At 38.5% G+C, this 60,948-nt stretch overlaps 3 protein-coding genes across 3 annotated transcripts; all 3 read right to left on the bottom strand.

The window, feature by feature from the left end:
• Positions 1–1,767: 1,767 nt before the first annotated feature.
• On the bottom strand, positions 1,768–2,709 carry LOC308352745 (olfactory receptor 2A1/2A42-like; the record flags this gene model as incomplete). Its single annotated transcript, XM_080819087.1, has 1 exon — positions 1,768–2,709. The coding sequence occupies one exon, from the start codon at positions 2,707–2,709 to the stop codon at positions 1,768–1,770; it is 942 nt and encodes a 313-aa protein (XP_080675213.1).
• Positions 2,710–20,294: 17,585 nt separating this feature from the next.
• LOC308352063 (olfactory receptor 2A1/2A42-like) lies at positions 20,295–21,236 on the bottom strand (the record flags this gene model as incomplete). The annotated part of the gene is made up of 1 exon (XM_080818112.1): positions 20,295–21,236. The coding sequence occupies one exon, from the start codon at positions 21,234–21,236 to the stop codon at positions 20,295–20,297; it is 942 nt and encodes a 313-aa protein (XP_080674238.1).
• Positions 21,237–31,940: 10,704 nt separating this feature from the next.
• On the bottom strand, positions 31,941–32,873 carry LOC308352070 (olfactory receptor 2A7-like; the record flags this gene model as incomplete). The annotated part of the gene is made up of 1 exon (XM_080818119.1): positions 31,941–32,873. The coding sequence occupies one exon, from the start codon at positions 32,871–32,873 to the stop codon at positions 31,941–31,943; it is 933 nt and encodes a 310-aa protein (XP_080674245.1).
• Between the last annotated feature and the right edge of the window lie 28,075 nt (positions 32,874–60,948).

The following is a 60,948-nucleotide window of genomic DNA, read 5'->3' as shown; positions in this document are numbered from 1 at the left end:
CTTATTTTTATAACTTATGTTATAAACATAAGTACCTTTTCTATCTGGAGCCCAATGCCTCTCTCCGGCTGGAGGTTGAAAGTTTCCTACTCGCTTCCTCCATTTCCATTTCCTGCTTCTGAAATTTCACAGTTTCTTTGACTTTAACTTAGTGGTTATGCCCACGGGTTTAGCAGTCAGATCACCTAAGTTTGATCTTGGACTAGACACTTACCAGTTGCAAGGCTTTGGTTAAGTTACTCAATCTATTTTTGCCTCTGTTTTCTCCCCAAAAAGAGTGGTTAATAGTTCCTATCTTACAGGGTTGTTATGAGGATTAAAAAAGATAATACATGTAAAGTACTTAGAATGGAGTGTGTCACCGCTGTAAGGACTCTATAAGTGTGTGCTTGCACTCACACATGCAGATGTGCATGAACATGTGCGTGCTGTGTGTGAAACTAGAGATGACTTGCTTCTGCTTCTTGCCACCAGCTGAGTTCTAAACCAAACCTCTCACCTCAATGAGAACAGCCTCCATTCCCTCCCTCTCTGTGCTCAGAAGCTCCTAATGTTCTCTGTGACCATGACCATGGGACTCACCAACCGGAACAAGAAGCCTTCCACAAATAATCTCTGGTTCTCCCAGCCTCATTGTGGCATGTATTAGACTCAGAAGAAACTCATATTCACTTCGCGTATCCTAGGTTAGGAGAGGTTAGCCTTATTCTTAATCTGGTAATATTGACAATGGTGTACCACATTGCACAGAGAAGGTTTGGGAGTCAGATCGCTGGGGCAAGGGTCTAGCATTTGCCATTTGCTTAGTGTTTGCATCTGTAAAATGGGATGGTAATGAGACATAGATTTTTATAATAAAAATGAAGCGATCTCTGTAAATTAGCTATCTATGTGCAGTGGATGGCATGGAGTAAGTACATAATAATAATAATGTTAACTACTATTATTATTGTTAAAACCTTTTTTCCCCACTCGGCTGCCTCTGCTTGGGGCTTTCCATCCCTACCTGGTCATTCTGAGTTGGGCAGTAGCGCTTGCCAACTCCTTCTAGTGACGAGTACGTGTCTGTCCAGAAAGAATCACAGATACTCTTCTCAAACAGGCGAGAAGAGTTTAGAACCAAGCGGCCATCAAAAGCCCAGGACAGGCTGGAAAGCGGATTTCATTGGGTAATTCCCTGGGACGCCAGCTGCTGAATGTGTGCAGACTTACTTTCTGACCACGGAAATTTATAAGATAGATTATAAGGTTTAATCAACAACATCAGTGACCCCCTAAGTCTATGTAGGCATTTAGGTACATTTACTATTTATAGGAGGAAGTACAATTAAGGGGAAACATCCTGATATGGGGTTAAAAAAAAAAAAAGGAAAAAGGTATCAACAGGTCTTAAGTCTCTGTGGCTATAAGGTTTTTAAAAATGGTCACTGACGTGGCTATGTCCAGTAAAGCCTGCATTCTGCTATTAATGAGCACACATGATGACGTCACAGGTAGAGTGTCTATTTTAACCTTTTAGGACCCACAGCAGTGGATGAAATCAATTTATTCCTCTAGGAGTTCTCAACTGACTATGCAGTTAGATGAAAGGATATATTTGATAGAATTACATATAATGAGTTCAATAAAACCTAAATACTTTCTGGGAAAAGGGAGTGCTTTACAGAGTCTCTTGGATTTTTCAGCCTCAGATATAAAGACTGAGAAACTTAGGTGATATGCAGTACCTAAGGCTCCAGGGAACTACTGAGGCTACGGATTCCAATGTCACTCCAGTGGGGAATGACCTTCCTTGCACACTGCTCTTCTCAGGGCACCCTTGACCTCTGCGTTCCTCAGGGTGTAGATCAGTGGGTTCAGCATAGGGTTGAAAAAACTGTAAAACAGGAAAAGGATCTTCTGCTGCTCCTCAGGGTGGCGGGATTTGGGGGCCATGTACATGACAATGGCGCTGCCAAAGAAGAGCCCCACCACACAGAGGTGGGAGGAGCAGGTGGAGAAGGCCTTCCTGCGGCCCTCCCCAGACTGGATCCTCAGGATGGCCAACAGGATGCGTGAGTAGGACACCAGCACCAAGCAGAGGGGCCCGACTAAGATAAACATACAGGCAACAAAGATGACCACTTTGTTGAGCTGCGTGTCAGCACAGGCCAACTTGAGGACAGACAGGATTTCACAGAAGAAGTGGTTGATTTCATGAGGCCCACAGAAGGGCAGCCTCAGGATGAGGCTCACATGGACCAGGGCCAGCAGGGAGCCACATGCCCAGGAGGTCGTCACTAGGGTGATGCAGACCCTCCAGCTCATGATGGCAGAATACCGGAGGGGGTGGCAGATGGCCACATACCGATCATAGGACATCACCACCAGGAGAAGACATTCAGTATGAGCAAAAGTCAAGAAAAGAAAAGTCTGTGTCAAGCAGCCAGCAAAGGAGATGGGCTTGTCTGGCTTCAGGAGGTTCACCAGCATCTGGGGCACGGTGTTGCAGGCATAGGCTATGTCGACGATGGCCAGGTGGGAGAGGAAGAAGTACATGGGGGTGTGCAGTCTGGAGTCCAGTGAGATGAGCCCCAGGATGAGCCCATTCCCCAGCAGGGTGAAGACAAAGAAGAGAGAGAAGAGCCCAAAGAGAACCATCTGAATTCTTGAGCCAAGACAAAATCCTAGTAGAATGAACTCTGTCACTGCTGTCTGATTTTCCCCCATTTCACTATGAAAAAGGTAAAATGGAAAGCTTGGGAAAGAATTGTCAAAAAAAAAAAAAAAAAACCACTAGACATTATATCATACATTTTGTCATTTTTAGAAGATAAACTTTTAAAATTAACAATCTAGTGACACATTAAGTTAATCACTTAATCTGACAACCAGTTTTAAGAAAGGGGATTATGTCTCCAAGGACAGATTACCTAGAGCCAGTGACACTGTAATGGGGAGGAAGAATGTCAAACCAAAGAGGAAATAAAGTAACCTTAAATACGGATTATCTTGGAGCTGCACATGACAGAATTATTAAGAGCACTGCTGGAGTGTAGAGGTCATCCGTCATGGAAGGACTCCAGATATGAGAATTAGTGTAGCCTGGGAAAGAGATGTGAAAATCCAGTTTCTAATTAGAAATATCAGCCATGCTGCTTTCAGCATCAGAAACCCACCTTTGTACTCTAGAGGAGCTTATGTGATGAAAGCAGGAGAATCTTCGGGGACTGTTTAAGTCGCTAAGAAGCAATCAGTGGGTGTGTACCTACGGGCTCCATTGACTATATTTTACAGTGGGTGACAATACCAACTGACAATTGGCCACTTAGCAGTCTACTGATTGATTTCTAGTTACTGATTTACCAAAAAAATGGTTCCAAATACAAGCTATAAACTTTGTAGGAATTGTCTTTTGGGCAGGCTGCCCAGTGTTCATGTATCATGAGTCTTGACTTTGTGTGCAGGCGTGTAAACAAGTAGGAGGTTAGGCACTCATGCTTGATTTGAAGGCTGTGGTGTGAATGGATCTGTGTAAAGACATTTTAAGATGCAATTCCTATGCCCTATTTGTATTTCATCTCATCTCTCCTTCTATTAAAAGAGCAAATCCAGTACTAACATAACCAAGAAACGCTATACCTGGAAGGATGTTTTATGGCTTAGCATTTGCATCTTGTACCCTTGTGAAATTCAAAACCGTAAGAAACGGGCTCCTGGGTGGCTCTGTCATGAAGCATCTGTCTTCAGCTCAGGATCCTGGGATCAAGCCCCATGTCGGGCTCCCTGCTCAGAGAGGAGCCTATTTCTCTCTTTGCTTACTGCTCACCCTGCTTGTGCGTTCTGTCTCACTCGCTGTCAAATAAATTAATAAAATCTCTAAAAACCCATTACAAGAAGCAATCATTTATTAAAAAATGAAGTCTGCTGGGTGCCTGGGTGGCTCAGTTGGTTGAGCAACTGCCTTCGGCTCAGGTCCTGGGGTCCTGGGATCGAGTCCCACATCGGGCTCCCAGCTCTATGGGGAGTCTGCTTCTCCCTCTGACCTCCCCTCTCACGCTCTCTCTCACTCTGTCTCTCTCTCTCTCTCTCAAAATAGATAAATAAAAATCTTTAAAAAAAAATGAAGTCTGCCTTACTTCGATAATATAAGAATGGCTAAATAATTTATAGATAGCTTATTTAAAAGTTTTTGGCAAAGAGATAATGCAGTGAATTGGTCATTTACGGATTGCTATAGCAACACACTGAGGGTCAGGTGTTTGAGGTTTCTGTGAATTGGTGATAGACCAAATAGTGATCGGCTTATTCTTAAGTCCTTAGTAACAGCTTCCTCGTTACACCATGTAGCAATCAGCATCTTTCCAGTGCATGCTTTTGTGCCTTTAGTAAGCAAAAATAACCTGAGGCTGAACTATTGACCTTGTGCCTTCTTGCCTCTGAAGAAAAGTCTCTCCGGGATTCACGTAAGGAAAGATGTTGTTTTAAGACCCTGGTCCAGGGCGCCTGGGTGGCTCAGTGGGTTAAGCCGCTGCCTTCGGCTCAGGTCATGATCTCAGGGTCCTGGGATCGAGCCCTGCATCGGGCTCTCTGCTCAGAAGGGAGCCTGCTTCCCTTCCTTTCTCTCTGCCTGCCTCTCTGCCTACTTGTGATCTCTGTCAAGTGAATAAATTAAATCTTAAAAAAAAAAAAAAAAGAGAGACCCTGGTCCAGCTGTCATTAATTACAATGGAGATGTTAATGAGAGGCTCCCTGAGGAAGTTGAGAATAAGAGAAATAACCCTGCTTCTTGAAAAATAAAACTTGCAAAATCCACTCCTCATGGTTGAGAAGAACTGGAGGAGGAAACATGACAACCCACGTGGACATGTAGGTGGGGAGCATGAGTCTGTCCTAAACTTCACTCAAAGTGCTCTGCTACCATCTCAAGGAACTAGAGTGGGGGAGGGTCTGTATGTAAGTAGGGGACCCAAATGTAACAATTGTGTAGGGTGCCTGTCAACATAAAGGCTGAGGTATAGAGAATGGGGTCATGCATGAGGTCTGGCACCTCTTCAGTACCGTCCAGGGAGTGAGAGAGCTGTCCTCCTGGTGGGTGTGTATCCTCAGTCCAGGTGGCCTGAGTGAGTAGCAGTCAGTAACCCCAGCTCTCAGATCTCCAGTGAATGCCCTCTGCTCTGAGTCCCTGCTCCCCAGTTAACCATGAGGTATTAATTTACCTTCTCATGCAGATATTTTGACAAAGAGGGAATGTGCTACTAAGCAAAGTTCTTGCCAATATTTTTACAATAAATAATTCCATTCAGGTTTACGCATGGTTCTTCTTTTTTTCCCGTTTAGTCTGGATAGTATGATATAGATGGAAATGTATATACCTAACCAAATTTCCAAAGCTGGATTTATAGGTGAGGACCAGGCCCAGGACAGAGATCACCTCATTAAAATACAACCCCAAAAAAGTTTATCTGAGCGGCTAATTGGGACCTGAAGAACATCGCCATTAGATCCCTCTCTAGAATCAGCAAATGACTTTTATAGAATAACCATTATCAATAAATGATATCATCAAGTCACAAATGGATTAACTAAAGGGTACGTCAAGTCATTCATGGATACTATGAACTCCTAACACATGACCAGGGTTGGTTTTTTTTTTTTTTTTAGAATTATATAAAAAATCACTGTGCCAGGACAGCCCTTTGAACTGATTTAGAAAACATACAAAGCATATGAAAATACTTAGTTGCGAAAATGCATCTGAACCCACATCTTATGAAAAGCACAACCTCTCTATTCACTTCCTCCTTAATTCATTTTGCCACTTCCGAATGGTTAGTTACATAAAGAAAAAAATTACTTGCAAAGTCTGAATCTCTTTGAAACTTAAAGAGACAGACAAGAGACAGGAGGGCCTGATGAATACGTTAAAGTTAAGAACAGTTGCCATGGGGCGCCTGGGTGGCTCCAGTCCGTTAGGCACCGCATCCGACTCTTGATTTTGGCTTCAGGTCAGGAGCTTAGGGTCATGAGATAGAGTCCTGGCTCCGGCTCCCTGCTCAGCAGGGAATCTGCTGGAAATTCTTTCTCTGCCCCTCCCCTTGCTCATGCTCATGCTCCTGTGCTCTCTCTCTTGAAAATAAATAAATCCTAAAAAAAAAAAAAAAAAAGGAACAGTAGCCATATGGGCTGAAAGTCTGGTTTCTTTCACAGAAGTGGGTCATACTACAAACTTTGACCAGGAATAAATGTATTCATTTTTGTAATTCTGGCACAAAATATTTATTGAGTGAACAAATGAATGAATGAACATACAAAATAAGTGAATGCCTAAATATTGAATTTTTGGACTATCCTTGCACTGGGTCTGGAATTTCTGCCTTGTTTAAATCTTGCTTGTCCAATAAAGGACATTTTTCCCAAGGGAAAAAAATAACACTAAACTAGAATCTCCAAAATATTTAAGCATCAGACAGTTGAAAGACACTTCTGTTTTCTTTTTTCCCCACATTTTATTTTATTCTGCAGGATACTGAAAGCCTCTTACCTGAATCAATGGATTAACTTCGCTAAAGGACTAGCAGAAGTGAGAGGAGGAGCTAAAAAAGAAATTAAATACATCTCAGTTCTAAATGCAACATTCAGACATTGTTTTGTGCTATAAACGGTGTATCGTATATGTATATAGCACTTAGTAATTTAAAAACTGGCAAACTGTTTGGTGACTAATAAACTATCCAGTGTCTTCGTGGTTTCAAAGTAAATATCTAAGATTGAAATCATATCTTTACACAGGAACAAACCTGCCAGTACTCGATGGGGCCTAGGTTTCAAAAGTAAAATTTAAGATCTGAAGAGCTGACAAACTCTTTTCTAATGCTGTAGGCATGAGTCACACAGCATTCCTGAAATAAAAACTATTTTTTTAAATCCTTAGTTCAACCGAAGTATTGGATGGTTTACTTCCAAGTAATAGAAAAAATAATTGTTGCTATTCATGTACTCAATAGAACCCTTCTCTCTCTTTTAATTCAAAATATTTTACAATTTCTGAGATTTTCCTCCCTGACCCATGTGTTATTTAGAAGAATGTTGTTTAATCTCCAAGTATTTGGGGATTTTCCAGCTCACTCTCTGCTTCTGATTTCTACTTCAACTCTATTGTAGTCCGAAAGCACACATTGTGTGACTTCTGTTCCTTTTAATTTGTTCAGGTGTGTTTTATATCCCAGAATGTGATCTACCAGGGTGAATGGATGTCCTGTGTGAGCTTGGGAAGAATGTGTATTTTCTCCTTATTGTCGGATGAAGTAGTCTGTAGATGTTCATTGTATCCATTTGATTGATGGTGGTGTTGAGTTCAGCTATATCCTTATTGATTTTCTGTCTGCTGGGTCTATTTCTGATGAAGGGATACTGAAGTCTCCAACTCTAATAGTAGGCTCATCTATTTCTCCTTTCAATTCTACTGGTTTTGGCTCATGTATTTTGATGCTCTGTTAGGTGCATACATATTAAGGATTATGTCTTCTTGGAGAATTCACCCTTATCGTTACGCAATGTTTCTCTTTATTCCTGGTAACTTCCTTGCTCTGAATCTTCTCTTTTTTTAATAAAGATTTTATTTATTTATTTGACAGAGAGATTGAGAGAGAGCACAAGTAGGCAGAGAGGCAGGCAGAGAGAGAGGGAGAAGTAGGGTCTCTGCTGAGCAGACAGCCCGATGCGGGGCCTGATTCCAGGACCCTGAGATCATGACCTGAGCAGAAGGCAGCCGCTTAACTGACTGAGCCACTCAGGCACCCCTCCTCTTTCTTGATGGTTATGTCTATCTGTCTCTGTTCCTCTGCCTCACTATATCATTGCCTCATTCTGATCTCCTTCTCTCCTGGTCCCCTTTATGACATTCTCTTTCTGTTTCCAATTTTCCTTATCTCTTGTCTACATTTCCCATTCTCAAAATCTTTCTTATTTCCTCCACCACGGTATTTCTAGAGACATATCAATAGTTCCATATTTGAGTGGTTTCTAGAAGATTTTGATTACATAGAAAGTCTACATTCGGGTAAATTGGCTTTATCCAGGTTAATTGTTTTACAAGACATAGGTATATTTTAAAATATATATATACATATGTATATACATATATATATGTATTTATAACCTTGGGAAATACTATCTTATTCACAGTAGCAATAATATCTGTCAATACATTTATCTGGGATATGGAAATATTATCTCTTGATACCATAATGGCCAATAAGGCCTTTCTACTTGTACTTCAGAATTAATGTAACAAGAACTTGCATTTAAAATATGCCCTTAGATTGAAGAAATCTTTTTAATCTGGTCAATAATAAAAATATCATATATTGGACCAAACATTATGCCCAGAACACTGTAGGTATGCATTAAATATTTATTGACTAACTGGATACCAGTTTAATTAAATCCAAGAAAACAAAACATTAATGAGCTCTCCACATTCGGCCATAAGCCAGATTCTCAAGCAAAAAAGAAAAAAAAAAGATCCAAAAAACCCACACAAAAATCCCCAAATATTGAAAGGCACCATAGAATAGCAGTGAAAGAACAAACACATTTTTACTTTTATAACCCTGAATATATTTCTTAACCCTATTCTATCACTTTTTTGAAAGATGTGGTAGTATTTTATAAGGTTATTGTGAAGTTTGAGATAATACATATTAATGAAGATAATATGTTAATTCAATTAATTAATTGAGATAATACGTTGAACATATTCATGATGCACGGTGAATGCTCAATAACTTGGATCAATTACCATCAATCTTTAACAGTTTCTTGACTAGCCTGTGGCTGTAGGGATCTGAGAAGCATCGCTTCTTCCTGGTGCCAATAGTCCCTGGGATCACTCCCTTTATTGGACATTACCCCCTTTTTTTTTTTTAAGATTTTATTTATTTATTTATTTGTTAGAGAGAGAGAGAGAGAGAGCGCAAGTGAACAAGCAGGCACAGCAGCAGGCAGAGGCGGAGAGAGAAGGAGGCTCCCTGCCGAGCAAGGAGCCCGAGGCGGGATTCCATCCCAGGACTCTGGGATCATGACCCGAGCCAAAGGCAGTGGCTTAACTGACTGAGCCACCCAGGCATCCCTAGACATTACCCTTTTCATGTCAGTTTTGCAAAGTCTGCCTAACAATGTAAGCCTACAATGTGAGTTTTTGGCTACTATGTTATGGAAGGACGAGTAAAGCAGATTTTGCCTCTTGACCTTTTGATGTCCTTCTTGGGAAAGACCACAATCAGTTCAAGAGATATCAGGGATTAAAAAGGACACAAAACTGTGATAAACTATTTAAAATAGTTTATTTATCTATATATATATATCTATATATATCTATATATATCTATATCTATATATATATATCTATATATATATATATAGATTATCATTTACAAAACAACTCCTTTCCTTTCCTGCACTCATCTAACCACGTCACCACACACACACACACACACACACACTCACATATCTTCCAGGTTTGGGAAAGTCTAACATTTAAGTTGAGTACTTTCTGTGTGCCTGACACTGTTCTCCAAGTTACAGGTGAAGGTAGAGCTGTGTATGGGCAGCATGGATTATGTATTGTGGTTTTATTGACATAAACCCTAGGACTAAACTAATTTCAGTATTTCTCAAATGTAAAACTACTTGTAATATATCTCAGTGTAAAGTTCTTTGGCTTAGGAAAATTATTTTCCATACTTAACCTAAATCCATCACACAAAAATTTCTCATTCTTTACCTAGCGTCACCGTCCATAGGTTATTGCTTTCATGCAGCTACTTTCCATTGTATAAAATGATACTAACCAAATTCTACACATATTTACATTATTTATGAGCAATATGTTCAACTAACTTAGCACTGATTTTTTTCCGCAAACTAGCCTCGTAGCAGAATAATAATCAGCCCATATTTAGACAGGACTGAATTTCCTTACCTGTGCTTAAAAAGAATAGTAGGTAACAGAGTGATAGTCCACAAAAGGGTAGCTCCTACCCCACCTAATAATGATAAAACAGTGTAACCCCGTTAGCTCCCACATTTGGACTCAAGGACCTCAGAAGGGAAAAGCACCTAAAGGTTGGGCAGGATCCTGCTTTCTGGGAGCTTCTGTGGGAACTGCAGAACCCTCACTTCTCTGCTTGATCAAAAATGTGGCAGAATCCTCAGAAAAGGAGCTTTTATTCTCTGATGGCCTCAGCCTAGTCCGCAGCACCTGAGGGCTCACTGGAGGGGTGAGCTGTGAGATGCGTGCCAGCCCACCTCCGCTGGGAAGGAGGGACAAAGCCGTTCTCTACCTCTGCTCTCCTGCCCAGCAGGACCCGTGATTAGACAACACAGCCAGCCACAGAGCACACCTCTGAGACAACATCAGTCATTACAGTCCCTGAGTACTTGGCATTGTTGGAGTTCATGAACCCCAGCCCTGTCCTAATTCCCAAACGGGCAGATGGTTCAGGTGAACCTGTCAGGAAGCGGAACCAGTGTGATGGCGAAGCAGCTCCCGGCCTTCCCCTCGGTCCTTCAGCTTCTCCCCACTGCCATCTGGGCCCCTTGGGGAGCAGCAGGAGCTGGAAGAAAAGACCCTGAAACATCAGCTGATTGCAAGCAACAAGTCAAGGTGTGGAGATGCTGGAGAGAACAGGTTACGGAGGCAGGGAGCAGAGTGGGGAGTCCAAGGAGAGCCAAGGCGTCCCAGTGGGGCTTATTAGAACATCCCTGAGGAAGAGTTTTGTAGGGCACAAACCACCCAGGTAGGTCAACCTCAGAAGTATTCTCTAATCTCTGCTCTGAAGCGAGGAGATTCCAGGTCCTTTCCAGGGAAGGGGAGGAGAGAACCGTCTCCAAGGCAGCTTCCCCTACAAGCCACTCTCTCTCCCAGGAGCGGGGAGACCCTTGCTGCGGAAGGTGTTCTCACGTTCATTCCTCTCTTATAGCAGGCATAGGAGGGCGGGGAATTTCATATCAAGCAACCGTGCAATTTACAAGTGAACGAGTTTGCTATAGCGCGATCCTCAGCCTGCTGGGGTTATGGCAGAAACGTGAGGAAAGTCCTGCACAGGTTATCAGGTTTTGAGGACATGCTTACCTGTGCTCCAATTGTACGTGTCCATTGTGAGAGGAACCACATATCCATCCAGGGACACGGCAGTTTTGCTCCTGATTATATAAAAAAGCTGGTGTGCAGTAGGCAATCCTTGAACACTAGAATCCTTTCTTCTTTCTCATTGCACACTCAGGTGAACACAGAAAATGTGAGCCATTTTGTTTGTTTTTTCACTCATGTAAACGCAAAACTCCTGTGAAAGAAATACGACATGTTTTTCTATATTCAGCACTATGAAAACATCAGTTAAAAAAGTCATTTTAGGGGGACCTGGGTGGCTCAATCTGTGAAGCGTCTGCCTTTTGCTCAGGTCAGGATCCCAGGACTCCTGGGACCGAGTCCCACATTGTGCATCTTGCTCAGCTGGGAGCCTGCTTCTTCCTTTCCCTCTGCCCTTCCCCGCTGCTCACAAGTGCTCTTCTCGAATAAAGTCTTTTTTAAAAAAAGTTATTTTAGAACCATGAGAGACTGTGCACCCTGAGAAACAAACTGAGGGTTTTGGAGGGGAGGGTGGTGGGGGGTTGGGTGAGCCTTGTGGTGGGTATTGTAGAGGGCATGTATTGCATGGAGCACTGGGTGTGGTGCATAAACAATGAATCTTGGAACATTGAAAAATTAAATTAAATTAAAAAAATTTGAACCTATGAGATAAAAAAATTTAAAAAGTCATTTTAGGGTACAAAAATAGAAAATTTTAACTAAAACAATAATAAGAAGTTAAATATAAAATTTTATGATACCAAACAAAAATGTAGGAAATGCATCACCTCAAAATAAGATGTTTTCCATTATGTATCAAATTGCCTCAACTTTTAACTTGTGCACAGCTTCTAAAAGTGGCTGAGTGAGACAGGGCCATATTCAAAATATAAATACATACAAAGGAAAATAGCACAGAGAACGGACAGATCCTGTTTGATATGGATATTATCTCAAGCGTTTACCTTATGTGCCAACATGCAGAAATCAGGAAACTGACTTTCATAAGCAAACACTGAAGTGAAGAGAAGGGTTTCAGAGACTATATATCTGTTATCAACACATTAGGAATATTGGTTATAAATACACATTTTGATAAAAATGAAAAATTAGAAGTTAGCCAGTATTTCAGTATAACATTGGGGTTATCACATAAACAAACATTAAGGAAAATCCTTCGAGAATCTAAATGTCAACATCTCAAAACTCAAAATTGCCAATATTCTGTAAAATTAATCTGAAATAACTTTTGTCTTGGTATTGCTTGCTATTTAAAGAGAGTAACAATGACATAAATACACAAAAGAACTAACATACAGAAAAACACAGTGAGGATTAATTGAGATCAAAACATCTACTAGTATCAGGCGTTTGATTTTACTGGACCTTTACACTTGTACCTTTTATGCATAAAGTCAAGTCCTGCTCAAATCTGATGAAACAGTTCAATTGACTTTAACACAGAAAAAAATCAGCATAAAATGGGTGGATTTAACTGTCATAGTAAATTACCATAATAGATATTTTGCACAAAAAGCTGAAAATAAGGTTGTGAGAAATGCATGAGACATGAGTGAATGCATTTTCAGGATGGCATGACAAAGATATATTGGTAGAGAATGCAAATGATAATGTTCTCAATTGTATTTGTTTTTCTTTTTAATTCTTAAATTTTTTTAAGATTTATTTTTCTATTTGAGAGAGAAAGAGAGAGAATGAGCAGCGGGGAGGGCAGAAAGAGAGGAAGACTGAGTATTAAGCGCACTCTGCTGAGCACGGAGCCAGAGGCAGGGCCCAATCCCAGGACCCTGAGATCATGACCTGAGCCGAAACCAAGAGTTGGACACTTAACCGACTGAGCCACCCAGGCACCCCTCAGTTGTTATTTCTTAACAAATTATGAGTTAAAAGGTCAGAATTTTGTTTGGAATCCTTAACAACACAAGAAGGAGGAGGCAGAATTTACAAGGGCAATTTTTAGAGATTATTTATGTTGTTTGCTAGTGTTATCTTAACACTTAGCTCCTTAAAAGGTGTGGTCTTGTCTTCCTCATACACAGTTGTCTTGGGGCTGCGCCTGTCCGCACATGGCTGCACTTCCCGGCTCTCTCACATGGGTGGCGGTGAGAGGTGGAATCACATTCTTGCAAAAGGAGCACACGCAGAGAAGATGTGTTCCACGTGGAGGGCTGCAGTGGGTGTGAAGCGGGCTATGCGTCCTGCACAACTGCTCTTCCCATCCCTGGCTGGAAGTGAAGATCTCCAAGGCCAGGAGGATGGTGGGGTGATGAGACAGAAGGTCCCTGCGTCACCACATGGCAGACTCTGCCATTTACCTGCATAGGAATTAACATGAGTGAGAAGTACACTTTCAATCTGTAAAATCACCTTCATGTGGGGCCTTATTTATTTACCCATAAATACATTGTGGGGATAAAAAGAATGAGGAAAAGCCTGGTAACTCCAAAACTAAAGTATTAGTAGCTTCCAAGATCAATTCACATGGTGAAGAGCATCTCCTTACGGCACAATAAATTGGGTTTTTATTTATGTCAGACAATTTTGTCTTAGAGTCTGATGAATCACAGTTTACTTTGCATGTTATTTTGGTTGTTCATTCAAATGATTTCAGTTAATAACATAGGTTACCTTACCCAAACATTACAGCATAATATTAAACAATGAAGTAAATAGATACAACAAGGATATTTTCAGAGATGCCTTGATACAATTTAACATTCCAACAAGATTCTAAACTGCTTTTACTTGCTTAATTTTTGATTTCACTAAGATCTGTGAAAGATGTGTACTGATAAATATTTGAGAACTTAAGGGACCAGAGGTGTCTTGAGATAAGTTTAAAAAAAAAAATTGTATCAATACATGTGCACTGTAAAATTGACAAAAAACCACAGAAGTATGTATTTCTCAAGTTATTTCTATTTCTAAAAGCAACTTCTATTGACTACTCAGTGTGCATCATCCTTACATTTCACATTTATAAACACACACATGTGGGACACCTGGGTGGCTCAGTTGGTTAAGCACCTGCCCTCCACTCAGATCATGATCCCAGAGTCCTGGGATCAAGTCCCACATCGGGTTCCTTGCTCTGCGGCGAGCCTGCTTCTCTCTCTGTCTCTGCCTGCCACTCTGCCTGCCTGTACTCTCTCTGTCTCTCTGACAAATAAATAAACAAAATCTTAAAAAAAAAAAATAAGAAACAAAACACACACACATGTACCCATTGTACCCATGTATACACATATAGATGTACGAGTTCAGGAAGAGCTAGAAGTTTCTCCTACAAAATGAAAAAGAATATTTTTTAATTTAATTGTTTTTACTTGTATTTTTTTTTACACTACATCATTAGTTTTTGATGTAGTGTTCAGTGATTCATTAGTTGCATATAACACCCAGTGCTCATCACAGCACATGCCCTCCTAAAAAAATGACTTAATTTCTTCATTCAACTATATTTGCTAAACAATTTCTATTGTAGCCCATTATAGATAATACTTGTTCTTTTTAACATATTGCATATATACTTGCCCCAACTTAATAAGATTATGTGGAATTTTTTAGAATAAATTTCAATTCAAAATCCTTGAACACGTTTCTTTGCGCAGTTACATTAAGTATTTCACAAAATAAACATAAGTCAATAATAAATAATAAATATTCTACATGTTTTTGCTCACTTTTTTCATGGATTTGTATATTACCCTTCTGTTTTATTTATGTTAGAATATATTAGGTATCCTATTAGCCCCTTTCTTAGGATGAATTTTCAGGCCAGTGAAACATTCAGTCTTACCTTTCTTGAGCTGTAGTTTATTGTCGCTAGGCAGGGCTCCATAGTTCAGGCTGTATGTGGGGGACAGTCTCACTTAGTAGTTATAGACATGGTTTCTGGCCTTTGGAACACTTAGGCGGGCGTCTTGCTCTGCCACTCACTAGCTCTGTGACCCCTGAGGTGTTAACATCTGTGCCTGGATTTTTTTCATTATGAATGAAATCTAATGGTAAAGCTTATCTCTGGGAATTCTTGTAAAGATCAGATGGATATTAATGAATGTGTCCTCACAGAACAGTACTTGATGTGAAATAAGCAATCAATAAATGCAAATTCTTAATATTATTATGCCAGTTGTACAACACCAGACAGAGATCTGGGACCCTTTACAAATGAAGAGTATTCTTAATCCTTTCCAACCAGGATAACGAACCTTTTTTTTTTTTTTTTAAGGGATGACAGTTCATATGGAATATGTCTTATTCTCCATATCTTATGCCATCCATAGTTCCAAGATCATGAATATATACAGATTCTTCATTTATTTGGTGTTTGCTTTTGAATTCCTACTGTGTGCAAGGTTTAGGAATTAACTGTATTTAGTTATTCTCAAAATAATCCATTTAACTGTGTCTCCTAGTACAAGAAAAAAAAAATAAGAATGTCAGAAAGTTAGAAAAGAGACACAGAATTAGAGGTACTTATAGATCATCTAGTCGAACATTTTGTTTTACTGGTGGGAAAATCAATGCCCAGAGGAATTAAATGATTTTTCTAAGGTCACACAGTGACCTGGTAGAATGGGCAGAATCGAGATAGGAGCCCAGATGTCCTGAGTCTGAGCCAGGCTTCTGAGGGTGAAACCAGACTGTGCTGACAAATGCACCTCTTCTCTTGGCCCAGTGGTGTTACACAAATTAAAAGCAAACAAAAAGCAAGCAGAACAAAACAAAAAACCAAATGAAATGGAAGCAGTGATCTAGTCAAAGTTCATCAAGAAGGAAGGAAAGCAGACCCTTCCTTGTCGTCTAGGAAAAGACTTCACAACTCTGACATCCTGTGCGACCCCATTCTAACTCTCCTTCCCTTTTCCTCCCTCAGAACCATAGAGTTAACAATGCTTCTCTTTCACATTAACATTCAAAGTGTGGTCTATGGCAGCATCAGCAAGATAGAGGAGATTGTTAGAAATGCAAATCTGGGGGTGGGTGTTAAGGAGGGCAGGTATTGCATGGAGCACTGGGTGTGATGCATAAACAATAAATCTTGGAATACTGTAAAAACAAAAAAAAATTTAAAAAAAGAAATGCAAATCTCTGCCCATCCCAATCATAGCCTGCATTTCAGTAAGCTCTTCCTTGATTTGTATGCACACCAACCCTTAACAAAGAATAAACAATCATCCTACAGGGTCAGTGGTTCTCAGTGCCCACTCCACATGCCAAAGACACTGAGGAATCCAATTCTAAATGGCTTGTGAACTAGCTCTCACCTACAGCATCCCATCCTATCATTTTCAGTAGTTCCAACCCCTAATTCTCCACCAACTTGCAAGACATGGGAGGATTCACACCCTCTGCGCGGCTGCTCAGCTAGCACAAGCACCTCCTGGCATATTATAACCAGAGCTTTCATAACTTGGCATGCTCTTTTTTAAAAGGCTCATATCCTCTGTTCTACATGATAGAAATGAATGTACACACTCTTTTTTTTTATATTAAGGAGGAAATACTTCTAATCTGTTTGTAATTCCCCTGCAATCACTGGCCAATGAGACATAATTAATCACTAATATTCATGCAACAAGGAGAAACTTTTGCAAGAACTGAGTGCATTCAAAACTAAAAGGGACTAATGGACAAGGAGATGTCTAACCTTGAAAGGGTAATGGCTGCTGTATTTAAGTTACATATTTTATGATGCTACTTTTTTTTTTATATGATCACATATAAGTCAGCATTTATTGACTACTATGACATGAGCCTCGTCTAGCCTTTGAAGACCTAAGCATTAGAAGGTCCTTTATAGGGCACCTGGGTGGCTCAGTGGGTTAAGCCTCTGCCTTCGGCTCAGGTCATGATCTCAGGGTCCTGGGACTGAGTCCCACATGGGGCTCTCTGCTCAGCAGGGAGCCTGCTTCCCCCTCTCTCTCTGCCTGCCTCTCTGCCTACTTGTGATCTCTCTCTGTCAAATAAATAAATAAAATCTTAAAAAAAAAAAAAAAAGGAAGGTCCTTTACAAAAAGATCACTCACAGTTAATCTAGACTGGATTGACTGCATCTAAATTCTGATCCCACTACTTGATATTTTTATGACATTGAATATGTTACTTAATTCTCCAGAACTCCATTTCCCTTCTGCAAATGAAAATACAATACTTCAAAGTTTTGATGTGAGGATTGCATCTAGAGAATTTAACATAGTGTCTGGTACATAGCCATTACTAAATAAATTTAAGTTGTAGTTATTTCCTACCATACTCTGTTTTGCAAATAAGAGGAATCTGGAAAATGTAGAAGTCCTAAGATAGTTTAATGTTGAAGACTGTGTAGTTAACTGATAAAGGTTCATGAATGCATCCGATCAGTGCTTGCTGAGTGCCTCCTAGGCGCCAGGCAGTAGGCTAGTATGGATGAAAAAGTGGCAAAGAGATTCCAGTTCCCACTCTCGGGGAGCTCCCATCTTACCTGAGAAACTTGATACCTACCTGAGCAATGTTCTATAAATGCCTCCTGGAAGATCATAATAATTTCAACACCAAAAATGAAATCTAAATCCCTTTGTCTTGGGAAAGGGCTCCTTTAGATAAAATACTATCAAGCATCCATTCTTAATTCTACTCCATCAATGTGAAACCGAATCATCTGTCTTCTCTTCCACTTTCCTGCTCCCTGTGCAGGTCATGGTCAGGGCCTTCCTTGATCTCTGACCCTTAGAACCAAGTTCTTCCTTGTTACCACACCCATGGTTTACATTTCAGTTAACAGTCAAGGTACTTCCTCCAGCAAACGAAAGCTTCTGTCTGAAGCCTAACACCCATCACTTGGTCTTAGTCACTGGTTTTGTTTCACTGCCTTGATTTCTCTGACCCTTATATCCACAGAGAGCTCTGAAGAGGCCATGTTACCCAGTGGTTATGACTGTGAGGTCAAGAATCTGATTGCCTCAGTTCCTTCCTGGACTGGACAGTCAGCATCTGTGAAACTGGGCAAGTTACTCAACCTTCCTGCGCTTCAGTTTTCCTAAAGTAAAGTGGGGATATTGTTTTCTGCCTCAAAGGACTGTTCTGGGGATTAAGTAAATATATATGTAAAGTACACTGAGTGGCTGAGAGAGAGAAAGAGAGAGGGAATATGAGAGAGGGAGGAGGTATTATGGTGTGGTTGCCTTAGTGTATTGGTTCTGGGTTTTCGCTCAACTAACTCACCAATCTCAGTAAGAATGGCCTTTATTCTCATCTTTATGTTCTGTGTTCCTCTAGAAGTACAAAGATTTTTGTGACTCTGACTTTAGGAGTCATTGTCCTTGACAATCAGGTTCTCAAAAATGATCTTATCTTCTAGGCACTATAGAGCATAGATCAACTCACCGTGGCACATGAGGCTGGAAATACACCCTCCTTCATGTAATGCATCCATCTTTGGGGTAATTTGGTTTTGTTCTTTATTGATGACACTGATGTTGGTATAGACAATGCACATTGTTGTGGTTAAGTACCGAGGCTTAATTTCACCACAACAGACTGTTGTCTGAGCCAGCCAGACTGTCAAGGCAAAATCCTGACATTTGTTAGTTTCTGGTATGTATGTATATGACAGAGTGATAATAGGACCTTCTTCATGGCTTAGTTATGATGACTAACGAGATGGTACGTGGAAAGTGCTATCAATACACAGTGTCTAGCACTGGGAGAGCAATGAACCAAAATGTTACTCTTATAAAAATCCATTTTTTTTTATATTCAGTGAACTCTGCTGCCCATGCATAATAATTAAGAATTGGGTTGAGTAATTAAGACTGGATGCAAGTGGGCATCCTAGTCTCAAGATGGGTTAGAAGGTCGATTTCAGGGGTGCTTGGGTGGGTCAGTAGGTTAAGTGTCCCATTATTGATTTCAGCCCAGGTCATGATCTGTCTTGGAATCGGGCCCCCCTGCTCCTCCTCCCACTTGCACTCTCTCTCTCTGTCCCTGTCTCTCTCAAATAAATAAAAAAAAATATTTTAAAAAGGGTGGATTTTATAAGTAACAGCCTACAAAGCCACCGGAAATGTAGAGGAGTCACTCCTCATCACTGGATCTGTACTGTAGAATGAATCAGTAAAAATCAATCCAGTACCAAAATGGAACATTCAGCTACACTATAACCAGAAAACTACATATTGAGATAGTCTGCATATCTACATAATTTATAGATCAACACTCAAAAGTTTCTGAAGAATCCACAAACAGCCCAAATTATATTCTTTGATACCTTTTATCAGCCCGTTCATGGAAAGAATGCCCAATTTGGCCCCTCTGCAAGCCACTAATAATCAGTTTATCTCTGAAGCTGTGAACAATGTATACTGTTCTCATACTGTCTACAGATTTTTTTCTTCTTCTCTCCTTTGTCCTATATATTTTACATTAATTTTGATCCTTCACTCAGCCTGCTCATTTACTCCCTGAATCAATAATTTCATCCAAAATTTCTCACCATCATGCAACATGCTAAATACATCTCTCTCTGAGTTATTCTCTAACAGTTATCTTTAACAAGGCAAGTATGATTTTAGGAGAATGGACAAGTATGCCTCTGGGTTTGGGAGATGACTGTTCTTCACTGCAGCTTTTTTTTTTTCTTTCTTCCAAACCTTATGATACATGCAGTTAGTGAATTTAAATACTTAGGCTAGAGAGGTAGATATAGTGTATTCAACTTCTGGGGCTCAGAAAATGAATTAAAATAATTTTTAAAGATTATTTATTTACTTATTTATCTGACAGACAGAGATCACAAGTAGGCAGAGCAGCAGGCAGAGAGAGAGGAAGGGAAGCAGGTTCCCCGCTGAGCAGAGAGCCCGATGCGGGGCTCGAACCCAGGACCCTGGGGATCATGACCTGAGCCGAAGGCAGAGGCTTTAACCCACTGAGCCACCCAGGTGCCCCAAAATAATTTTTAATATCACAGATATTAAATTCAATGAGCAACAAAAGAAAAAAATTGTATCTGATAAAATCACACTTGCAAGATAATCAATGAATGCAACATATCTAAAATTTTTCATTCAAAGGAAGAGGGAAGTCTTGCTCTCATGTCCTTTGGGCACATCTAAGATGAGAGAAGTGAAATTTTCTGGATTTAGGCAGCAATCAAACACTTAGGCTGGTGATTTCAATGTCACTCCAATTGGGAATGACCTTCCTTGCACACTGCTCTTCTCAGAGCATTTTTGACCTCAGCATTTCTCAAGCTGTAGATCAGTGGGTTCAGCATAGGGTTGAAAAGGCTATAAAACAAGAAAAGGATCTTCTGCTGCTCCTCAGGGTGGCGGGATTTGGGGGCCATGTACATGACAATGGCGCTGCCAAAGAAGAGCCCCACCACACAGAGGTGGGAGGAGCAGGTGGAGAAGGCCTTCCTGCGGCCCTCCCCGGACTGGATCCTCAGGATGGCCAACAGGATGCGTGAGTAGGACACCAGCACCAAGCAGAGGGGCCCGACTAAGATAAACATACAGGCAACAAAGATGACCACTTTGTTGAGCTGCGTGTCAGCACAGGCCAACTTGAGGACAGACAGGATTTCACAGAAGAAGTGGTTGATTTCATGAGGCCCACAGAAGGGCAGCCTCAGGATGAGGCTCACATGGACCAGGGCCAGCAGGGAGCCACATGCCCAGGAGGTCGTCACTAGGGTGATGCAGCCCCTCCAACTCATGATGGCGGAATATCGGAGCGGGTGGCAGATGGCCACATACCGATCATAAGACATCACCACCAGGAGAAGACATTCTGTCAGAGCAAAAGTTAAAAAGAGAAAGGTCTGTGTCAAACAGCCAGCAAAGGAGATGGGCTTGTCTGGCTTCAGGAGGTTCACCAGCATCTGGGGCACGGTGTTGCAGGCATAGGCTATGTCGACGATGGCCAGGTGGGAGAGGAAGAAGTACATGGGGGTGTGCAGTCTGGAGTCCAGTGAGATGAGCCCCAGGATGAGCCCATTCCCCAGCAGGGTGCAGGCATAAAACAGGGAGAAGAGCCCAAAAAGGAATATGTGAATCTTCGGACCAAGACGAAATCCCAGTAGGATGAATTCTGTAACCATTGTTTGATTTTTCTCCATTTTACTATTAAAGAGAGAACCACATAGCTATGTGACACAATGATTTTAAAACAACTCTTTTATTGATTGTTTCATAAATTTTTGGTGTGTGCAAAATTATTAAGAAACAACTTCATTTAAGAACTCACTGAATTCTAAAGAAGGAAGGGAGGAAAGTAGGAAAGAGAAAGAGAGAGGGAGGGAGAGAGAGAGGAAGGAAGGAAGGAAGGAAGGAAAGAAGAAAGAATGATTTACCTATTTAAACAAATTTAAATTAAGAGTCTGTCTTTAAGCTAAATTCTTAATCTGACATCTAGTTTTATAGACGGGGAATATGTTTCCAGTGATTACCTACATTGAGCTATTGACACTGTGATGTAATAGAAAGTAATCATGAAATATGGACTGTCTCAGAGCTACATATGTACAAATCTGTGAGAGAATTAATGTACAGGAGAAATAATCAGTAACAGAGGAGCTTTCAGTGAGATTGGTCCTGGAAAAGAAATTAATTTTAATTATTTCAGCTAATTTTTTCAGATAATATTTTAATTTAATTTAATTTAATTTAATATTTTAATTATTTCAGCTATTATTTTCAGATAATTTTAATTATCTCAGAATCTAAATTCCATGTTCATGGATTAGAAGTGATATTCTTAGAATGTCCATACTACTCAAAACCATCTGTAGATTCAATGCAATCCTTGTCAAGAATCCAACAACATTTTTATTGAAGTAAAAAAAAATTCAAAAATTTAAGGGGCCCCCAAAGACCTTGTATTGTCAAAGCAATTCTGAGAAAGAAGAAAGCAAGATTTCAAGCTATATATTAAAGCTATAGTAGTCAAAGTAATATCATGCTGGCATAAAAACAAACACACAGACCAGTGAAAAAGAATCAAGAGCCCAGAAATAAACTCACACAAATATGATCTACTAATATTTGACACAGGAGCCAAGAATACTCAATGGAGAAAAGACATTCTCTTTAACAAATAGAGCTAGAATAATAGGATATTTGCTTATAAAAGAATGAAAATATACCCCATCCCTCACAGTGTTCACAAAAATTAACTCAAAATGGATGAAAGATCTAAACATAAGACCAAAACCCATAAAACTCCTAGAAGAAAACATAGGAGAAATGCTCCTTGACATGCATTTTGGCAATGTTTTTTTAACCTTTTAAAAAGATTTATTTACTTATTTTCCAAAGAGAGTGTGCAAGTAGGGGAAGGGCCAGAAGGAGAGGGAATCTCAAGCAGATTCCTGGCTGAGCGTGGAGCCCAGTGCAGGGCTGTCTCGGACCCTGGGATCATGACCTCACCTGAAATCATGAGTCTAGCACATAACCGACTAAGTCACCCAGGCACCCTAGCAATGATTTTTAAATATAACACCTAAAGCACAAGCAACGAAATAAAAATAAAAAAGTGGGATTTTATCAGACTAAAAACTTCTGTACAGCAAAAGAAAGGATCAACAAAATGAAAAGACAATCTATGAAAAGGGAAAAAATATTTGCAAACCATATATTTGATAAGGGGTTAGTATCCAAAATATATGAAGAACTAATACATCTCAGTAGCAAAAACAAGAAAACCTAAACAAATCCTCCCAAATAATCAAATCAAAATGGGCAAAGAAACTGAATAGACATTTTTTCAAAGATGACATACAGTTAGCCAACAAATACATGGAAAGGTATTCAGTATCACTAATCATAAGAGAAATGCAGATCAGACCCACTGTAAGCTAGCTCTTCACACCTGTCGGAATGGCTGGCATCAAAAAGACAGGAGTTAACAAAGGAGAAGGAACTTCCGTTGTGCATTGTTGGTAGGAAGGTAAATCGGTGCATCCACTAAAGAAGACAGCACGGAAGTTACTTAAAAAATTAAAGATAGTATTACCATACGCTCCAGCAACTTCACTTCTGGGAATGGACCTGAAGGAGGACACTATGAAGAAGAGCTATTTGCAGCCTCATACTCAATAGGAGAGCATTATGCTAAGTCAAATAAATCAGACAGAGAACGCAAATACTGTATGATCTTACTTATACGTGGGATCTAAAACGAACGAACGAGCAAACAAGCAAAACCAAACTCATGGGGAGAAACAATCTGATCTGTGATTACCAGAGGAGGCAGGTGGATGGAGAGGGAATCGGATGAAGGTGGTTGAAGGTTCTGATTTCAAGTTACAAAACAAGTACTGGGGATGTCAGGTACAACATGATGACTAGAGTTAACAATGACGTGGGGTATAGTTGAAAGTTGTTACCAGAGCAAACTCTAAGAGTTCTCATTCCAAAATGGAAGATTTGCTTTTTTATTTCACTTTGTATTTATATGACATGATAAATGTTCACTAGATTTACCTTGGTAATCATTTCATAATACTTGTAAGTCAAATCCTTGTGCTTGTACACTTTACTTTTTATTTATTTGAGAGAGAGAGAGAATGAGAGAAAGAGCACAAGCAGGGGGAGGAGCAGAGGGAGAGGCAGACTCCCAGGGCAGGGCTTGATCCCAGGACCCTGGGATTATGATCTGAGCTGAAGGCAGATACTTAACCGACTAAGCAACCCAGGCACTACTTACACTCATACACTTTAAATTTATATAGTGCTGTATTTCAATTTTATCTCAGTAACACTGGAAAAAAATTTTTTAAAGGTCATAGTCTGGGGGGCCTGGGTGGCTCAGTGGGTTAAGCCTCTGCCTTTGGCTCAGGTCATGATCTCAAGGTACTGGGACTGAGCCCTGCATCGAGCTCTCTGCTCAGCGGGGAGCCTGCTTCCCCCTTTTTCTCCACCTGCCTCTCTGCCTACTTGTGATCTCTCTCTCTGTGTCAAATAAATAAATAAAATCTTAAAAAAAAATAAATAAAAGGTCATAGCCTGGAATGAATAGGGAGAGGAAATATAATCATCTTGCTGTTAATTCAATCCTTCATATTTGTAACATGCATTTTAACAGAAACCCAAAACATAAGAAGTTCTATTTAAGCCAAAAACCAGTGACTGACTGCAGCACACTTCATAAGTTGCTAACAGAAAAAAACTATCGACACATTGGTAATTCAGTTTGCCTACTGAGAAATGGACATACCAACAAGTTAGTGTCAAAATACTTGGCCCATAAAATTTATCATCGACTTGGGCACCTGGGTGGCTCAGTGGGTTAAGCTGCTGCCTTCGGCTCAGGTCATGATCTCAGGGTCCTGGGATCGAGTCCCGCATCGGGCTCTCTGCTCGGCAGGGAGCCTGCTTCCCTCTCTCTCTCTCTCTCTCTGCCTGCCTCTCTGTCTACTTGTGATCTCTGTCTGTCAAATAAATAAATACAATCTTTTAAAAAAAAATTTATCATCGACTTGATAAACGGGAAAGTACCAGGAAATATTTGACTGGAGAGTTTTGGGAGCCTCCACAAGTCCAGCCAAGGTGCTTTGATACAATCTCAGGGAGGCAGGGTGGGAGGATGTGACAGTGAGCCAAGTGTAGTCAGGTGTGTGGGCTACCTGCCTGGAGACAGGCTGTGGGAGAAAGAAAGGGGATGATCAATATGGAGCATAGACACAAGGTCAGAGAGGCAGCATTTGCCTGTGCATCTTTAATGACTTTTAGGGACAGAAGCCCAACCAATTCTCACGGTGACCCAGCCTAGATGGACGGCATGGGTGACCAGCACTCCTATTCGGAAAGATCTCTGATTAGCCTCTCTTGCTTTAATTTCATGTTCACCAATCAAAACATTAGGCAATAAATTATGTTTTTGAGTAGATATTTCCACAAAGAAGGACTGTGTTGATCAGCAAAGGTCTTTGCTTGTTATATAGCCTCACCTTGAGTTTTAATAATACAAACAATTAGATCCTTTAGCTTACGCACTGTCCCACTGTGCTGTGGATTCCATGATGCAGTTCCTGAACAGAATATCCAAAGCTGGATCTTCAAGTGAGGACCAGATCCCAGACCTGGGTCACCTCACGGAAGTAAGACCCAGGAAAAGAAACCAAACCCTTCCTAACAGGACAGATGAGTATCTGTTTTCTTATAAGCATTATTGATAAATTATCAAATCATCTGGATATAAAAGTAATTTAAATAATATATTAAAAATTCCTCATATGGGACCAGGGTTTATTTGATTTTAGGTTAATATTAACAATTTCTGTGCTTAACAAACCTTCTAAGTTTATTTTTTAAATACACAGGCATAGGAAAATATTTGGCTATGAGAAACATTCAAAACTACCCAATTATATAATGTAATTTCTTTTTTCTAATTTTCCTTTATTCTCTCAACATGAAAACCTAAATGAAAAAAGAAATAGAGTATAAACCATGGTTTTCTGACAGCTAAATTTAAAGACAAAAAGGAGGCCGGAGTACATTAATATTCTTTCAATACAGTAGTTCCGTTTCAGATTTTATTGCTTTTAAAGTGGTGGAATAGGTTTGTTAATTTTTATATCCTTGCAGTTAATAAATGCTTGTCAAAGGGACAAATAAATGAGTACAAATGAACAAATGTCTAACTATTGATTTCGTTATATTAGATTTGATTTCGTTTAAAATATATAAAATACCATACTCATGCCAAGTTCAGCCTTTTCCTCCCAAAGGAAGCAAAGTATAGCAATTCAGAAGAATTGTACCCCTGGAGATATGTATTAAAACTGATTGTTAAAAATTTGATAAAACTAACTGAAAGACTTACAAAGTATTTTAAATAATTAAATTATACTTAATAATTAGACTTCTCTTTTATCTATTTTTTATTTTATTTGATACCTATCTGACATGTATCAGTTAAAAACAGTCAAATGAAATGCAAACAGATTCAATTTCTTCTGGGCTGGTTGGGAGTTTAGGTGGTGGCTCAACACTATGAGGTGTTCCAGGTCCAAATGTCACCTTTGGGCACAAGAGGCCCATGAATTTATCTATGCACAATTTCAGAATTTCAAAAGTGGTACACTGTTGTCTGGTTAATAAATAATCAGGCAAAACTAAGTTCTAAAATAAACATCTAAGAAGGAAATCATGTCCCGTATAAACATCAGAACCCGATAGAACCTTTGTTTTAAAAAGTACATCTTTTGGGGGGGTGAGCCGGCAAGTCCTCTTCTAAAGTAGTGGACTTGGGTGAAGCTGAATTCCTGAAATAATGACCTATTGTGAATTCGTAGCTCTGCTGAACTGTAGGGCTGCTTACCTCCAAGTAGCAAGGAAAAACTGGAAACATTCATTTTATTGCTTATATAGTTATAAGCCAAGATTTTGCCAAGTTGTCTTATGGAATAAGGGTTGATAGGATAAGTGGTTTTTCTGGATAGAAGAACTACTGTGAATCGTAAAGAACTGAGTGAGTTCCATGTAATGATAACCTATTTGAGAATCTGTTAAAGGTTAATAGAAAAAGATACACATTAAACATAAAAATCCTATAGAAAGAAAATTTAAGGTATTATTGCCTAGGTTGTCCTCGTCCCACCTCCCACGCCAGCATGTAACACTTTGGTCCCCTTTCTATAAATTTCCCATCCCCATTGCAAAAACAAATCTTCTACGCTATGAAAAATCTAACATTTACGCATATTTACTGAATACATTCTAGCTGCCCTTAATGCTAAGCTTAATGAAAGATAAGCGTATGACATAGATTTAGTATCCATTTGGCTTCCCATTCCATCACAATATGTACCTCATAGATTTAGTATGAACTACGCCTATGCTGAAAATAAGAAAATGCATAATTTATACAATAACCAACATGTTAATTTTCCTGATATAACATCATTCTGTAATATAATCTATTGTCATTTTCTTTGGCTAGGAAGATTATTCCATATGTTCTATCTACATCTATCTATCTATCTATCTATCTATCTATCAATCATTTTGAGAGTGAGAGAGAAAGAGAGAAAACGTGAATGGGACAGAGGAAGAGGGATAGAGTCCAAGTGCAGACCCTGGTTCAGGGCTCAGTCTCATGATCCTGAAATCACGATCTGAGCCAAAATCAAGAGTCAGACACAACCGACTGAATCACCCGGGTACCCCTCCTTATGTTCTATATAAATCCACGACACAGACATTGCTTACTCCTTTTGTTGTGCCATCTTTTTCAAGTGTGTGTCTATCACAAGGATATTTCTCCACCAATGAAACGAATCAACAAATCCTAAATGACTTTATATAATTTGTCTCTAAAACATGCATCTCAATTTCCCCTGAAACTATTCCTACAGAATGTAAAAGAGGAACATATAGGTTTAGGATTAACAAAAAATAATTATTTCTCTCTCTAACACTTAAATAAAGATTGGCAGAAACAGAGTGATAGACCACAAAAGGGTAGCTCCTACCCCATCTAACAGACATTAATGATAAATACAGTGTAACCCCATTAGCTCCCACATTTGGACTCAAGGACCTCAGAAGGGAAAAGCACCTAAAGGTTGGGCAGGATCCTGCTTTCTGGGAGCTTCTGTGGGAACTGCAGAACCCTCACTTCTCTGCTTGATCAAAAATGTGGCAGAATCCTCAGAAAAGGAGCTTTTATTCTCTGATGGCCTCAGCCTAGTCCGCAGCACCTGAGGGCTCACTGGAGGGGTGAGCTGTGAGATGCGTGCCAGCCCACCTCCGCTGGGAAGGAGGGACAAAGCCGTTCTCTACCTCTGCTCTCCTGCCCAGCAGGACCCGTGATTAGACAACACAGCCAGCCACAGAGCACACCTCTGAGACAACATCAGTCATTACAGTCCCTGAGTACTTGGCATTGTTGGAGTTCATGAACCCCAGCCCTGTCCTAATTCCCAAACGGGCAGATGGTTCAGGTGAACCTGTCAGGAAGCGGAACCAGTGTGATGGCGAAGCAGCTCCCGGCCTTCCCCTCGGTCCTTCAGCTTCTCCCCACTGCCATCTGGGCCCCTTGGGGAGCAGCCGAAGCCGGGAGAAAAGACCCTGAAACATCAGCTGATTGCAAGCAACAAGTCAAGGTGTGGAGATGCTGGAGAGAACAGGTTACGGACGCAGGGAGCAGAGTGGGGAGTCCAAGGAGAGCCAAGGCGTCCCAGTGGGGCTTATTAGAACATCCCTGAGGAAGAGTTTTGTAGGGCACAAACCCCCCAGGTAGGTCAACCTCAGAAGTATTCTCTAATCTCTGCTCTGAAGCGAGGAGATTCCAGGTCCTTTCCAGGGAAGGGGAGGAGAGAACCTTCTCTAAGGCAGCTTCCCCTACAAGCTTCCTGCCTCTTCTGGGATTGGGAGAACATTTCCTACCTATGATGTTGTCATATTTATTTATATTCCACTGTTTTCTTATACTGGTTGTAAGGAGACCAAAATGTTATTTGGGAAATCTCTTATCAGTCAGTCATGTGATTTACAAAGCAATTAGTTCATTACAGTGTCTTGCTGGGGTTATCATGAAAACTTGGGGAAAACTGGTCACAAATATCAAGTTGGAGAATATATCCACGATGGGAAAAAACACACATTCAGGGACACCAGAAAAATGGCTCTTAATCATGTGAAAATCCTGGTGCACACTAGGCAATCTATAAATACCGCGACCTTGTTTTTTATGTTTCAGGTGACTTGAATAAAACGTGGAAATCTGGAAACTGACATATAAAATATAGCAAACTGAAATCTTGAAAACAATAGGACATAGTTCTCTAGTTTATCTACGGCATGACCATCTGTTATACAAAAGTAAAAACTTTGAACTAAGACAATAAGAAAATTAAATATAAACGTTTATGATACCAAACAAACTTTTTAAGTTTGGGAAATGCATCATCTCAAAATTACATGCATTGCTTTAACTTGTGGACAACTTCTAAACGTGGCCGGAGGAGGGGCACCTGGCTAGCTCAGTCCGTAGAGCATAGGAGGAATCTTTACTTTGGGGTCACGAGTTCAAGCCCCATGTTGGGTGTAGAGCTTACCTTTAAAAAAAAAAGGGGGGGTCAGAGTAAAACATAAACATATATAAAACATAAATGTATAGAAAGGAAAAGAATACATAGTTAACTCATAAATACAATACACATATTTTCCTATATTTACATTATCTGTCAGCATTGAGCATTTTCTGTAAACACTGACCTTATTTGAGCTGCATTTATAATTTGTGATTATAGCAAGGTCCACCAGAATTTGGACATAATTTCCATTTGGAAGTAGAGTAAAAACATTTCAACACTTTCCAAAGTAAATTCCTTAATAATTGGTTTGCAAAATGTTGGCTTTTTTTTTTTTAAGGTTTTATTTATTTATTTGACAGATAGAGATCAAAAGTAGGCAGAGAGGCAGGCAGAGAGAGGAGGAAGCAGGCTCCCTGCTGAGCAGAGAGCCCGATGCGGGGGCTCAATCCCAGGATCCTGAGATCATGACCTGAGCCGGGCTTGATCCCGGGATCCTGAGATCATGACCTGAGCCGCAGGCAGAGGCTTAACCATTGAGCCACCCAGGCACCCCCAATATGTTGGCTTTTACTTGATGAAATAAGTATCTGAGTCAAGCATGAACGTATCTTCAGAAAGTTGTAACACATATAACTGATGGAAAATAATTGTTACTGTTAACGTTGCACTGGGAATCTTGGAAACTGGGGAAACAAAGAGGCAGAATTTGTTAAAGTTGATTTTTATTGTGTTTATTATTATTTATATCAAAGGTATAGAAATTTCAGTGACAGACATCTAGGTTCGTTATGAGAATTGTGACTTACTGGGGGGGATTTTTCTGCAGTTTTAAAGAAATACCCTTCCATATTATTCAATTCCATTTGCTCTGACTCTAGGCTCTTTGAGTCGTATATCTTTTTTATTCATTTCTCAGATTTTTTAAAAGAGAACTGAGCTATCTTGAATAAAGGGTACAGGCACTCCTTTCTCTGGGGAGAAACGTCCTTCGTTATAAATGTTGAAATTGGTATCTAGGTTGACCATGATTATTTTGTGAGTTTTGTGAAGGTCATTAAATTCTGACCATTCTGAGGTATTCCAGGTTAACTGATACAAAACTAGTTTATGAACCTACCAAACTAATGACCAGGACTTAGGCCCCTAGACTTTTTTTTTTTTTTAAAGAGAAGTTGATTTGACATTCCCTTTTTCCCCTTTTCTAGGATCCATTGAGCCACTGAAGACCGTCCATGTGTTCCTTAGTGCTCACTGAACCCTTTTTCTTTTGTGATTGCAGTAGTGCATATGGCATTCTATATAAAGTATCAGGAAATTCCTGGGTGTGAGGCTATCATTTGAGACTTGTTCACTTCAGGAATAACCAACGTATAATAAACTATGCACTTTCCTTACTCTTTTCCTATTTAATCTTCAGGGATTAAGGGATCAACTATCTCCTTGGGCATTCAATCCTTATTCATTTCTTTTTTATCCATCATTCATTGTGTACCTTTCCTGTGACCATTCTCTTATAGAACTTCTCCCATATCTCTATTTTCTAAACATAACAGTGGAGAACTATTTCTAAAGCTTATATACTATGTAGGTAGTGGCTTTGGCAAATCCTTCCAGATTTCTGTGAGAAACTTGGTTCTATCTTTTAAACCAAGGAGACGAAAAAAAAAATAGATTGAGTGGAATAGGTAAATAGGGAAACGTATACATTTTTTAAACTCAGATATAGAAGATTATGAAATTGAATGAAATTAGCCCACGAAATGTATCTAGGAATGCTGATCCAAGATGAAGCAGAGGGTTGGATTATCTCCAGATGACCCAGCAGTGAAGAGCAGAGACATTGACCCTCACTTCCTTTACCTAAAGAGAGCACACATTCTCAAAGGCTGATTCAGGGTACTCTGCTTAGACCTACATCCTCTTCAGAGGCTTACCTTGTGGAAAAAAAAATAATTTTGCTCTAGAAGGTGGTTACAGGAAGTGTTCACAATGAGTCAATCAAGATCAAGATTTCCTGATCCAGGAAACTGTTGGTGTTATAAAAATTTTTTTTATGTGATCAAATAAATTTGGAAAATATTGGTTAGAAATTGGAATAAAAATCTTCTTTACCATAGAAATGTTTAGTTTTCATTAGGCTAATATGAATTGTGAGCTCTAAAGTAAGGCATTTGCAATAATTTTCAAACTTACTTGACCATAGAATTTAAAGCCCTTGAGAAGCTAGTGTTTTGAGAAAAACATTTTGGGTTGCATGAGGCTAGATTATAGCTTGAAGAAGGTATTAAAAAGGGTATTATTCTAGACCTGCAGCTTCCAAATCCTGGTTCATGGACTAGCTGCATCACAATTTGCTATTGGTAATATTTGAAGATACAGATCTCTAGGATACATCCCACCTCTATTGAATTAGGGATCTAAGTGGTGTCCAGAAGATGGCTCTATTTTTAAAAATTTTTTATTTAAATTCAATTTAGTTAACATATAGTGTATTATTAGTTTCAGGGGTAGAATGTAGTGATTCATTAGTTGCATATAACACCCAGTGCTCATTACATCAACTGCCCTCCCTAATGCCCATCACCCAGTTACCCCATTTCTCCACCCACCTCCCCTCCAGCCACCCTCAATTCGTTTCCTAGATTTAAGAGTCTCTTATGGTTTGCTTCCCTGTTTTCATCTTATTTTGTCTTAGATAATTCTCATGCTAAGTTGGAGTTGGAATTTCTTGAGATAATATCTTCCTAGGTCACTATCAACCCTGATGCCATAATATTTTCATAAGTCTCTCTCAATTCCCAGCACTCTCTTCAAGGCATTCTTCACTTCTAAGTTCCTGAGACTATAGATAAGAGGGTTGAGCATGGGATTGAAAAGGCTGTGAAAGAGGAGGAGATATTTCTTCTGCTCATTGGGGTTCCCATACCGGGGCCCAACATACATTATAATGGCTGTGCCATAAAAGAGCCCAACCACACAGAGATGGGAGGAGCAGGTGGAGAAGGCTTTTCTTTGACCTTCCCCAGACTGGATTCTAAGGATGGCACAGAGGATGCACATATATGAGATTACAATTGAGGTGAAGGGTCCCACTAGCACAGAAATCGCTCCAGCCAATACCACAATCTCATTGATGTGTGTATCTGCACAGGCAAGTTTGAGAACAGCCATGATTTCACAGAAAAAGTGATTGATTTTCTGGAATCTGCAGAAAGGTAAAGGTAGAAGTAACATGAGATGAATCAAAGACAGGAGGACTCCAATGGTCCAAGAAGTCAACACCAGGGTGATGCAGATTCTCCAGTTCATAATGGCAGAATATCGGAGGGGGTGGCAGATGGCCACATACCGATCATAAGACATCACCACCAGGAGAAGACATTCTGTGACAGCAAATGTCAAAAAGAGAAAGGTCTGTGTCAAGCAGCCAGCAAAGGAGATGGGCTTGTCTGGCTTCAAGAGGTTCACCAGCATCTGGGGCACAGTGTTGCAGGCATAGGCTATGTCGACGATGGCCAGGTGGGAGAGAAAGAAGTACATGGGGGTGTGCAGTCTGGAGTCCAGTGAGATGAGCCCCAAGATGACCCCATTCCCTAGCAGGGTGCAGGCATAGAACAGGGAGAAGAGTCCAAAGAGAAGAATCTGAATCCTTAGGCCAAGGGGAAATCCCAGTAGGATGAACTCTGTGATAGATGTTATATTGTCTACCATATCCCTATGACAGAATAAAAGGTTAATATTTATATTTAAAAGAAATCTTTAAAAATAGATTTATGTTAACTTGTTTGAAACCTCTTTATAGGATAGAAAAGTGTTCAGAAACACTTTCAGTGAATTTTTTATATATTTTAATGAATAAAGACTCCAGTAGTCCCGAAATAAATTTAAAAATAGATATACACACAGACAAATACATGTTTCCTTTGTTGTTGTTAATGTTTTTGGCAGAGGTTAAATGTTCAAAATAAATATTTTGTCACATGTTAATCAAATACATGGTTTTTGTTTCATTCAGTGAGCGTTATTCAAATAAATTCTGCCTTTGCTTATATTAGTCAGAATTATTGCTTTTTTTTTTCCCTTTTAAACTGTCTCCTAACTGATACACATGCCCAAGTCCTTAAACTGCAGTAAGTCTAATCTTGAATTGGAAGGGATCATTAAGGATAGAATATATTAAGGTTAGATATACCACTGACCATATTCATCATTAGCCATTAACCTTTCACTTGCCTGTTGAAACACACTTTCCACTCTTGCATCTACTGTCACCTCCACAACTAATATCTTAGCAAATCTCATCTTGGTCAATATAAAGATTTATTTTCAGCCTAAAATATCACTTTTCTAATTTAGATTTCTGTAATATTTAGATGAATGTTTACATGACTGACTGAATAGATTTGTACTGTTGTTTATCTAAACATAAAAACAGAATTAGTAACTTTTTAAAATTTTGAATCAATATTGATAAATACTCTAGAAATACCCAGTTTTAGAGACTGTCTCTGCAGGTGATAATAGCTACTGGGAACGATCTTGCAGAAGGGGTGTCCGGAGTCCTTGAGAGATTGAACTAAATCATCCTTCTTACTCTATGATTCCACAGTTAAAATGTAAGGACAAACATGATACTGCCCATCTCATTTAAACTTCATTCCTATTCTTTATGCAAGACAATATTGTCTCGGAGACAGCAAGGATAAGCAATAAATCCTTACTTTAAATGGCTACAAAATTATAAGCCTGCTTGAAAATGATCTTATTTGAAACAAAACTCTCTTATTACCATTCCAATAATAAGTATCATGTGCAGGATGTTGGAAAAAATTTCCGGTATTTACTGATCTCCTGTGATGTACCTACGATTGTTCTGTGGGTAGAGCTATCATGATAGGAACTCTGAGCTCCTACTCACTGCTGGGACTCTGGCCTCACACTACTGTTCATACTAAATAGATAAGTATTCGTACACTTGTTCAATAACTCTGGATAGTCTTCCTTTATATTTAGATATTTGACTTCCCTCTGTGAGTGACATTTTAAATCTAGTTTTTAAATAAAGAAGTGCTGGGTTTTTTTGTTTAATATTAAATATCTATGAGAAAGTCACTTGCACACACTTCCCTCCTTACCTTAAAAATAGCTACCAGTCAAAAATAGCCATTGACTATATTAATATATTGAAGTTTAATAATATATTTTACTCAGAATATCCTATTATTTAAACTATCAATGAGCAAAATTTAAGCATTTATAACAATGTACTTTTGCATGATATTAAATTGTGATGGTAAAAGCTAACAGGCAAAGAAAATGATGTTAAAATATATTTGACCAGAACTCACAAAGGCGATTAGGAAACCTGTGTGTCTAGAGATGACTGTTGTAGAAAGACCCCAATAAATCTTCATGCAGAAAAGGCAAACATATCTAGTGTGGCTGAAGCTACTGATGGTGCTAGGAGCCTTGTTTCTCATCTGTTGAACTTGCTCTTCAAGTTGCCTTTAAGAGAAGGCTCTATTAGTTTATCGTCTCCACAAGGTACCTTCCCAATTGCCATGAGAGCTCTCTGTAGGGTATATGACAGTAGGTCTCCTTTGTACCAGCATGCTCCCTACAGAGACGTGAGGATCCCAACCACTGTTATCCTCCTGAGAGGGGAGAAGATGGCAGTCCCTGTCTATTTCTCTCTTTCAGGAAGCCAGAGAGATAGTGAGAACTTTAGAAGTTAAGGTAAAAACAAGTAGTCCCTTCATAACTAAAAAAATACACACATATAAAGCCATATTCTGGCAGCACGTGGATATTACAGCTACCCAAATACATGATACAGTTTCATGAATTTTTATGTTGTTCCAGGTCCTAAACATTCAGGAAGCACTTGAGAGATTCAAAGATTCATGCCTGGTTATTCTTTTTTTTTTTTTTTTTTTTTAGATTTTATTTATTTATTTGAGAGAGAGAGAGAGAATGAGAGAGAGCACGAGAGGAGAGAGGTCAGCAGGAGAAGCAGACTCCCTGGCGAGCAGAGAGCCTGATGTGGGACTCGATCCCGGGACTCCAGGATCATGACCTGAGCTGAAGGCGGTCGCTCAACCAACTGAGCCACCCAGGCACCCCCTGGTTATTCTTTGATAGTGAAATAGAAACTTGAAATTAATTTCAGCAGCCTTATTTCCTTTAGTGTAGTCTAATTTTCCAACCATCCTGAAGGTGGTAGTAAAATGAACTTGAATTCAAAGGTCTTAATCGTTACATCATTTCAGATAGCAACTCAGATCTTACATCCTTGAGGATAGATCTAGAGATGTGTGGACATGCTGGGAATTGATGTTAGGCATATCCTGGTATTTGTTGACTTGTCTGGAAGAACAGATGAGCACAAGGGCTAAGCAAAGTTTACTTGAGAAAATGTTCCCTTTTTGATAACTTCTGATCCTGCCTTCACGGGATAGATAGAGCTCTGTCTGTAAAAGCAGAGACCCAACTCCTAACCTCTGTACCCTTATGGATGAAGTTAAATATATGCAATCTACCTACCAAAGTAGGCATATCCTATCACAGAATATTCTGCAGGATGTTATCAACAATCCAGTGCCCTAAATCTGTGTGGCAGGTCCCAATTTCTGTCAGGTCTACAATTTCTGAGCAACACACCATGAGGTGGGAGCAATGAATCCCTTGATCATTTGCCCGTTGTTACTTCCTTAGCTGTGAAACAGGTCTATTGGACTAAGGTGATGTTATGTTGGAAATCATATCAGAAATCAGATATTCTGATAGCCCTCCAATAGAGGTACTGACCAAGGTACTGCAGACAAGAAAGGGAAATTCATAGTTGTAATGCTCATTGTCCATAATCACGATGAATCAGTGCTCCATTTAGGGTGGAAGGAATTGGAATGCCAACGACTGACTTATTGGTCTCCTTAAGGGGAAGGTATCATATTGAGCGCCCAACATTGGTCTCTGCTGCTGACAGAACATATATTCAGCAGAGCAGAGCAGCAGAGTAGTGCTGTCTTGGTGAGGGGCAGCTGTTGGATTCATGCAAAGTCTCCACCACTGTTGCCATGGTTACTGCATTTGTGTGCTCGCTGCAATCACTGGGATGGCCAAGAACAAAGGCTGGCTGACATTACTACTGAAGCATCTTTTTTTTTTTTTTCAAGATTTTATTTATTTATTTGACAGAGATCACAAGTAGGCAGAGAGGCAGGCAGAGAGAGAGGGAGAAGCAGGCTCCCCGCCGAGCAGAGAGCCTGATGCGATTCAGGGCTCAATCCCAGGACCCTGGGATCATGACGCGAGCCTAAGGCAGAGGCTTTAACCCACTGAGCCACCCAGGTGCCCCACTACTGAAGCATCTTGTACCTGATTATTTAATGATGGTTTTTTTTTTAACAAATGCACTTTTAATTTATTTACAGATAAAAACGACTCAGAAGCTGCTTCAGGCCATAATCGGTTAGAATTATATCCTGGACAGTCTTGAGGAACTGGGTTAACCAGTTATTTTCATCCTTTGAATTCATCCACAGTATTAGAAAAACAAGGCATTATGTCAGTTAGACGAAATGTGTGCCTAGTAGCCAAATCCAGTCCCTTATTTTCTATTTTTTTCTTTACATCTTCTGCTTCATACATGTAATTTTTCACGCCGCCATCCTTGGAAGTACCTTTCAGCTCATTCTAGGCATCCCATTTGACCTTGCAGAAAGAGGTTCCAACATTCCAGACCATTCTGCATTTATGTCACAGAATCACTTGGTTATTTGGCATTAATGCAGGATATGTAGATTCTCCTACTTTGTGTTCAGTTGACCTAATATTCCAACTGTGCTCCTTCCAGGTCCATGACCAACCAAATTATATCATTTGCTAATTTCCAGGAATGTGGGCTTATTCTCACTTCGGCAACTTCTGTCTCCACAAGGTGAATTGCCCACTCTGGGCAATGACAGATTTACCCTTCTCAATTAACTTTAAGGCCCCACACCCGCATTGCAGATACACTGCACAGAGAGGAAAGAGCCCTCAGTGATATAGGTGATACAGGGATGTGGGGATTTGGGCCAATTCTGCTTACTTTTGTCTTCTGCGCTTGCTGGTCCTGACTTCGTGCGAGGCATGCCATTGGCTGCCATGGCCAATCAATCCTATGATTTGGTGGGTCATATAACATCTCAGCTCAAGATAGGCAATCCTGCATTTATAGGTACTTGACACTATGAGTAGTCTCTGCTAAGGCTTAATAGTGTATGAAGAGTTGTGTTTTGAAAGTGTATTGTCTTCTCTTATAGAAAGAAAGACCCTGATGCAGAGTCCCTGTTGCTTGTGCTATGATTCACTGATTGGGGCTTGCCATAGACTCCACACGACATCTTCATCTTATAGAGATATCTACCAATCCATGTGGTCTGCTGATCAAATGGCCCAGGTGCTAGAGCTATAAAGTGTATAGATCCAATAATTTGTATATATTAACACACCTGTGTAAGCCCCATCCAAATTGAGGTGTATTCCTTCCAAACTTTTTCTTGTGGTTGAGTTCCAGTTTCAAAGATTTGTGATCTGAGAATATGCAGGGAATAATCTCAATCTTTTGGTGTCGGTTGAGTCCTGATTTGTGATCCAGTATGTGGTCTACTCTGGAGAAGGTTCCACGTGCACTCGCAAAGAATGAGTATTCTGTTGTTTTAAAGTGGAATGTTCTGTATATACCTATGAGGTCCATCTGGTCCAATATATCATCCAATGCTCTTGTTTCTTTATTGATTTTCTGCTTGGATGATCTGTCTATTACTGAGAGTGCCATGTTAAGATCCCCTACTATTACTGTATTCATACCAATATGACTCTTTATCTTGATTAACAATTGTCTTATGTAGTTGGCTGCTCCCATATTGGGGGCATAAATATTTACAATTGTTAGGTCTTGGTGGGTAGACCCTTTAAGAATGTTGTAGTGTCCTTCTGCATCTCTGACTATAGTCTTAAGTTTAAAATCTAATTTGTCTGATATGAGAATCGCTACCCCAGCCTTCTTTTGAGGCCCATTGGCATGAAAGATGCTTCTCCATCCTTTCACTTTTAATAACCTCATCACAACAGAAAATTCCTTTGTCTTCTCTCTCACTCCACTAACCCTGCCCCAAATCACTTCCTTGCTCTGACGAAGGAAATCTGACTTGTATTATAACAAATTAGCTGTGCCTGTTTTTGAGTTTCATACAAAGAAATTATACAGTATGTACGTATGTTTTTATGTCTGCTTCTCTGACCCAATATAATGTCTTTGAGATTTACCCATTCTGTTGTATCATTTTTTATGTGGCATAATATTCAATATGAATAGTTCACTATTCTACTATTATAGAAATCTGGGTTATTTCTACTTTTTGGCCATTGCAACTAAAACATTCTATGAATATTCTTTTTTAAAATATTTTATTTATTTGAAAGAGAGAGAGAGCATGGGCTGGGGGAGGGGCAGAAGGAGAGGGAGAAGCAGACTCCCCACTGAGGAGGGAGCCCAATGCAGGGCTCAATCCCAGGACCCTGAGATCATGGTCTGAGCTAAAGGCAGACACAACCAACTGAGCCACCCAGGCACCCCATGAATATTTTTATACATGTTTTCAGTGGGCGTGTACCAAGGATAGAATTGCCAAATCCTAGGACAGGCACATGTCTAATTTTAGTAGATATTACCAAACAGTTTTCCAGTATGGCTTTATAATTTTAGTTTCCCACCACTTAATATTAATTTTATAATATTAGCCATTATAATATTTGTGATTTTATTGATGATTAATTATACTGAATACATCATTATATGCTTATCCATCTTTTTAGTAACCTTTTGTATGGAGTACCTACTCAAAGTTTTGCCCAGTTTTTAATTTGAGATTTTCCTGTCATTGATTTGTAGACATTCTGTTCAGAGTTTGGATCTAAGTCCTTTGCTGAATAATGTGTACTGAAGCTATCTTCTCTCATACTGTGGCTTGCCTCTTCACTTTCTGATTCTTTTGATAAACAGAAATCATTAGTTTAATGACATGCAGCTTGATTTCTTCTTTTATGACTAGTGCTTTTAGCTTCCTGCTTAAGAAAACAACCTACCCAAATCTCATACTCCAATTTTTCTCTTAGAAGAGTAATCATCTGCTTTTATGTTTAGATCTAAGATGCAACTCAAATTATCTTTGTGTATGGTATGAAATAAGGACAGAGTTACTTTTATTTTGTAAAGATGTCCAACTGCAAAGATGAATTATTGATCCATTGAATTACATTGGCAACTTTGTTAAAAATACTGATGAAATACATGTGGATCTATTATTGTATTCTCTATTTTCTCTCCTGTTGATTTATCCTTAAACTAATATGGTCAGTACAAAACTATATGTTAAGCCTTGTCATCGGAAGTGGGAAGTTTCCAATTTTGATTTTTCCAAAATTATTTTGATAATTTCCTTAAGCTTTCATGTGAATTTTTCTGTAAGAATTATGTTTCTAATATTTGTTCTTAACTAAAAATTTTCACTTTTGGTTGAACTTTTATTTTGATATAATTGTTGGTTTACATGCAGGTATAAAATAATACAAGGGTTATCATATTACTATTATAATACTGTGCACTCTTTACTGTTTTCCCCTTTGGTAACATCTTTCAAAACTGTGATACAAAATCACAATCAGCTTATTGACATTGATTCAGTCCAGGTGCATAATATTTTCATCACTATAAGAATCTCTCCCGGTGTCTTTTTAGGTGTCTTTTTAGCTGCGCCCATCTCTACCCACCTTCACTCTGTCTTTAACCACAAACCTATTCTCTGCTTCTATCATTTTGATATTTCAGAACTGTCCCGTAAACGGAATCATATAGTACATAATCGTATGGGATTGGCTTTTTTCCCCCTCTGGAGATTCATGCAGACTTTTGCATATATCAACAGTAGCTCTTTGTTGCTGAGCTATACTCAATGGTGTGGGTGCGGCACAGGATAACCATTTATCTGTTGGTGAACATCTGGATTGTTTCCGTTTTTAGCTATTAGCAAAAAATCTTCTACATTTGTGTGCAGGCTGTGTGTGTGTGTGTGTGTGTGTGTGTGTGTGTGTGTGTGATTTTCCTGAGATGAATGTTTTGGTAGTTTTAGAATCTGGAATTAAATTTCCTTAGTAGTTACAGGATTATGTGAATGAACTCTTCATATTAGGTGAGTTGTGGTAGTTTGTGATTTTCGAGGAGGTGGTTCATTTAATCTGAGTTATTTGTAATTTCCTTGAACATCCTTTGATGTCTGCAGTGATACCCCCATCTTATTCCAATATATATATATATATTTTTTTTTTTTAAAAGACTTTATTTATTTAATTGACAGAGAGAGAGACAATAAGAGAGGGAATGCAAGCAGGGGAAGAGGGAGAGGGAGAAGCAGGCTTCCCGCCGAGCCGAGAGCCCAATGTGGGACTCGATCCCAGGATCCTGGGATCAGGACCTGAGCGGAAGGCAGATGCTTAATGACTGAGCCACCCAGGCGCCCTCCGATATTTTTAAGTCATGTCTTTACAAGTACTGTTGGAGATTTCTAAGTTGTTGTTTTTGTTTTTTTTTTTGGAGATTTCTAAGTTTTATTGATCTTTCAAAAAACCAACTCTTTTTTATTGATTTACCTTCACTTTTGGTTTTAAATTTCAGGGTTTTAAATTTCAGGGTGTTCTTATATTAATTAATTCTCCTCCTTCCTGCTTGCTTTGGTTTTATTTTGCTCTTCTTTTTCTAGGTTCTTGAGGTAGGTACATCTATTATTTATCTGAGACTTTTTATGTACTTATGCATTTACATATTTATGTATTCATTCATTTAATTCCAATATAGTCAACATACAGTATTATATTACTTTCAGGTATACAATATAGTGATTCAATAATTCACACATCACCTAGTGCTCATCACAATGAGTGCATTCCTCAATCACCATCACCCATTTCACCCATCCCCCACCCACCTCCCCTCTGGTAACTATGAGTAAAAGTTCTGTTTCTTGGTTTATCTCCTTCTTTCTTTCTTTTTTTTTTTTTTAAAGATTTTATTTATTTGACAGACAGAGATAGCAAGCAGGCAGAGAGAGGAAGGGAAGCAGGCTCCCCGCCGAGCTGAGAGCCTGACGTGGGGCTCGATCCCAGGACCCTGGGATCACGACCTGAGCCGAAGGCAGAGGCTTTAACCCACTGAGCCACCCAGGCACCCGGTTTGTCTCTTTCTTTCCTGTACTCATTTGTTTTGTTTCTTAAATTCCACATATGAGTGAAATCATATGGTATATGTCTTTCTGATTAATTTTGTGCTCTCTAGCTCCATCCATGTCATTGCAAATGGCAAGATTTCATTCTTTTTTGTGGATGAATAATACTCCATTGTATATATATACCACATCTTCTTTATCCATTCATCTATCAACGGATACTTGAGCTGCTTCCATAATTTTGCTATTATAAATAACGCCGCAATAAACATAGATATGCTTGTATACCTTTGAATTATTGTTTTTGTATTTGGGGATATATACCCAGTAGTGTGAGTGCTGGACGGTAGGGTAGTTCTGTTTTTAATATTTTAAGGAACCTCCTTACTCTTTTCCACAGCGACTGCACCAGTTTGCATTCCCACTAACAGTACAAGAGGGTTCTCCTTTCCCCACATTCTTGCCACACTTGTTTCTTGTGTTTTTTTTATTTTAGCCATCCCAACTGGTGTGAGATGATATCTCATTGTAGTTTTGAGACTTTTCCTCTTTTCGAATGCATATTTATTGTAACATCAGCATTTACTGAAATATTTCCCTCTCAACACTGATATGTTTTCATTTTCATTCAGTTCAGTTCAATGTATTTTTTAAACTACTACTTCTTCTTCTTCTTCTTCTTCTTCTTCTTCTTCTTCTTCTTCTTCTTCTTCTTCTTTTTCTTCTTCTTCTTCGTCCTTCTTTTAGGGAGAGAGAGAATGAGTGGGAGTACATGAGCAGGAGAGGGTGAGAGAGAGGGAGAGGGAGGGAATCCCAAGCAGCCTCCATGCGCAGCATAAAGCCCTATGGAGGGCTCAATCTCATGACCCTGAGATCACGACCTGAGACAAAATCAAGAGTCAGACACTTCATCAACTAAGTCACCCAGGTTCCTTTCAATGTATATTTTTTTAATTTCCCTTGAGATGACTTTGACTTATGGATTTAAAAGTAATTTTAAGATTTTCAAATATTGGGAGATTTCTCTGTTTTTCTTATATTGATTTCTAGTTTGATTCCATTGTGGTTGGAGAACCCACTCTATATGATTCTTATTTCTTTTAAATTTGTGGAGATATTTTTTATGGCCTAGACTAAGTCTATCTTGGTTTGTGTTTTGTCAGTCCTTAAAAATAGTGTGTATTCTGCTGTTGTTGGAAGCCGTGTTTTATAAAAGCTGATTAGTACTCTTTAGGTTGATGGCATTCTTGAGTTCTTCCACATTCTTGCTGATTTTCTGTCTAGCTCTTCTATCAGTTGTTGAAAACAGGGGTAGTGAAGCCTCTAACCATGTGTGAACTGGTCTAGATCTACCTTTCAGTTCTACCAGTTTTTATGTGACATATTTTGAAGCTCTGCTTTTTGGGAAATAGACATTTAGGATTGATATGCCTTCTTGGTCAATTAAACCTTGTGTCATCATATCATATCCCTTTCTAACACTTTGCTTTCTCTGGTATTAATTTAGTCATTCTTGCTTTCCTTTCATTAATGTTTGCATATTCCTTTTTTTGTCCTTTTATGTCAGTCTATCTATATTATTGTATCTGAAGTGAGTTTCTTGCAGACAGCAAGAAACAGAAGGGTTGTGCTTTTTAATATACTCTAAACACTTATATTTAATCTAATTATTGGTACCATGAGAGTTAAGTCTGATATTTCATTTATTAAATGTCTCAACTATTTTTTCTTTTTAAAGATTTTTTCCTGACTTCCTGTGGGTTATTTGACCATTTTTTTAGAGTTCCATTTTGATTTACCAACAGTGCCCTTGTTGTATCTGTTTGTATAGCTTTTTGGTTGTTTTTCATAGCTTAGTGATTGCTCTAGATATTATGTATATGTGATCACATTCAATTGATGCCATTTTTTCCCCAGTTTGAATGAAGTATAGAAACCTTATCTCATTTTATCTTTACTCTCTCCAATTTATAGTATAATGGTCATCACTATTTCTCCTACATAAGTTTAGAATAGCACCAGATAATTCTAAAATTTTTGCTTGGACCATCAAACATAATTTAGAAAACTTGAGAGGATAAGAAAAACCTATGGAGTTTTACTTCTAATTTTGCTTGTTATTTCTTTCTTCTTGATATTCCCAGTTTCCTTCTTTTCTAATTTCTATTTAGAGATATAATTTTTAAAGAACAGTTTTACAGTGTATAGAATTCTATGTTGATAGTTTTTAATTTCACTACTTTAAGATGGTATTCCATTATTTTGGCTTCCATGATTTTTGGTAAGAAGTCAGCTAATCTTACTGTTCCTTTGAAAGTAATGTATTTGTCCCCCCTGACAAAGTTTAAGGTTTTTTATCTTTCATTTTCATTTTCAGTAGTTTGACTAGTACATTTCGAGTGAGGTTTTCTTTTTCTTTTTCTTTTTCTTCAAAATTTGAGTGTAATTGACACACAGTGTTAGTTTCAGGTATACGACACAGTGATTTAACTTCTCTATACATTATGCTATGTTCACCACAAGTGTAGCTTCCATCTGTCACCATACAATGTATTATAATATCATTGACTATATTTTCAGTGATGTATTATTAGGTTTATCTTGCTTGAGTTCTTTTGAGCTTCTTGAATCTGTACATTGACAAGCTTATCAGACTTATTAAGTTCTTGTCATTATTTCTTCAGATAATTCATCTCTTCCATTTTTCTTTTCCTTCAGGGACTAGGAAATTAAGATTTGTTAGACTCTTGGAGTATTTCCCACAATGCTACTTTACTCTCAAGTTCTTTCCATTCTTTTTTTCCCCACTACTTTAGTTTTGGTAATATATATTGAATTGTATTTGGGTTCACCAATCCTGGCTTCAGTTGTATCCTGTCCTCTGTAAAATATATCTAATGAGTTATTTTTGTTATTTTTTAGGAGAAGATTTAGAATGCTCACTTGATTATTTAACAGATTCTTATTTTCTGTTGAAATATTCTGCTTTGTCATTTATTTTAAAATTTTCTTTATATCGATATAGGTATTTTGATGTCCTTGTCTTTTAATTTCAATTATTTGGATGATCTGTGAGTTTGTTTCTAATAACTGATTTATCTCATTAATTCTTCCTGCCTTTTTAAACTGTTGAGGAGTTTTTTAAATTTTATGCTGACATTATAAATTATATGCAGGAGAAACTCTCAAGAGTTTTGAGATTTTTTTTTTTTTTTTTCCTGGAGAGCAGTTAAAATACTTGAAGATCTCTTTATGCCCAGGTTTTAGGCTATGAGATGGTGAGTGTATTTCATTTTCTCCCTGACTGCTGGGATATAGCATCTCCTTCTAGGACATGGCAATTCACCCAAGATGTGGGATTTCTGGAGTCCTAACTGAGTTTCTAAGTTTGTATCTCCCATTCTGGCTGGATCTGAACTCTAGTATCTGAACTATCTAGTATCTCCTGCATTAGTTAGTTCCAGATACTCTGTTCTAAATTCGATCTCCTGGCAGCTTTTTCCTACTAGATCTCTCTTTCTTAACCTATTTCCTTAGCCTATTTTCAAATAACTAAGGGGAAAACTAAGAACTCAAATGACACTTTCACTTATGTTTCTAGGATTTTCTCTGTATTGCTTTCCCTCCTGTGTACACTGACCCCCAGTTCCTAACTGACCTACCAGACTTGAACTCTGATCACTGCTTTCTCTGATCCCTGCTTGGGTTCCATATTCCTGCTTGAAGACCAGGGAAGCTGCCCTCCTAGGACAGCTGTGGAAAATGTGGTACTTCCTTCATGTGCATCTTCTCCATTGTTTCAATGACTGTCAAACATTGCTTACTACAGGTTGTTGAGATCATGTAATTATTTACAGCAGAAGGATACGTCTGATACCAGTTAGTTTTTTTCAAGACAAAATATTATTTTTAATGCAAAACTATAAAATCTTTTTCCTGCACTTAAAATTTTAACTAAAAATATAGTTAAAAGATTACCAAAGAAAAGGGGTCTTAATGATTAAATTTCATAAGAAAAGAGACTCATTTAGTAATGAAAAGTATGTCTTAGATGCTTTGATGATATTGCCTGGAAGTCCCAGTCCCTCAATGATTATTATTATTATTATTATTATTATTTTTAAAGATTTACTTAGAGAAAAAGAGAGAGCATGTGCATGCATGGGGGGAGGGCCAGAGGGAGAGGGAAAATCTCCAGTAGACTCCCTGCCAAGCACAGACCAAGCCACCCAGGTAACACTCTCCTTGATTATTAATGTAGTTTATTTAATGAGAAGCCGTCTAGAATGTTACTCTATTCCACTATATATTTATTAATTTATATTGCTAATTTTTCTTTTTGAAATGATTGAAAGCCATGACAAAGTGAGATATTATTGCCTGAAACATTTTGCTGCTCTGGAAAATAAAAATGCAGAAGCTTTGAGGAAAACCCTGTCAAGAGACATAAAAATAATGTGGAAGTGAGGTACTTAGAGGATAAATCTGTCTTTAATTACATGTGTTGTACAATATAAGTGGGAGACTACAAGGGAGAAAGTAGGTGGGAAGGGAAAATGAAAGCACAGTAGAGGAGGGATGGAGACATTTCTGTAACAAGCTGTGAGATAGTTTTAGCTTGTTTTTGCTACATACTAAGAATTTCTCAACTCTAGTCAGAACACTTGGCATTTATTAGCTATCCAGCAAAGAATCTCAGTCCTCTCTTCATATGACTCACTGGTGGGATTGTGGAAATACACAGTTCGGTGATGATTGTACACATTAAGCTACCATGGTCCAAGATTTTCCTTCTGGGTGCTAATTTTTCTGAAAAATATTGCTTGTTACCAGGTGAAGTGAATATTTATGATTGAATTAATTACTTAGGGCAACGTGTTGATGTTTTGTTTCAACAATTAAACAAAAATAGTCTTCATTAAGATACTAATTTATTTCTTGAAGAAATGGGCTCTATGGATTATTATAGCATTAAGTGTATTGATAATCCAGGTGCCTCATTTCTAAACAAAAACACTCAGAACAAGAGACTATCCTTGCACTTCAAAAAGTTTTCTACTTTTAGAAAGTAGAGTCTTGGGCAATTCACATTTCCTTATCAAACTTTACTGTTAGGTAATTTTTCTGACCTTTAAGTCATTCTCAAACAACACCTCAAAGGGAAAAGATTTGACCTAGCTAAAAGTTCTGTCTTCCCCTCACACAGATCCCATCTGCAATGCTCTATACAAGGCATTCTTCACCTGAGCATCCCTGAAGCTGTAGATGAAGGGATTCAGCATTGGATTGAAGAGACTATGAAATAGGGAAAGATTGTTTTCTTTTTCCTTTCTTTAACTAGAATCTAGGATCATATAAACTACCATGGCAGTGACAAGGAAAAGCCCAATCCCACAGAGGTGGGAAGAACAGGTGGAGAAGCTTTCTTTTTGGCCTTCCCTAGACTGGATTTTCAGGATGGGCCAGAGGATGCTAGTATAGGAGACTAGCACCAAGCAAAGGGGCCCAAATAAAATAAATACACAGGCAACAAAGATAACAGCTTCATTGGTCCAGGTGTCATCATAGGCCAGTTTAAGGACAGATAGGATTTCAGAGAAGACATGGTCTATATCCTGGGGCTGACAGATGCACACTCTCTCCAATTCATGATGATAGTGTACTGGAGGGGGTGGCAGATAGCCACAAACCCACCATAGGACATCACCACCAAAATCAGCATGGAGTCTGCAAGAGGTTCTCCCCACCCCAACACTTTCTCTCTAATAAGTAAATAAATAAAATCTAAACAATTTTTTAAAATTAAACCTTAGGATATATTCTTAGGAGTGGAGTGGCTGAATCAAAGGGTATTTTTTTCATTTTCTTAAGAGACGAATAAAGGCAAGAAAATAGATATTTCAAAGCTTAACTTGGACAAGAATTCCTAAGTAGAAAAGGTGGCTGACTCTACAGTTTAGACTTTGTAAAGCTGAGCTCATCCTTCTCTTGTAGTTGTCTTACCTGAAGGTTATTTTTTATTTTTTATTTTTATTTATTTTTATTTTTTATTAAGATTTTATTTATTAGAGAGAGAGAGAGAGAGAACAAGTGGGGGGAGGGGCAGAAGGAGAGAATCTCAGGCAGACTCCCTGCTGAGTCCAGAGCCCAACACCACGCTCTATCCCAAGGCTTAACCAACTTCACCACACCATTCAGGCACCCCCCCCCCATGGGTACTTAAATCTCTGACTCAAACTAGGGATAATATCCTATCTTGGGGTTATTCTTACCATTACCTGATAAGTGGAAAATGAGAAAACAGCAGCAAAAAATGAAAACAGAGACTCCTCAAACTTGAGTTCAACCTGTGTGGTGCATATGGAGAGTCATAACTTGAAGGGAAGACTTTTTCACTCTAGCTGCCCATCAGCTATCAGCCCCTTTGGATTGACTTGGTGCAGCGATTGTTTGTCCTAGTGCCTGTGCTTCTGGTGTTGCTTCTGTGGTGGGGATACAAGGGCCCAGCCATCATGGTGCAACTGGTAGACCATAGTGTTTCAGAGGTGCTTGTGGGGTTGAATGAGCCTTTGTTACACTGACATTGAAGGTTTCCTGCCTCCACCTCTATAACTGCTGATCCCTAATAAATATCCTAACAGCGAACTCCATCTCAGAGTCCACTTCTGGAGGATCCACTCTGGGATAATCTGACTAAACCACATACAGACCTTGATCCTCCCATAATTATCTATCATCCATCTATTTATCTATCTATCTATCTATCATCATCATCTATCTATCTTTCAATCATCTATCACCTTTTTTTCAGTAATCTCTACACTCAACATGGGGCTTGAACTCATGACCCTGAGATCAAGATTCTCATATTTTACTGACTAAATCAGCCAGGCACCCCCATAACCACCAGCTTTGAGGCCTTTTCTCATCTTGCCCTCTGCCTTGATCTACCTGCCCTTGAATCTCAAAGGACTTGAAACACTTCAGACATACTTTGTCTTAGTATCTTTCTTTTTAGGTTTTTGGAGTTCTCCAAATGGCAACTCCATCACATATACCATCCTTAGTCTTCCTACATGATACTCAGCTGCCACAATGCAACAGATATATTGCAAGTCCTTAATGCCTTATATTGATATATATTTTACACTTACACAAAGTCAGACATGTGCAAGGCAGCCCTTGCTCATCTTGTAGCTCTGCCTTATAGAACACAAGTTCTCCTTGTGGATCACAGCAGGGAAAGAGAGGAAAGATGTTACCTCCTTACAACCACTGTAGCTTAGAAATGGCAACATCACGTCTCATTTTTTTAGGCCAGAAACAATCATATATATTCATTCTAATTTCAAGGAAGCCTAGCTAATATAGGGAATTACATGGATATTTTATAGTCTCTGTCTGTAACTTCCAAATATTTGATGGAACTGGTTTTTACTGGCTTAACTAACACTGATTATACTAATGCCTTTCCCACTTCATGCACAGTGGTGACAGTGGTTGTTTGATATTGGCCCAGGTAGGAGTATTTACACTATAACATTGGCAAACTCTATAAATAAGGCCCCTTTTCCCCCTAGAAAGCTCATTGTTAAACATTTACCATTCCTCATACATAATAATTTTTTAAAAGATTTTATTTATTTATTTGACAGAGAGAGAAACAGCAAGAAAGGGAACACAAGGGGAGTGGGAGAGGAAGAAGCAGGCACCCCACCGAGCAGGGAGCCTAACGCGGGGCTCAATCCCAGGACCCCGGGACCATGACCTGAACTGAAAGCAGACACTTAACGATTGAGCCACCCAGGCACCCCAAACATAATAATATTTTTAAAACTCTATCCAATGTAGTGATTCTTCTCTCAATTTTCTACTCTAAGAGTTACTCTTTTGTCTTATGTAATTGACATCAAAAGTAAGACTTAACTGGACCTTAGCTGCTACACAGAAGAGAATCAATTTATCATGCATTATTTAGCATAGCATATTAGCATTTGAATCTACATGGTAGATGTTCTTTTATTTTGCACAGCTGTAGCAAATTTTCTACATAAATAGTTCTCAGTACATCATTGTGGGCTAAATTCACTTGTACTAAAATTGTAATTTTTCTTCATATGTGTGGTTTTTTTGTTTGTTTGTTTTTAAGACCCATGCAATAGGATGATCTGAGTGATAAAAACATATTGGGCGGTGACTGTATAGTCTTCCATATATTTAACATGGAAATATATTGAATGGAGACTGCTGTGAGATCCATCTTGGACACACACATAGGTACTCACTGTTTATTCACTGTGTGGCAACTGACCTATTTGCAGAAGTTCAAAGGGATGCCTTAAAGTGCATGAAAATCCTTTGATATTCTGAGCCTTGACTTGCTTCATTCAAGAGCTTTCTTTGCTTATACAAAAATAATTACCATAAAGAACAGGACAGGCAGCAGCTCATCCTTTCTAAGCCTAGTTAACTAGTCTGTAAAGATGGTCCTAAATGCTTGGTGGATTCAGGCTGTTCTGGGCACCAACTTACTATGAGTGCAGAGTCTCTATAAGCCAATAATTAATGTGTGATCTTGGTCAAGGATATCAGTAAAAATAATTATATTGTCAATATGAATCTCTTGCTATTTTCAAAGAATAGTCAATGATGAAATAGTGAAGAATGGGATACAGAGGCCATTCAGTTGAATTCACATGCTGCACTGACCATATAAAATGTATCCTGAGAACATGTATTATCATATACATCCTTCTGTCCTTCTGAGTGATCACCCTGCTCATTATTTTGTAAAAGACACTCAAAATTTTTGTTGAATGAATGTCAGATTCAATGAAAAACACATACATTGAGGGCTAAATAGGAGCAGATCTTCTGTTTTTGCAAAGTTGTGACTTTTGATTTAAAGAAAAATTTTACTGTTATAGATATTAATAATTTGACAATATTTTTACTTGAAAAACTATAATAATTCAATTAATCAGTTTATAATACATTGTTTCCTAAGTGTAAACTGCAATTGGTCTCATATATTAGACTATCATAGACCTATGAAAAAATTACAACAAATGCATTTTGTAGTTTATATCTGATTTGCACTTACAGTTTGGAGAAATCTGAAGAAAAAGGAAGAGCTGCTTAAAGTAACTTTGAAATTACAGTCTCAATGCATGGCAGACCTTTTAAGTTTTTAAACTATGAACTTGAGAGAAGCATCAGTTGAGATGGAGTAGTATCTCTTTGTGGGCAAAAGCTCACATAGACACTTTTTTAAAAAAAGATTTTATTTATCCACTTGACACAGAGAGAGAAAGAGCAGAAGCAGGGGGAGCAGCAGGTGGAAGGAGAAGCAGGCTCCTGCTGAGCAGGGAGCCCAATGCAGGGCTCAATCCCAGGGTCCTGAAATCATGACCTGAGTCCAAGGCAGATATTTAGCTGAATGAGCCACCCAGGAGCCCTTTTATTTTCTATATATTTCTATATATTCTATATATATAGAATATATATTCTATATATTTCTATATATGTTCTATATATTTTATTTTCTATAAATATGATTATGTGAGAGAGTATTCTATATAACAGTGTATTGCATATGTGGTATTAAATTCAGCTACAAAAATAATTGTCTGGAGTTCAGAATTAGTTAAGAAACATTAGGAATATATCAATAATTTTAGACACTACTAGAAACGATCAATGATAATTAAAATATGTTTAATCTGTAAACTGGAAGGTTAATTTAAGTAAGAAAAACCTATTTCTACTGAATAGGAACACTTGCTTCTTACACATCACAATCTTACTTTCCAGATTATCTTTCCCTTCAAGTGTGCTTATTTTTTGTTTTGAATTATTAAATCATTTATTTCTTATTTTGGTTACCATTATGTCAATATTATTTTTTAAAAATTGACCAAAGCTAAAAATAAAAGTTAAGACATCACAGAACATGAAGTCATTATAGCAATGGAAGAGATAAGGAAACATGAAGGCATTCAATAGTTGAACAACCACTCAGTTTGTTTAATTGACACAATTAAAGTACCTCAGTTCAAGAAAATAAATAGTAAAAGTACTTCCTCACCTGTTGTGTTTTCATCAAACATACAACAGGAACCCCCCCAAAATGTTTCATGAGCTAAGGAGCTTTACTATATATCTCCATCTCTACGGTAGTTTCAGAAAATCTAGCAGCATTGGTATCCATCTTATCCTACTCTGGGACCAGAAAAATATTTCCTAAAAGACAAATGCTATGATAGTATAATATATAGTAACATTCAAGAATAAGCTGGGAGAGGGATACCTGGGTGGCTCAGTCGCTTAAGTATCTACCTTCTGTTCAGGTCATGATCTCAGGGCCCTGGGAGCTGGGATCAAACACTGTGCAGGGCCAAGCTTCCTGCTCAGTGGAGAGTCTGCTTCTCCCTCATTCTCTGCCCCCCCCCCTCCGTGACTCATGCTGTTGCATTCTCTCGCTCTCTCTCCCCATCTCTCAATTAAATAAAATCTTAAAAAAAAAAAGAAGAAACCAGGAGAATATAACTCAGGCGTAACTATAAGTCACCTTTAACTAAGTCATTGTTTCATGAAAGGTGATAAAATACTGCTTACAAACACTCATTAAGACTTCCGTTTTTAGGCTGATTGTTAGTCACTTAGTGATATCAAGATTAGTAGCCAATTTTATGTTAAAAATTCTACTGGTGGAGGTCTTCACAGCTACATATTCCTAACCTTATCTCTGTACATCAATACCTTCATCTAGTCTCTCTGTGGCTGAGATCATAGAACCACAGACTGGACAAAATTTTTCTCTTATTTTCTTTGTCTCCTATTCATTTTCATATGAGCACGCAGTCTGGCCTCCACCCCTAATCACAACGTTGGAGATAATGTGGAGATTGATGCCAAATGGAGTCAGAATACCCAAGCTTGAAGCCCAGTTAAGAAGAGCTCCCCATGAGAATTTCTTTGCCAGCGCAGCTGCCTTGAACACAAACTGACTCAGGAAGGCAGCCATCCAGGATATGATTTTTCTTTCACCATAGCCCAGGTGATTTCTGCTGTTTCCTTGTCCTATGGCAATAATCCATATCCTAAAGCACCTCCCAATGCAAATAAGTTTCTTCTACATGTGGTGGTTTTAGCTGTGGCTGTTACCTCAAGATTTTACTTCAACTTAGAGGCAATCCCACAGAGGGTAGACCTATTCCTTCTTCTAGCAGTCTCTAAAGTGAGAAATCCCAAGATTGAAAATATTTACCTCACTTCCTAATGATGTTGGAGAATAATGTAGCTATTGTTCTCTGCACTTATTTTATGATCAGCTCAACACAATTTTCATGACTGTCTCTGGAACTTAGATTTTCCCCAGGGCAGGGGGTGTGAGGTGGGGTATGCCCATACTCATTGTGCCTATATACCAATTTCCTAAGGGAAAAAGTTTTGCTAAACATTTTCCCTGGATGGAAACAAGGATCATTTATATTCGTCTTTGGAGGAAATATATTTGGGAAGGGCAAGAACAGATAGATTCTCATAGAATGCAAAAAGACTTGCGAATATCTCAAAGGCTATAACTTGAGGCAAATATCACAATTTATGGGACATAACACTTGGATGTAAAATAGTTCTGCTGATTCAAAGTTCTTATCCCCAAGGTGGTTTATAAGACCTGTCGCCCTAATAGCGAATAAATGGGTGTCTATAGAGGTTGTGCTGCCACCTCTAAGGGGAATAAAATATTCACCTTTCAAGAAGGTGCATATTTTACTACTGGGTATTTGCCCTAAAGATACAATGTAGTGATGCGAAGGGCCATGTGCAATGTTTATAGCAGCAATGTCCACAATAGCCAAACTATGGAAAGAACCTAGATGTCCATCAACAGATGAATGGATAAAGAAGATGTGGCATATATATACAATGGAATACTATGCGGCCATCAAAAGAAATGAAATCCTGCCATTTGCGATGACATGGATGGAACTAGAGGGTATTATGCTTAGTGAAATAAGTCAATCAGAGAAAGACAATTGTCATATGATCTCCCTGATATGAGGAAGTTGAGAGGCAATGTGGGGGGCTTGGGGGATAGGAAAAGAATAAATGAAACAAGATGGGATCAGGAGGGAGACAAACCATAAGAGACTCTTAATCTCACAAAACAAACTGAGGGTTGCCAGGGGGAGGGGGTAGGGAGGGGGTGGTGGGGTTATGGACATTGGACGAGGTATGTGTTATGGTGAGTGCTGTGAAGTGTGTAAACCTGGTGATTCACAGACCTGTACCCCTGGGGCTAATAATACATTATATGTTAATAAAAAAATTAAAAACTAAAAAAAAAATAAAAGAGAAACTCATCCCCCCCCAAAAAAAAGAAGGTGCATATTTTCATCTACTAAAGAATCAGACTGGGATGGAAAGCAGTGAGATTATCATAATGACATTGGCGTTGGTTTAGCATTTATTGTGTTTCAGGACTCAGCCATATACATCACACATACCATTTGAATATGTTTTCTCCACATTATAGATGTGGACTATGAAGTTAGAGAAATACATACATTGTCCTGTCTTTCAACCACCAGCACAAAGAATAGTACAGATACTAAATCCTTCACTCTAACTACTAAGCATATACTCATTTTCAAAAGCTCTTCAAGTGATCTCTCAGAAAGCCTTCACCTGCTTCCCTCAATCCTTACTCTTACTGGTTTTGTAATCCTTCCAGAATTCCCATTCATATGTCCCTGGTAGGATTCATAACCTCAGAAGAGAATGACTTCCCTTTCTGTCTCTTGCTGTATGATTCTTCAGAGTATAGTCCTTATGAATCTAATCTCAAAAATGTCTTTAAAATGTTTTTATTGTCTTATAGTTCTAGGATTATTGCCCCAGAGCTGCTCCACTGGGCATATCATATAAGAGAGGATCCACATTATTTTTCATTTTTCTTAGCACATTTACATCCACATAAGACATAAACATGATTATGCAAGAAATGCAAATTAGTTCTTTCTATAGGCTTTATAAGCAGAAAGCAAAACAGGAAAATTAGGTAACCTGTTGGTTGAGATAGATGAATCAGAGATATAGAATTAGTGTGACACACTAGCACATTATCTTCTTGAAATTATTTGGTAATAATAATCAAATGAGATAATATTTTTTAAAGTAATTCACTGTTAAAGTTTTGAGAGCTAACATCTTTATTATTAGTAAGTGCATCTTTGGGGCATCTGTTGAGAGAAATAACGCACCCCCCGCCCAAGATGTCGACATCCAAATTCCAGGAATTTAGTTAAAGATCTTGAAATGCAGAGATTATCATGCACTATTCACAGGGGTCACTATAATCACAGGAGTCCTTGTAAGAGGGAAGCAGGAGGTCAGAGAGGAAGAGAAACATGCTATGCTGCCGGCTCTGAGAATGGAACCAAAGAATGTAGGCAGACTGGAAAATTGTTCCCTGGAGCTTCCAAAAAGAACACAACCCTGCAGGCCCACTTTCGACACAGGACCTTTAGAATTACAGGATATATGTTTATGGTGTTTAAAGCCACTAAGTTGTGGTAATATGTTTCAGCAGTAATAATAAAGTAGTATAGGAACGATCATGCTTTATTTTCAGTATTGTTATAAACGTAAATCCATTTCTGACTTTGGTGGGCATCCCAATAAAAATTCAAAGAGAAATTAGTGATTCCTGGTTTTTATTTGAGCATATAAAGAGCTGCGAACTCACCAGTCCTGTCTTCAAAGAAGAAACAATCTGAACACACTGAAAACGAAATATTCTTCGTCATCAAAAAAAGCAATTAATAAGTTGCATTTCATTAAGATTAAAAAGTTGTGCTCTGTGAAAGACACTGTTAAAAATATGACAAGTCAAGCCACAGACTGGAGAAAACCTTTGCACACGTAGGAAAAATGACTTGAATCCAAAATACACAAAGCACTCAAAACTCAACAAGAAAATGAAAAACCCAATTTAGAAACGGGGCAACATTCTAACAGACATCTCTTCAAAGAAGATATACAGATGGCAAATACACACATGAAAAGAAGCTCCATATCATATGTCATCAGAGAAATGCAAATTAAAACAATAAGATATCACTATATATCTATTACAATGGCTAAAATCCAGAACATTGATAACAGCAAACAGTGATTAGGATGTGGAGCCATAGGAACTTCCATTCATTGCTGGAGAGAATGCAAAATGTCACAGCCACTTTGGAAGGCAGTTTGATAGTTTACTACAAAACTAGACATTCTTTTCCCATGTGATTGACCAACTGCACTACTGGGTATTTCCCCAAATGATTTGAAAGTTTATATCTACATAAATACCTGCACACAAATGTTTAAGGCAGATTTAGAACTGCCTCAACTTGAAAGCAACCATGATGTCCTTTAGTAGGTAAATGGATAAATTTACCATTTATCCAGACAATGGAATAGCTTTCTGCACTAAAAAGACATAAACTATCAACCAAAGACAAAACATAAAGGAAATTTAAATGCATATTAGTACTGAAAGAAGCCGATCTGAAAAAACATACATACTATATGATTTCAACTCTATGACACTCTGAAAAGCCAAAACTATGGAAGCAGTTATAAGATCATTGGTTGCCAGGGACTAGCAGAGAGAGAGAGGGATGAAGGGGGTAGAGTACAAATGATTTTTAGGGCAGTAAACTTTTCTGTATGATGCTATACTGGTGGATACACATAATTATACACTTGTCCAAATACATAGACTGTACACTATGAGTGAACCCTAAGGTAAACAATGCACTCCAGGTGATAATGATGTGCCAGTGTAGGTTTATCAAAGATAAGAAGTGTACCACTCTGGTGGGAGATGTTATACATGTGTGGAGGCCAGAAGTATATAGGTTATCACTATACCTTCCACTCAGTTTTGGAGAGAATATAAATTGCTCTAAGAATAAAGTGCATTGGATAAATGTGCAAAAGATATAAAGAAACACCTTAGGTGTTAGGAAGATATACAGATGGCAAGGAAGAGCCTGTAAAGATATTCAGTAGCATATATCACCAGAGAATTTCATATTAAAACAAGAATGAGATACCACTCACTGCACATCTATTAGAATGACAACCGTCCAAAACCCTGACAATACCAAATGCTAGCAAGGATGTGGAGCAATAGGAACTTTCATTCATTGCTGGTGGGATTGCAAAATGGTACAGCCACTTTGGAAGATAGTTTGGTGATTGCTTACAAAACTAAGCATACTCTTACCATTTGATACAGAAAATCATGCTCCTTGGTATTCATCTAAAGGAGCTGAAAACTTATGGCCACAAAAACCCTGTACATAAATGATTATAGCAATTTCACTCATAATTATCAGAACTTAAAAGTTCCAAAGATGTCCTTTGATGAAGGAGATAAGCTGTGGTACATCCACACAATAAACTATTATTCAACAGTCAAAAGAAAGGTCCTATAAAGCCACAGAAGACATGGAGAAACCTTAAAGCATATTGCTTGGTGAAAGAAGCCAATAGGAAATGGCTACATACTTTATGGTTTCAACTATATGACATTCTGGAAAAGGCAAAACTATGGAGATATTAGAAAGATTAGTGGTTGCAGAAAGAGCAATTAAGGAATTGATCTTATTTACAACTGCACCAAAAACAGTAAAATACTTAGGAATAAACCTATCCAAAGAGGTGAAAGACCTGTACTCTGAAAACTGTAAAATACTGATGAAAGAAATTGAAGATGACACACAGAAATAGGAAGACATTCCATGCTCATGGATTGGAAGAACAAATTTTGCTAAAATGTCTGAACTACCCAAAGCAATCTATGCATTTAATGCAATCCTTATCAAAATACAACCAGTGTTTTTTACAGAGCTAGAACAAAGGATCCTAAAATATGTATGCAAACACAAAAGACCCCAAATAGCCAAAGCAACCTTGTAAAAGAAAAGTAAAGCTGGTGGCATCACAATTCCAGACTTAAAGCTATATTACAAAGCTGTAGTCATCAAGACAGGGTGGTACTGGAACAAAAAGAGACATATAGATCAATGGAACAGAGCAGAAAACCCATAAAGGAACCCCCAATTGTATGGTCAATTAGTCTTTGACAAAACAGGAAAGAATATCCGATGGGAAAAAGACAGTCTCTTCAACAAATGATGTTGGGCAAACTGGACAGAAACATGCAAGAGAATGAACTGGACCACTTTCTTACATCATATACAAAAAATAAATTAAAAATGGATTAAGGACCTAAATATGAGACTTCTAGAGAATAGACAGTGACCTCTTTGACATCGGCCATAGCAACTTTCTTCTATATATGTCTCCCAAGGCAACAGAAACAAAAGCAAAAATAAACTATTGGGACTTCAACAAAATAAAAAGTTTCTGCACAGTGAAGGAAATAACTAACAACACTAAAAGGCATCATACTGCACGGCAGAAGACATTTGCAAATGACATGTCTGATAAAGGGCTAGTATCCAAAATCTGTAAAGAACTTAGCAAACCTAACACCCCAGAAATGAATAATCCAATTAACAAATAGAAGACACAAATAAACACTTTCTAAGGAAGACGCACAGATGGCCAACAGACACATGAAAAGATGCTGATCATCAGGGAAATACAAATCAAAACTACAATGAATATCACCTCATACCTGTCAGAATGGCTAAAATCAACACAAGAAACAACAGGTGTTGGTGGAGGTTTGGAGAAAGGGGAACTCTCTTGCACTGTTGGTGGGAATGCAAGCTGGTGCAGGCACTCCGGAAAACATTATGGAGCATCCTCAAAAAAACAGAACTAAAAATAGAACTACCCTATGATCCAGCAACTGCACTACTAGATATTTACCCAAAGAATAAAAAAAAAAAAATTGATTCAAAGGGATACAAGCACCGTGAAGTTTATAGCAGCATTACAGCAGCATTATCTACAATAGAAAATCATGGAAACAGCCCAAGTGTCCATCAACTGATGAATGGATAAAGAATATGTGGGGGGCGCCTGGGTGGCTCAGTGGGTTAAAGCCTCTGCCTTTGGCTCGGGTCATGATCCCAGGGTCCTGGGATCGAGCCCCGCATCGGGCTCTCTGCTCAGCAGGGAGCCTGCTTCCTTCTCTCTCTGCCTGCCTCTCTGCCTACTTGTGATCTCTGTCTGTCAAATAAATAAATAAAATATTAAAAAAAAAAAGAATATGTGGTACATGTACACACACACACACACACACACACACACACATATGATAGACTATTACTCAGTCACCGAAAAGAATGAAATCTGCCATTTGCAATGACGTGGATGTAGCTACTGAGTATTATGCTAAGCAAAATAAGTCAGAGAAAGACAAATACCATATAATTTCACTCATGTGGAGTTAAGAAACAACACAAATGAGGAAAGGGGAAAAAAAGAGAAAGACAGACCAAGAAATAGACTCTTAACTAGAGAGAACTAATAGTTACCAGAGTGAAAGTGAGTAGAGGGGTGGGTGCAACAGATGATGGGGATGATGGGTGCACTTGTTGGAATGAGCACCCAGTGTGTGGAAGTGTTGAATCACTAAATCCTACACCCGAAACTAATATTCCAGTGTGTGTTAACAGACTGGAATTTAAATAAAAACTTAAAAAGATCAGTGGTTGCCAAGGGTTTGGTGGGAGAGAGGGAAAGATGAATAGGTAGAACACAGCAGACGTGTAGAGCGGTGGAACTATTCTGTAGGATACAGTCACAGTGGATACATGTCATTATACATTTGTCAAAACTCATGCCATGTACAACTCTCATGTACATGAGAGTGAATATTAATGTAAACTGTGGACTTTAGTGAATAAAAATATAGCAATATTGGCCCATCAGTTATAACAAATGTACCACAAACGATACAAGATATTAAAAATAGGAGAACCTGTTGGGGAGGGATGAGGGAGTATATGGAACTCTCTCAACTTAGCACTCAATTTTTTTTTTTTAAAGATTTTATTTGTATATATGACAGACAGAGATCACAAGTAGGCAGAGAGGCAGGCAGAGAGAGAGAGAGGAGGAAGCAGGCTCCCTGCTGAGCAGAGAGCCTGACGCGGGCCTCGATCCCAGGACCCTGAGATCATAACCTTAGCCGAAGGCAGAGGCTTTAACCCACTGAGCCATCCAGGTGCCCCAGCACTCAATTTTTGTGTAAACTAAAAACTGCACTAAAATTAAAACCCTTAATTTTTTAGAAAAAAGTCATTAATGACTTATCTGACAAACAACTGAACATCAAATTAAATCTGTTATTCAGGTGAAAGTCCTTAATAAAAAGAACACTTTCAAAACTAAAGGAAATGCTTAGTTGACTATAGAAAAACACACTTTCTACAAAAACATTAGCCTGAGTATCGCGCACTCCTGGTTCATAAACCCAGAGGGCTTTTTACCACCATGAAAGATTAAGTGATGTCAGTTATTTCAAACCTACCTCACATCTCTTGGTGTCACCCCAAACAATTTTAAGATGAATTGATTCAAACAGTAAAAATACTGGTAGGAAAATTAATCCAAGAATTTCTATAGGTGAGCCAATCTTGCTGTATTGGCAATTACCATAAGCCAGAAATAAAGGTTAACATTAAATCGGTGCTCAAAGTTTTAGCTTCCAGTCCCATTTAAACACTTTCAAATGGACTTCCATTGACTTTATCATAACTTGACATGTGTCTTTAAATTGTTATATAATTCTGGTTGAATTAGTTTTCCACAACTTTTCATCATTTACTTGGATGCCATTTCAAACAGAATTCAGAGTTTCTTCCTTGTTTATTTCACTGTCCTCACAATTGGTGAGATAGAAGCATATTACTCTTCAGTATTGTCTTTTTAAAATTATGGTCTTATGAAGCCAGACTGGGCAGCTCTCATTATGGTGATGTAATCAACAAAGAGCTTTTTGTATAGTTATTAACTGAAGCATTTCTTTAATATTTTATTGTGGAAAAATATACATAAAATTTTAATGATTTTTAAATGTATAGTTTGGTGGCATTAAATTATTCACATTGTGTATCATCACCACCATCAGCCTCCATCTCCAGAACTTGCACATCCTAAATGCAAACCCCGTTCCCATTAAATTACTCCTCCCTCCTCCCTCCTCCAGTCCCTGTAACTACTATTCTAGTTGTTTCTATAACTCTGACTATTCTAGGTATCTTTTTTGCTGTTAGCTTGCTAAGCAAATAAAAAAATATTGCTTGACAGTATTGTTGAATTTTTTGGAAAACCAATTTGTACTTCATTTTTTCTTCTATTGAGAGTTTTCTATTCTCTAGTTCATTTACCTCTGCCCTCCTCTTTATTTCCTTCCTTCTGCTAATTCAGTATTTGATTTTTCTTCTCTTTCTAGTCCTTTGAGGTATAAAGTAGGGCTGCTGATTTACAATCTTTGTTCTATTTTAATGTAGGAGTTTTAACTATAAACTACCCTCTTAGTA

Source organism: Martes martes, assembly GCF_963455335.1.
Source record: "Martes martes genome assembly, chromosome: 11".
NCBI classification, from domain to species: Eukaryota; Metazoa; Chordata; class Mammalia; order Carnivora; family Mustelidae; genus Martes; species Martes martes.
The sequence above is the reverse complement of the archived record's forward strand: the minus strand, read 5'-3'. Positions and strand labels throughout refer to the sequence as shown.